This window comes from Thamnophis sirtalis, unplaced genomic scaffold, assembly GCF_051295495.1.
Source record: "Thamnophis sirtalis isolate CommonGarterSnake01/CBP01778 unplaced genomic scaffold, rThaSir2_p1.2 scaffold_2, whole genome shotgun sequence".
Lineage (NCBI taxonomy): Eukaryota > Metazoa > Chordata > Lepidosauria > Squamata > Natricidae > Thamnophis > Thamnophis sirtalis.
In genome coordinates this window covers 125,061,219-125,133,134 of record NW_028261382.1, presented here as the reverse complement: position 1 = coordinate 125,133,134, position 71,916 = coordinate 125,061,219, and the positions used below count along the sequence as shown (strand labels likewise).

Here is a 71,916-nt window from a genome sequence, read left to right as displayed (position 1 = left end):
GCTTTGAAGAATAACGCCAGCAGTGGTTGCTATGGTCTTTCTCATGTTCTTCCAAAATGAAAAGCATCCCATGATCATCTTTCACCATAACAATCCAATTGGTTCAAATTTACTCTTAGATAGCCCTCATAGATCTTATGTGGTCTAAGCAATGTTGGTGATAACGTAATTGTTATAACAGTTAACATTCCCTTAATGTATCTCTAAAGCTTATCCTATCCCAACTTTTGCCTAGGTTATCTTCAATAGGCCTGAATCAATAATGATATTCTATTTCAAAGATAAGTTAAACATGGCAAACATCTGCATGACATATAAACTACTCCAGTAGAACCCCAGATTTGTAACTCTTAATACTCAGACAAACCTTATAAAGAAAATTATCATTGGAGACAATGTGTTATATACTTTAACCTTTACAACTTCCCAAATCAGCAACATGTTACTGATTATATTAAGTATCTAAAATAATACCCATGTCTTAACAGTTCTAGATTTTACTAAGATTTTGTTAGTGATCTGATTTACTTAAAGGCTAAGCAATAAAATAAAAAGAAAACTACAAGTGATTAGAGAAAAAAGGTCCTGAAAGGAAACAGTATCTCATAATTCATTTTGTATGAGATTTCTTTACATCATTATACAACTTAGTTGTAAATTCACCTGTGGGTCATAAACTCTGGAGGTGCTGTCATCTTGCAGAACATGTGTTTAAACTCATAGTAGCTGATGAACTGCTTTGTTGATTCAAAGTATACTTCTGGCTAATACCAAAATTAAGAATGTGTATATACAGAAAAAGATGCTTGTTATGCATTTAATTATGTCATCTCTTATTAAGTCTCATGATAATCAGTCATGACACAGGAAACCATGTCATTTATCTTTATTATAAATGTGTTAATTGTTGTTGAAAAATATAGTAGAATTTCCACAATCTTCTTCTTTTAATTGATGTCTCTCTAGCTCAGACTTTCACAACCTTGGCTACGTTAAGACATGCGGACTTAAACTTCCAGAATTCCCCAGCCAGCATGAAATCCACACAATTTAAAATGGCTAATAATTAAACACAGCTAATAGCTAAACAAATGTTAAGTCTGTGCAACGTTTTGGATCCAAGGATGTTTCTGGGCAGGTGTGGAAATATATATAAAACCTATCTGCATTTTCTTTAAAAAGCTGCATTCTTTCTTGGGATTGTAGGATGGGAGTGTTATGCCAGTTTTTAATATCCTTTTGGTTCTGAATCCAAACTGCTGCATGGTCTTATTCACTAATAAACTCCAAGGCATTGTAAAACAGAACTTTGAACACATATTAATTAAAATATTGTTGGAATCATACCATATCAAATTACATCATCACTTGGATATCCAAGGGTGTGGGTTAATAATCTCAATAGATCCACTCCTTTTAAACAGAGTTTGTCTGCATGCAAAAAGGAGTGAAATTTTGACCACCTGATCCACATGCCATTTTGACTTCACTGGCATGGACATCTCTGCATCTCACCAATTAGTTGAATACTGGTTATATACAGCAGTTTCTTATGGTTTTAAAATCCCTACTCCTCAGAACTATCTGGAAATGTTTGAAAATCAAGCCAGAACTTTCTACAAAGTATACATTCAGGGTAGTTTACAAAGGTACTTAAAACACCACTTATACAAACTAGAGGTGATTGGTGCAGATATATGTTTAAACATTTCATTCTGTTGCTGTCAACGTTCTTGCTTCCATAGCCAAGACTCCAACCAAATCATTTCTTGGAAATAGTGTATGAACACCAAAAATATTTTTTTTCTTTTAGTGTGAAAAAAGCATTTTAAAGTGGGGATATCTAGAGGATACAATCTTAAAATTGTGATTGTTCACAAACTATAAGCAGGAAATTGACATGGCTGTAGAAAAGGCAAGTAGAGTTTTGATTGCATTAACATATTTTAATTAGAGGCCATCAAATCAATGTCAATTACCTGGCCATTCAAATCTTCCAGCAATGCACCCTTCATGGAAGTATCTTCTACCGTACAGATAATTTTGTGAATTATGCTATTTTGGGGAATTTGAAAAGAAAAATCTTAAGTGACTTCTTTTTACCAGGGCATCAGGGCAATTGTGCTTTGAAGGCCATGAACTTGAAATGCAAAAGCTGTTGTGAGGATGATCCTATTTTTGAAGATTTGAGCTGATGTTTTGTTATCTGATTCAGCAGAATAAATATACCTTCATGTGTACTCTTTTAATACTATTGCAGGATCTAATCCTGCAATTCATCTCTTCATAGGATAAAGAATTAGGTGTCAAAAAATAAAGAAATACAAAGTTGATATACATATTAGCAATATTAAAAACCAGCAGTGTATTTCAGGATGAGGTTATGTTCATGTTTGATGAATGACCCCCTACTAAGGAAATCAGTAACACCTATATTCTCTGGATTTACATTCCACTGACATCACTTAACAAAATTTTTCCTCTCTTTTCTTGCCAAGAAACTCTCTGAGTAAGTGGTTATAGTGCAGCAAAACCTATACTAAACTAGATGTAACAGAACTGAACACATGTTTGAAGCTATGTAGAGTTATACTAATACAACACATTAACAAATCCTTTACTTAGACAAATAAAATCCAATTTAAATAACTTAAAATAAGAATACTTACTTTTTTTATCTAAGCAGTATCATATATTTCTCCAAAAAATAAATATGATTTCATTACCCAGGTAACTCTTGGAAGGATATTGCAATACCTAATTCCCACTTTAAAGCTGTTTTGTAGTTCAGAGATTGATTCTGATGGATTTATTTATACCCACTGGATGAAAATTTATACCCTGTTTATTATAGAACTATGCCCTAATATGACAGAATATTCTATTTTTAAAAAATAAAAATAAAAGGAGCTGTCTGAAATGGCTTTTTGCATATTAAATTCATACTTAACCAGGGAGCACATATTTAATTTGCACTTCTACTTTGACAATTTTTATTGAGTCAGTTGAAGGAATGTTCAACAGATATGTAAATGCCAAATTCCATTGGCGTTTGTTAATCATAATGTAGGCATTATAAAAAGTGAGGAAAACCATTTTTCTCCCATTTACAAGAATCTGAACAGAAAACAAATATTTTTATTCATGTTTAGAGTTTACCCCATTGCAATAACTTACTGCCAGTGAGAGACCAATCTTTATACAGTACACGTTTCAACTTAATAAAGAAATTTTGAATGCCAACATTGACCAAGTTTAATGGAATCTTTCTGCAAAATGAACCCAAGATGTTATGTTTAAGTAATCTGTCAAGACTGAAGTTGCATTCAACTATTTAATAAATTAATTAAATGACTAATTCAGATTATGTGATATGATTGGATTTGAAATTTGGCAGGAATTACAGTTTTCATAAACATATCAATAGAACATTCCATCTTTCTGGGAAGATATGATGGAAAGTATGTGATCCTGATTTTGCAGCTCTGACATAATTTTTATATCTCTATTTCCATCTCCAGGAGCTAAATATATATAGTCATTATGTACACAAACACCTCTTTTTTTAAGAGAGTTGGAATAGCAGAAACAGAAAGGGATAGTTGCTTATCTAACCTCCCAACTGCAGGAAACGTCTGTATTATGACAAAAAGAATTACTCAAACAACTGGAATGAATTGCAGATCATCATGTTAACATGTAATGTGGCTGAAAAGGCTGTAACCAGTTCTTTGCACCTTAGGAAACAAGATTCCAAAAAGAGTTGGTAACATTTATTTGAACCGGATGACCAAGTATTACTAAGCAAAGAATTCTTGCTCAGTATTTGAAATATTCAAAATCTCTGGCCAAACAAATTACATTCTAAAGAAAATATTTGCTTAAATAAATGACAGAAAATTATTTATCTCTGAATTCTTTTTTTTCACGTCTTTCACGCATGACTTCCACCACATGTGGCCATAGATAAGGCTTATCCTAAAAAATTAAGACAGAAGATATTTTTTATTAAAGTTTTACAAAACACATAAAAATTAATACAATAACGAATGAGTAATGAATAGCAGAAGCAGTAAAGAAAAAGAGTTTCTGATTTCCTTTGTAGCATATATAAATACATTTACAAAGCTGTCTCTTACTCCATTTTTTTCTAATCATAAAATCACAAGTCATGTGCATTTTTTTCCTATTTAATGCAAAAAATCTATAAGGAGTTCCCAATCAACCATAAATGTTAGATACTGGATTATTTCTAATCAAATCATTCAAGTGAAAACCTTTCCACTTTTGTGGTTATAATAGTTTTGCTGTAGTTGTCATATATGAGAAAAATAACTTTTTTCAAATTGCTTGTCAAATTAGTTCTCAAAGAAAAGTCTTAAGTACTTTAGCTTTGTACTTTATCCTTTAAAATCTTCTGAATTAATACATGACTAGGATGGCATAACAGAGGATATGCAATACATCTATTATCTTTTTAGGGCAAAATAAAATATTAAACCTATTAACCGTATGGTAGATATTTCACTAAGCACTTATCAGCTAGCAAAATACTCTTTTATATGGTTCTCCTCTTGTACTTTATTTACTGACCTGCAGATATATGCATAGGGCACACTATCTTTAATCTGAGAGAATATGTATTGAAGGTTGGACTGCATTATATTGGTCTCCTATGTCACTTGTTATACAGCTAAGGTGGGTGAAAGATCTCATCACTGGATTTTTGGTATAGGGTGATGCTGTTTAAGGCCAGCTTTGCTTTTCATCTCCAGCAACTCCAGGATATAAAGTAGATTTTTTGTTCCTTCATCTGAGAGCAAGGTTGTTCAGTTCATAAAATGAAAAGCAAAGTGAACAATTTTTTGCTTTTATTCACACAGCTTTATATCAGCATTTTGCAGTTCACTTGTTTTAAGCATGACATTGTTTTTCTATATATAATATCTAAGTTAATTCTACACCAGATGAGCTTATTGAAATTGTCAGCTTCTGAAGATGCTAATGGTGGAACCCTCCCCCACCAACATATTTCTGGGTTCAAATCATTCTGTGACTGGCTTCACACACTGCATTACACCATAGCTTGTCTTGATCTTGATTTATTGATTACTGGCAGAATTCAAAACAGCTAGATACAGACATGACTATGGAGAGTAAAGAATGCCTTTGCTTCAATGTCTTCCCTAAGAGTGATGAAACCTATTAGAAATGAGGAACCTTAACCAGTAAGTAGAATGGAGAGCCCTCATGTACTACAGCAGTGTTTCTCAACATTGGCAATTTTAAGATGTATGGACTTCATTTTCCAGAATAGCCTAGACAGCATGGGAGATAGTCCATACAACTTAAAGCTGCCAAGATTGAGAAACACTGTACTAAAGTCTAATGCACTGTATTGGATAATTATTAAATTCAGATGTATTTATTTATAATCTCTCACACACATTCATTCTTTTCAGATTAGCAGAAATTTCTTTGGGAGGATTTTTTTTTACTATAAAATGGGAGGTTTTAAATATCTTAAACATTTAATTTCTACAAGGACACTGATACTCCCGTCTGCTTTGAATCAATCTTCCCTATACAATGGATTCCTTTTATTAATATGCATGCAAGAATTCATACCTCTTCATATTTTGTCCACTGATCTTTAGGAAGGATATCATGTGTCAGACTCAATTGGGCTGCTCTCTTGATGCGAAATATTCTCTCATAATATACATCTTCCGGAAGTCTCTTTATAGCTTCTTTGACAACATCAGTTTCATTTAGTATATCATCACGCCTTAATCCTGCAACAGAAAATATTTCTCACATTAGCTAAAATACTAGTCAATCAATTAGATGAAAAAAAGTATTTCGCATTTAAAGCATACTAATGTCTTGAAGCTTGTGTTTGGCAACTCACTGAGCAATTAATTGCTGGATAGGAGATCAAGAAATTAATTTTTGTAGCTTTGTTAAAAATGTCTGGACAATGGATCATAGATGAGTCACTCCAGCATCCTATCTCCAATTCTAGCCAAAAGACCCTTTAAAATGTTTTCATGATGGTTGAATGGCATCACCATTAAAAAGTCTAGAGTTTCTGAACCACTCCTCTTGGAATAACATTAAAACAAAACTACCAAAACTAAAATATATTAATACTTCAGTTGCTGTTTTTAATGTGACACCCTTATCTTCTCAATGAGTTGAATAAAAAGCAAAACAATGATTTTCAATATACTGCACTTCTATGGTAGTCTATCTTACTGACCCTAATGGGGCTTATTCTGAAAAGACATGTATAAATCTATCATGTGCAATAATCTTTGATATAGCAAAAAATTATGAAAAATGTAAATAGCCTGAATCAATATCTGCATAGGGAGTTGCGAAGTACCGTATTTTTTAGAGTATAAGATGCACCAAGGTTCTGAAGAGGCAAATTTAAAAAAAAAGTTTTTGCACTCTACAAACCTCCCAAAAACGGCCCGTTTTTCACAAAAACGGGCCTGGTTTTTATATAAAAAAAGAAGGCACAAATAGCCTTTAGGATACTTGTAGAGTGCTCGGGGGGGGGGCGGCTCCCCAAAAACAAGCAAAAAACCAGCCCGTTTTTTGCCCATTTCTGCCCTCCCCAGTCCCCAGAAGTACTCTGAAAGCCTCCTGCAAGCTCTGAACAGTCATTTTGGTGAAGGGGATGGGGTTTCGGGAGGCAAAAAATGCTGTATAAGGTGAACCCAGATTTTCAGCCTCTTTTTTGAGGGAAAAAGGTGCGCCTTATACTCCAAAAATATGGTAGGTAAATTCATGAAGAAGAGGTTACCATTACTGCAGCAAGGAACAATCATTAATTTTGTTCCTGATGACTTTAGTTATTATGTGAGCACAGGCATCTTAACCTTTAATTGTAACAGAATTCATTTCTGAATAAATATGCACAACTAGACAGTTTATCATACTGTTTATCTTCAGTGATGCCTATAGTTATAGTTGGAAGTAACACATTTATATCCGATTGCTTGGAAGTCAGCAGCCTTACAACCTATCCAAATTGATGACATAATGAAATAAAAAATATAGGTTGACACCCATATACAGTAGCTGGAGCAATTTGCTATTTTACATAAGTCAAATATACACAAACAATTGACAATATGGCCAAACTGTCTAACATGTAAATAATAGCTATGGTAGTTGCTTTTTAAAGTCACAAAATAAAACTAAATAACTCAGAGTAACAGAATTTAATTTTTATCTATTTTGTGACTAATACAATGAACAGCAAATTTCTATATTTTATGGTGTACATGTTGATCTAATTGAAAATATTGTTTCAATTCAATAATTTATATACCAGTAGCACATTAGCAAATAAAATGTATAGTTTAGAAATATTCACAGAAAATGCCCACCGTATTTGTTGAATCCTTGTGCATTGTAATACCATTTGCGAACTCTCTCAAACAGACGACTGCCAGCTGAAACTAGAAGTATGAACCAGTTAACTTAAGATTGTACACCTGTTCCATATCCAGATTCCAACACTATGAGTATTGTGACCATTACCTTTAATGTATACATAGTTTAACTGTACTCAGAAGAATAAAACTTTGGCTTCATCAGACAACTCCTAGTTAACACATTTTATAGATGAAAATATTTTCTTCTATTTTGTGCCATATAACTTCAAATGTAGTAGTGATTACAGTTGAAGACCAACAATTCAAAGAATTGGAGTGATTTAAGAATGTGCAGAATGATAGTTTAGAAACCTTAAAATAATACAACTGCAAGAATAATATGAGAAGTAAATCTCCCACCTACTGCAGTATTTAAAAAAAACCTAGTAACACCTCCTGTAAAGCTTTTGCTGTATTCCAATCTGAATATTGTTCTTCTTCCTTATCCCTTTATGCTGAAATTAAAATGTGTGTGAATCATCCAGATTTACAATGAGCTAAGATCAACACTATTCCAAAAACTCTAAAAAAGGAGGAGTATATTTGTTAAAATTAAATATGTATATGGAAAAGGAGCTATAAATACCATCAAAATAAAATGGAGCTTGCTCAGAAACTGAAATGAATGAAGTAAATGAGCTGAAGAGTGGGAAGAAATGGAGAGAGGTAAGGGAAGAAGAGAGAGTTAAGAGAGAGGGCAAGGAGGGGGGAAGAGGAGGAGAGAAATGAGGAGTGGAAAGGGGAGAGAGAAGTAGAGACGAAGGAGAAGTAGAGAAGGGAAGGATGACAGAAGGAAGAAAGGAGGTAGGGAGGAGGAGGAGAGAGGGAGAAGAAAGTGATGGATAATATGGTGTATGGAGAGCAGAAGAGATAATTGTTTATTGGGAGTTGATGGTAAGATGAATTGATGTAAACATTTAATAGTACAATAAGATGCTGGCTATGTAATAGTATACATGTGATTATATGTTATGAAAATGAAAAAATAAAAAACTTTACAAAAAAACTACTATTCTAAAAACTGTGAGGTACACATGCTCAAGTATACATACTTGATTCTTAACTAAATAAATAAACTAAATAAAAGTACTGAATACTTATAGTACATATATACCCTAATTAATGTATATTAGTACATAGAATAATGCATATTCCCATATCAGACTTCCTTTATATAATCCCCCATATAACTTAGGTATTATATTTTTGTGCCTATACAAAACACTAACCACATTGGCAATATTTCAGAATATTTATTTTAAAACTGTACAGGATAAAGTTGGAATTAGAAAAGGGGAAAACTTTGGGAACCAAATACAACATTTTTGTATACTCAAATTTAGGAAACAGATACAAAGCAGTGATGGAAAAAAAGCCCCTTTGATTACATACTGATAACATTGTTGAGTTAGCAACTTCTTCCCCTACTAGGAAAACTCCTATGGCCACTAACATCAGTATCAAGAGACTTGAAACAAATCTCATATTTCTTACCCTGTTCCTCTTCCTCTAGGATGAATGTACAGTATACCTTTTTTTCAAACTACCCCCTAACTAAGCAGCCATATAGCCTTCAGAAACCACTAAACACTTCGTGAAAGACTAGCAATAAAGGCATATATTCTGACCAGAGGAGAAGACAGAGACTTGAAAGTCAAAAAGGACAAGGCAGAAATATGTGCTATTAGCAGCTGTCCTAAAGATCTTTTTAGTGTTCGTTTTCACCTCCAAGTGTTTCAGAAGAGGAGGATAATCCCAAAGAAGCCCCAAAGTTATTTTTTCATCAAAACCTGTTTTTTTTTAATTGCTTGACAGAAGAATCCTTTGGAGTCTCAATCTATGTAGGCCCTTGCAGTAAAACCAACAACTTATTTAGAAGCTCGCAGGACAGGGAGAACATAAAAGAACCAACCTCTCCATCAACGACTAGACACGACTGCTTTTTGGCTGGTGAAATTATTCTATTTAGCAAATTTATATAGCACCCCACCCCACCCCAATTTCATAAAGTTGACTGGTGGGCATAGAAAAAAATTAGCTGTTAAAAAAATAAATATAAATGACTGTTAAAAACACTTAGGCATAAATAAAAAGAACCCCAAGAAAAATAACCAATATACAGTGGCTTCCCCTAATCCAGTGACAGATATTATTATCTGGTCACATCATAAAAACTACATTGCTAATATAAAAGAGCTGCCTTACATCTCTCTACATCAGTGGTCACCAACTGGTGGTCCCCAAGAAAATTTTGGTGGTCCCCAGAAAAATTATTTGCATTTCTTTATAATGCACTAAATACTGTTTTCTCTTTTTTTAAAAAAATCATATTAGTGATCCGCGGGATTTAAAATTATGGATGTAGTGGTCCCTGAGGTCCGAAAGGTTGGTGACATCTGATCTGGAGGAGGGGGCTGGCGGAAGGCAGTGTGCCTGCCCTTTCCTATATGCTCTCCTTCCAGAGTGCAAAGCACAGCTAAATTCAAAGGGGGATTTTCTTCAAAGGAGCCACGCACAAAAGCGATGCCGTACACAACACACATACATGAATGTTGAGAACCTTCCTAAGCCCCTTATTATCCTAAACCCTTTATCGTGTCTACGTCCTCTTACCATCACTACCGATTAAACCAGGCTTGTCTGGGTCACAAAAACGTTACCACCTCAACTACGCCGCCTTCTTCGACGGTTAAACAGCCCGGACTAAAACCAATCTTTTTTACTTACGTACCGGGTGCCCTGGCCGCCATTTTCACCTCTACCAAAACCGCACTGCCTCTTGGGAAAAGGAGCGACGTCTTTAAACCACGTGCTCGCAGCCGCGCGTTGTCACGTGACGCCGACGTCCAACCACACGTTATTCTGCCTGATTCAAATGTTAACGCTTGGACGGCGTTGACAGCGACGTGTCTTTTCCGTGCCGCGTACAATCGAAGCGTGAAGGGCAAATTTCCTTTTCTACAAGATATATGCGTGCCTTTTTTTTTAAAGCAAAAGGAATTGCACCTCATTGTTTTCTGACAATGGAGAGTGAACAAGGCTGCTGCCGACAGTGGGAAATGGATAGTCAAGACGACTTTTAAAAATTGAGTCTACTAAATTTGGCAGATAGAGTAATAGAGGTTTCTCCAAGGAATGGTTTAAAAGAGAGTAGCTTCCAACAGCTCTAAAATGAAAGCCGAGATTATTATCCCTGTGTGTGATATTTTTCTGGCACAGGGCAGAAAAAGCCTTCAATTAAATATTTTGTCGAAAGTGGTATGCATTACAGATCTTGAGAATGTTTAAACTTTGAGAAAATTTCCAGTATTATCTTTTGATGAATCTCCGTTCAATCCCAGGTTGTGAAAGCAGGAAAAGATCGTCATGCTGTGAAGACCATAAAAACTGATGGAAGGCTGAATATTTCAGCAAGTCAACTGTCTGAAATTTAACTCCAAAGCAACCATGAAGAATGTTTTGCAAGGCAGGACTTAATTCTCCAGGAGCCAAACTTTTGTCATTCTAGTTTTATCTTTTTATCAAAAGCAGATATTTCAAATTAATTCAGCGATATATACATCTAAATCTTGAATATCATTTGAGATTAAAATTCAAGTTGCTTTCTGCTTTTAGATCCTCGCTGTTGTATTATATACCCATGCATATACTGTATGTAAAGTTATTTATAAAGTGATTAAAGGTGGGCTAAAAATTTAATACAAGAATAAAATATCCCACAATCTTAGAATAAGTACCAGGTAAGAGTGCTTACAAATGATCCAGATTATAATCAAGTTGAATGCTGGCAAAGTACTGAATTCTCAGAGTAAATGAGCAGACTGAAGAAAACACACATTCCTGTGTGCCTCTTTGTACTATGAACCAATGCCAATTATGAAAAACCATAAAAATCCACAATGTTAATAAAATATTTATTTATTTATTTATCAAATATAGAAACTGCCCACCTCTCTCACAGAGGGATTCTTGGTGGTATACAAGTAAATTGTACATTATATCTTCACGCTCTATTTCAGAAAGTATCATATCCAAATATTAAGTTTCCATTTTCCTCCTGAGTTAATCCACAATCACCTGGATTACATTAGAATATTTTAATGTTTAATAGTTTAATGTGTAGCTCACACAATAACAACGCAAGCTCTCTAGTTGAACTTAATTTCTTAAATTAAATATGGAAATCATTTCTCCATTTTGCATCAACACTTCTTTAGCAAACAATCCAATCACAGCAAAATGAAGCAGCAAGAATATTGCCACAAGACATCTAACTTTTACTGTCATTTATCCACTAACAAAAAGGGGTGTACATCAGGGAAGTACATTTACTTGGCTCCTCTCAGACTAATAATAGTGCTGGGAAAATTCAAAAAACTTCAGGACATGACTACGGTACTTAATTGAAAAGAAGTAGGGGGGTATAAGAATTAAGGGGAAAAAAAGTCTCTTGAAAGTTCTGCTTTTCCATTTAAAATACAAATGGTGACTTTGTACATCATGGACATCCCAGGAAGCAACCCCCTGGGAAGTTAATTTCAGCATTGGACATGCAGATCTATTCTGCACTGATTCTGTTGTGATCCTAAGATCATATTATCAAATATGACCTAGAATAGAGCTGTTGGTACAAAACTCACTTGCATAAAGACCGAGGTCAGTAAATCACTATAATTCCTTGCAATGCAAGAATTCAGAGTGGGATGAAAGTGCATAAAGAAATCCATTGTCTCTAGACTATTGATGACAAACCTATGATACATGCCACAGGTGACACACCATGTCATTTTTGGTGACATACTCATCTCCACATATTTTTAATTTTCATATTGTTAAATGCTTACATGTTAAAGAGAATATCTCACTTATATTCACTGCAAAGAACTCTCATTAATCATCAAGTAATCCTTTTTTCCCCTTAAAAAGTTTCTGGGTAAGGGTTGGAAATTGCCAAAAAATTATGCAATTGTAGAATTGCATAATTCTACAATTTTAGAACAGCCTCTAAAATGAAAAATACTTTTTCTTTGAGGTGATTTATAATTATTATAGTTACACAGTAAATTTAATAGGGAAATTTTAATTTGTCTCGAATGTAACCTGTACTGGCAACTTCTTCTTCTTCCACCTCTTCTTCTTCCTCCATCTCTTCCCAGGTAATAACTTCTCCTTCCTCCACCTATTCCCAGTTTAATCTTCCATAACTCCACTGCATCTGATGAAGTGAGCTGTACCTCACATTTATGTCAGTCTGAAAAGATGCTACCAGACTTCTCTGCTACAGTAAATATTGATGTTTTCACTGTGGAATAAATCTAAAACCAGATATTGTTAGGTAAACATTACATCTAAGTCATTGGTAGGAAACCCTAGTGGCTGCCCCCATGATAAATGCTTAATCATCCTTATTTTTGGTTTATGATGTTTGGTTTTCTTATTTAACATTTATCAGCACACTTGGATATATATAAGTCATATCTTATTTCTAAATTTGTTTGCATATTTAGAAGTCATTTTATTTATTGACAAAGTTTTGTCAAAATTTGCAGATAGAAGGCATACTACCAGATGTGTTTATATTTTTTAAACAGTTCTTCTTTACAGCGTTTTCAAAAACTTTTCAAAGTCTGTTACTTCTGCTTTAGCAACTTCAGTGCAAAACACATCATCTGGCAAGGCTATCAATTTTTCCAAGGAGATGTAGCTTGGTTGCTCCGGATCATATTGGGCCCTTCCCAGGAACGTAAGAAATAGATGTCTTTCTTTGATTCGTAATAACTTTGTATTAAAAATCTAAAATAGAAAAAAAAAATGAAATGTATCTTTTTTGGGAAACAAGTCATACTGAAATCAGTGGCTTACCTTTCTGAGCAAATATGGCATTGAACAGCAGATCATTAAAACTAGTGACATGTGCAAATAATTTTCCTAAATATGGACAATTTCACTTATGCTTTAAAATACCGTATTTTCACGACTATAAGCTGCACTGAAAATCCTAAAATTTGATCAAAAACCGGCAGTGCGGCTTATAACCCGGTGCGCTTTATATATGGAAAAAGATCGAAAATCTCTCCCGATTTTACGCTCAAACTTGAAACTCATAAGCGAATGACCGCGAGCAGGCACGCACACGTCCCTTGGGTCTCTCCCTCCCTCCTTAGCCGGGAGGCACCAAACTGCGCCCAGCCATCCTCACTTCGTCCTGGTTAAGGGTGGGAGTGTCTGAGACGCCGCTGGGAGAATGTCCACTTCGGGTTGCCGGGACAGCAAATTTCAAGGAAAAACGCAGCTGCTGGAATCGGTGCACCACCGAAAGTTCTCTGGTCTGGCTGCACCCGAGCTGGTGAAGCGCCCTTGCGATCGGAGCAATCGCGCGGCTCACCTGCACTGGCTGTCTCCCTGGCGATAGGCGGGTGGTTGCGAGCACTCCATCAGCTTGGGTGCAGCCTGACCGGAGCCCTTTCTCTTCTCAGAAATGTCTTCTCAGTGGAGCTATAGCAGCCTGCATGCCCCTTTCAGGTACTTTGAGCCCCCCCCCCCCCCCCGGGAGGGAGGGGGCCAGCCAGAGGGGCATAAAGGGAGCCGCAGCTTCTCTGTGAATGGAGGGGAAAGAGTTCGGCTTCTCTCTGCCATTTAAAGGCTGCAGCAGGGAGAATCCCAACTTTTTTCCTCTCCCTCCATTCAGAACGAAACTGCTCCAGCCTCCCCCACCCCCACGTTGCCCAGTAACCCTAACCTTCGCGCTCTTCTCCGCGTTCTCCTCGGGATTGCAATAGATGTCCAGAAGCGGCTTTTGGGGCTAATGGGGATTGGATTTCCAGCTCGATAGCCCCTGCCGCTTCTGGACGTCTATTGCAGTTGTGAGGAGCCGAAGAGAGTGTGGAGAAGAGCGCGAAGGTTCTTGGCGCTCCGGGAAGCGGGAGAGGCGCGCGGTTTGGTTTATCCTCCCTGGATGTCGCAGTAGCAGCCCCAAACTCACCGATCTCAGTGTTTTTCGCATCGGGGTGTGCTGCAAGAGGGAATGAGTGAAGAGTGAAGCCCTTTTCCAGCCAGCGCAAAGGACTCCCCCGGACTTTTTTTGCTGAGCACAGGGCGACGGGCCCGCACCTCCACCACCAGCAATCCGGAAAGGTCTTCACTCACTCTCTCTTGCAGCATGCCCCGATGCGAAAATCACAGTGTGCTTGGGGCTGCTGCTGCGACGTCCAGGGAGGATAAACCAAGCCGTGCGCCTCTCCCAGCTGCTTTCACGGCTTCCTGGAGCGCCAAGAACCTTCGCGCTCTTCTCCGCTCCTCGCGACTGCAACAGATGTCCAGAAGCGTCGGAAAACGTGCGGCTTATAACCCGGTGCGCTTTATATATGGAAAAAGTTTGAAAAATTAACGTTAACTGATACTGCGGCTTATAATCCGGTGCGGCTTTTGGTCGTGAAAATATGGTACATTAATCAATATCTTTACATCTTGTGAATTGGATGAGCCTATTCCTTGGTAGTTTTTATGCTGACTGAGTGTTTTTGGCTGCTATGCTATTTTATGTTATTTCTTCTGTTTTTACTGTTTTTATTGTTTTTAATTGTTAACCACCCAGAGATATATGAGATGGTGATCATATAAATCTATTATGTCTACAATCTGCATGAGTTCTGCTTAAACTACTTTACACATTTTGTGCTCCACTAGTAATTACATTTCAAGATTCTTACCTGAGGAAAATGTACCATAAGTTTGTGGGGAATGCCCATTACATTATGCACATAATCAAAAATCTGTGTTAACTTCTTTTTGCCCATACTTAGGTTTTTAGGGACTATGTGTGCAATATGGCGGATTTCATTCTTACTAAATCCAAGTTCTTCCTCATACACCTGAAAAAGAGAGTGATTGCTATGAATCAATTTTAAAATTTGAAAGATGTCAGAGAAACATATGACATTGGGACAATATTTTCAGGAAAAAAAATGAAGCATTTTTTATTTTTTTTTAAAAAAAGATTACATGTTCAACACAGTTCTGTGGATTGGCCAAAATAAAACAAATTGCAATATCTTTCCGAAATCCTTGTGTGCTTTGTATTCTCAGTATCTTTAGAATACTGAAACAGAAAATAAAGTCCAAGCTTTCAACAGACACACAATGTTAACTACTGTTATTGAGCATTCAAATTTTTTTTCTAACATTAATTGATTGCACTTGAATATTGTATAAAGATAACTCTGCTGGAGTTTATAACAGCACACAACTTAGTATACAAAGAACTACGTCACACTAGCTTTTCATCGTATTTCTGTATTTATAAAGAACTTAACGGAACATATTAGTTTCAAAGTCACAGGGCTTGTGCAAAACACTTCACATGTACTAGGGCAGGGGCCCTCAAGCTTTTTAAACAGGGGGCCAATTCACGGTCCCTCAGGGGGCCACACTGGCTGGGTGGGTGTGGCTAGTTGCTCATGTGATGGTGGGCGTGACTAGGTCATGTGATTAGGTGGACATGGCCAATTTAACAGTCCATTGAACAAAGCACACAAATTAAACTTTAATTTGTTTTGCTCCTGTGGGTGTTTTATTTGCTTTTGTTTGCATGTTACTCTTTTGGTTGCCTTTTCTTTTTACTAGATCTTTTTTTCAGTTGTTTAGTGGTCCACTTCAGGAAACTCAGTTTTGCAGCAATTCTTCTCAGCCCCAAGGAATTTGAGAAATCTCTCTCTCTGTCTCTCTCTCTTTCTCTCTCTCTCTTTATCTCCTGGACGCAGGGGAGGTGACAAACAGGCTGTTTTCACTTGTTTTTTGACCTCTTGGGGTGTCTGTGCACCCTGCTCCCCCCACCTCCAGAAGCCTTTTACAGGCCAAAAACAAGTAAAAACAGCTTGGTTTTTGGCTAAAACCAGACTGTTTTCGCTCATTTTTGGCCTGTTGGTTCATCTGTACACCCCGCTTTTCACCCTTCCCACCTCCAGAATGTCTCTGCAGGCCAAAATTGTTGGCCTTACCTTACAGATCCAGCCCGCAGGGCTTGCAAAGTTAAGTCCTGTGTTCGCCAGATTAATGGCTTTGGCGGGTCACATGCAGCCTGCGGACCGTAGTTTGAGGACCCATATACTAGGGTATTATTTCTATTATATGTTATAAGTATAATGTAGAACTGGAACATGCGAAAATTGGTCCAGTTGCTATCCTGCATAACTCTTAACAACTTGTATGTGTTGAAATAATTTTACAATAATTGCTAAAAGAAGGAGACTTACTGCAAGATTTTCTTCGATTGGTTCAAGATTGCCAGTTAGCAATCTTGGAAGACGGGTTACCAAATTTCTAGTCTACATTCAAAAAGAAATAAAAATGTATTAAATAATATACATTTAGGGTAAAATAAACATTTGTATTTTGTTGGCAGAGTATATAGAGACAACATGATTCTAGTTGAAAAAAATATGGACGTATATAGTATATCAAAATCACATTGGAAGACTATTTACTTTAATATATTGGCAGTTTCCATACACATGTAATTTTAAAAGCAAGCAGTGATATATTTTCTATTTTTGCTTATGCTTCTGTTTAGAGTGCCAGCCATATTCATGGGAAGCTATTGTGCCTCAGGTATGGAATTACAGACACAGATTTTCTTATTTGGGTGTTATGGTTATGTAAGGAAAAAAATCTACCAAATATACAACTCAGAGTGAATAATATAGGAATGCATTTTATAACATAGGTAAAATCTTAACAGGATTTCAGGTTCAACAATTTATATACATATGTTGAACATCATGACTCAATTACTTCAATTTCTATGGCAATGGTTTTTTTTTGTCTAACCTATAACAACACTATATATATTCTTTTCAAAAAAACTGGGTATAATGGCTGTTCTCTGCCCTCTAGATAAATGTCTATCTAATAGGAAATTTTAAATTCTTGTAATGAAAAAGAGTCTTACTATCTGTTTATGATTTTTGATGATTTTTTTCCATTATATTTTCACATACCGTGGGCAAATATATACTGTAATCAAAATAGAAATTATCAATATCTCTCCAGTTGTTGCTGAATTCCAAATAAATGGAATGCTACACAGTGTTCATTTCAATATAAAGTGGTCTTTAAAGAAAAGCAAAAGGTACCTTTCTTGGATTTAGTCCAAGTACATTTTGGAAGAAACCCAATCTATCATCCAGATTTTCCACAGAAAGGAGGAGTAAACATGGATCCCTTAAAACCATTTGTGTAACTGCTTCTTTGGGAAATTTTTTTGATATTAGATAGTCGACCCTGGAAAATAGGGAAATACATTCATTTATAATGAAATAAAGCAAAGTGGCAACTATTTATCTAAATGACCACATCCCTGGCATTATCTATCAAAGTAGCAGATATTTCAATAATATTAACAAGTAAAGCAGCTAAAATGAAGGGTGAAAAAGTCTTCACTAAAGCCAAATACCACAATTCCCAATTAATGAGAATAAAACCATAATGTAAAAATGTTAAAGAATTAGTTAACAATTTCCAACTACATTTAAATAAAAGTTCTGTCAATACTAGCTGAGTTTTGCGATATGATCTTAATATCCCATATGGTTTACACTAAAATAAGCATGCAAAAATATATGTTTGCAACTGAATGCAAATACATTATGATTTTAAGGAATAGCTCTTAATGAACTTAAATGGCATGTTTAAATAAATCAAGAAACGTTGTCAAACAGTGACTCTAAAGATTTACATTCTTTCTCTGCCCAAAAGACATAACCATGGAAAAAGTGCTGGGAATTCATCTTGGACATTCATTGTTCTTCTAGCCTATTTCTTAAAACAGAAGCCTTAATACTATTCAGTTCATGAAAACCTGTTTGCGGGGGAGGCAGGCTTTCTGGACAGAAGGTCAATTGTGAATCTCAGAAAGCATTGAGGATAAACTGGCCAAACCGACTTGGATAAACATTTCCACTGTAATGTTGTAGCTACAAAAGGACAGTGAAAAAGAATTTACTTGAAAAGGATCCCAAAATTAACATGTTCTTGGCATTGCCAACTGACCCATAAAGAACCAACTGTAATGTTCTTGTCTTTTTGTTTTAATTAACCTCCCCCAAATGTAGGTAGCATATTCTCCAAATATTACACAGAAACAATCTACAGGTTTTTCCTGCTCAGCAAAATTTGGAAGATGGGGAGAAGGAAGATTATATAAGGGAATCGTTATTTATTTTATTTCCTTCCATTCTCCCACTTTTTAAAACTATGTTAAAAGAGTCTTATAAACTTTTATCCCATTTCTGAATCTACCATTTCACCAGAACCTGCTTTAATAGTATTCACAATTTGATTTCATTCAGATATAACAGAAATCATGTTTTTAGCAACTGCAGTGATGCTTAATCTCTTGTGTGTGCTACAAGGGAGAAAAAAAGTTTTCCTTTGATTTTAACATTGTCTTGTGATGCTGAAAAATCTGGAAAATTATGTTTTTAATTATGTATTCTTTGCACACTAGCAAGTGATTTAGGGCTTACAGTCATAATTCAGCAGCATCTGAGATGACTGTAAATTTCTACGATGGGTGCCTACACTGCTATATAAAGTCCTCTGGAAACTTAAAAGATACTGGTTTTGCACTTGAATCGATTTAAAATCCAAGTTATTTTTATATCCTCCATTAATAAAATGCATAAAGATTGTAGTGTGAAGTTAAGCTTCTAGAAAGTGTTTCAATTTCTCTATCACCAACAGCCAACCAGCATTGTAGCCTTATTAAGAATTCTCCATCTTCAATAGGATGTTATGGCACTCCTACTTCAGACTCTATGTTTTTAAAACATATTTTTCATATGTGCTGTTAGAGGTAATTTCCCTTGAGCAGGTTATCACAAAAAGACTGCATGAGGTTTACAGAATGCCTTAGTTGATCATAAATATAACTTTTAGCAAAACTTAAATGTTTGATTTTCTTACAATTTTGATCTTCAAGAATGTTATTGTATACTAAAACTCTTTTCAAGCCATTTTAATTATATTATACTCAAGATGTAACTGCTAAAATATTTCCTCTGTTGATAAAAGGTTATTTTCCCTCCAACCAGAATATATGATTAATGACAAGCTTTTAAAGAAAATGGCAAGTAAAATGAATTTAATCTCTAATCAACCCACTGTTATTTTTTATTTCTATCTACTGACAAGGAATTTTAATTTTCCCCATAATGATAAACACATGTCTGTGTTTAGTCAAGTCTCAACAATCGAATTCTGTTTACTGAAAATAAACAAAAACCCCTTTTTCCCCAACTTTAGGAAAAGCTCCACGAAAATTCAATGCATGCATTTTATTGGACTCTATTTGGGAAGGAATTGTGTGTAATAATGAACAGAACTTGGCATTTTTTCTAAATAGCAGCTGCTGTACTTGTTTAAGCCATTCAGTTGACATTACAATTAGCCTTTATTGAGCAACCACAATTAGGACTGGCGACTTGGTTATTAAGTGAATTGGTTGCTAAGTGAAACCATGATTGTGGTTCATGATCTTACATCAGCCTCCCCTTGCTTTACAGACCTGTGAAGGTTGTAAATGCGAGGTTGGTCACAAAATTACTTTCTCATCACTACTGCAGCTGTGAATGGTTGCTAAATGAGGCAGTTGCTAAATGAGGATTATTGGTATGTTCAATTTGTGACTGGAAAAACTTTGGTCACAAAATCCATTTGTAAAATAGCAAGTTTAGTAACCTACCAACCTAAAAGACTATACTCTTATATGAATCATGTACTGACTTCATGTACACCTCCTTTTCTCATCAGCTTTTATTCTTCATGCCAGCAGTGCTGTTTAGAAATTCTTAGCTCCTGTTACCATACCGAACCTACTATTCTAAAGTGGTGTCACCGGAGCAAACAAGAAATTCAAGGGATTCCAACTCAATGCAGGTTTAAATATCTGAGATTTGATGGATGAGGGTGTTGGAATGCTCAGATATCCTTACCTTGTGTTTAGATCTTCCACTTCTTCGTTGAGAATATAAGGATTTTTAGTGAGAAATGGCCCAAATTGTGTATCTTCCAAACCAATATCATTAAGAAATAGAAGGATTTTTTTAATGTCAGTTTCAAAATCGAGTTTTACAAGAAGCTGGCCTGCATTTGGAAGTTTTTCCACCATGGACAAGTTGACTCCTGCAGGAAATTCAAAAACTGATTACATAGCCATTCAGTGAAAATAAATATTTTTCCTGCAGCATGTCTAGTTTTGTACATGCAAACAGTAAAAACTATGCGTTCTACTTTAGATATAAATATTATAAATATCATACTTGGAACAGCCCCACTGAAATCAATCAGCTTTAAGGTACAGTCACGTTGACACCAACAGGTTTATTCTAAGTCTGATCATGTCTGAATCCACCCCTGATGTTTAACAATTTTGAGTTCTACTGCACAATCGTTCATTTATAGTCATTTTTAATGTGATTGAGTAAACATAGATAGCAACTCTAAATAATTAAGGATTGTGGTAGAAAGAGCTCAAGGCTCATTGATTTCTATCATTCCGGTAAAATCAGCTCGATTCTGTAAAGGTCTCAGAAGCATATAGATTACTGGCACCAAATAATTTAATATGATATATGATATAAATATCATATTAAATATGATATTTAATATGAATATGAGCAGAGGTGCACAGTGGTGCAGGCTACTTCAGTTGACTGCTAGCTGCAATTCAGCAGTTCAAATCTCATGGGTTCAAGGTTGACTCAGCCTTTCATCTTTCCGAGATGGGTAAAATGAGGACCCATATTGTTGGGGGCAATAGGCTGACTATGTAAACCGTTTAGAGAGGGCTGTAAAAGCACTATGAAGCGGTATATAAGTCTAAGTGGAATTGCAATTGCAATGATACAGATACAGAAATTTTTATATATTGATTGTAAGGGTAATATGCAATACTGTATACATCCTGAAGTACATATAGATAAATAATAGATCTAAAGAAGTTGTTTTCCAAATTCTTCATGAATTTCTTGGATTTAAGAACCCTTCTATCAGAAAGAAATTGTGCAAAAGAAAATGGTTTCTGCCCTCAATTACATTTCTGCAATATATACCATCCATCTACCATTTTATGATAAAAATATGGTATATTCTGCAAACATGAATGTGTTGCATATTAAAAAACACGACGGGCTGTTATATAGTAAAAATGGTTATCACAGAGTTCCAACATATCACAAAGTGATATAGCAAGTGGAGCTATTCTTACCTAGAAGCACCAATTTGCGCAATGTTTCCGAATGGTCAACGTAATCTCTAAGTGAGAAAGATTCTAACGGAGGTGGTGGTGCAGCTTTGATTTGAAGAGACTCGTCTTCTGAAATTTTCTCCAAGGGAGATATAGGCAAGTCATCGTCCAAATCTTAAGTTCATTAAAGTGAAAAAACAACTGAAGTTAAGGAAGTGATAGAATATCAAACACAATAATGGCTTTTATATAGTGAATAGAGCTGAGCTATCTTAGCTACTGATAAATAACCCTAATGAGAATTCTTTTATTATTCTGGATTAAATTGATTATTATTCCTTCAATTTCATTACAGTATTTGTTTTCAAAATATAGGGGAAGAGAGATTCTGCTTTTTAAATAGTCTATTGAAGACTATTATTTTTTTAAAATGAGAAACCCAAAAACAATATGACTGTTTAGGAATCCCCCCTCTGCCCCCCCCCAAGTTTTTATTAGATAATTCTGTTCTTATGGCATCCAATGAAACCTGAAGCAAATCTGGTGCAATTTAGTGTCTCAAAGATTCCCAATAGTTTTTGCCATTTTGCTATAGATGATTTACAGTATATCTGTCCAACTCAACTATATTTCCCCATCTTTTTAGCTAGGTTGATTTTATAACATTGTGTTTATATTATTAAGTTTTATACAGTTTTATCTTTCAATATTGTAAGCCACCGACAGTTACCACGTGGCAAGATGGGTAGGTAATAAATTTTATAAATAAACAAATCAATGAATAAATAATTTACCAATTATTTACATAAAAATGGTAGTGGGTACAATAATCTGCACTCATGCCTAATCTCTAACAAAATAATAAATTTTGGTTTGATTGAGTCTCCACATTTTTTAATAAAAATTTATTGGCCACCCATCTTACCAAAGGGCAATGCTGGGTGGCTTACAATCATACACACACACATATGCACGCATGCACAGACACACACACACACCTCCAAATGTGTGGCTCTGAAGAAGAAAATTATAACTCATTTCTGAAAGTTATAACCCTAGAAAACATTCTACAAATTTGCTTTTACAACCAGCAGTGTCACAAGTTTTACACTTGCATATTTGCTCCTACAAACACAGACAGACATACATGTTAGATTCCCACACACTGTATTAAACTATTAACTGTCTGGGATTACATAACACAATAAAATCAAACAAGCTATATTATACCTTAGGGTAAAGAATGAACCCAATTGGAAATTTAGATTTTGATTGGAAATTTAGCATAATTATATTAAAGCCATATTTATAGCTGCACAAGCAATATTAATCATTGCTAATTTAGATAAAATAGTATACCATGGCTTACTCAAGGCTGAGATCAGACATTTCTAATTACACTGCATAAAGGGAGGGGGGGGAAAGGTGTTTTTGCAATGAACGCAGATAGCTTTGAAGCTGAGGGTAATTCATATATTGAATATTTTATTACTCTACAAATCAAGGAGTTTTGCATGAAGGCCACACATGATTTGGACAAGAATGCTTAGGCTAGATGGGCATGCCTTAGCAGGAGGAGGACAGTGAAGACCAGGTGGGCCGGTGGAGTATAAGACAGCCAAAAGGGCAGATATACGAAAGGAGATAAGGACTGGGGTGCATTGGGTCCCTACCTGGCTGAGGTTTAGGACAGGGAAGAACCAATCCAGGAGTAGCTTGGATCAGAGTAGGTCTTTACCTAACGCTTGGTGGGATTTGGTTAACAATGACAAGGGGGAATTCTGTCACTAAGTAATGTGTCAAGTGATTACTTACTTTTCCAGTCTCGTTTGCTGTTATTACCTGGGTACTACTTGTGTAAGATTCACCCTCAACTCTGCCAAATAATTTTCTCAGGCTCAGTTAAAAGGTGTGATTTAAATACTATAGCAGACAATAAATTCGAAACAATTTTTTCATAAAGGCAGAGGAAATAAAATTGAAAACTTTTAGACGTAGTGCTGCGATGGATCATGTTCAACATCATATAAATGTAATTTGTTACTTACCTTGAAGGAATTCTTCGGTATCTAAAGCAGGTACTATCTCAGGTTTTGGCTTGTCAATGAGAGAAAGTGCAGTCTGATGAGGTTCAGTACTTGAGCTGCAGAAGTGCCTGTGATTCTCCAGATGCAAAGTTCTGAAATTCTTTAACAGCATGTGGCAGTAATATCCATAAGGGCAAAGGCGCTGCAACTTTGATGATTCAAGAAAACGTGTCCACATTTTTACTGATTCCTTTCTCAGCTCTGCACTCTTTGTAATATTGTATGCATTTAATAAAGAGCAGCATCTGGAAACCTGTCGAGTCCACAAAGGCATCTTACTGATTAAGATCTGCAAGAAAAGACCAAATGAACATTTACATTCATTTGTTGGACAGAATAATACTGGTTTGCTGATTGATGTAGGAGACGGCCAGGCTGAGCTCGAGGGAGGGGTCAAACAACTCATCAGTTCTGATCCTTTCACGCCCACAAGAGATCTACATTCAGCCCATTTTGAATTCTTTTGACTCTTATCTACCACAAATTTTCTTTGACTGTTAGTAGTTCAGATTCTTGTATAGAACATACAATAAGCCATTCATTTGAACTGCCTGAATTTCTGTTTTCCTGTGCTTGACAATTGTTATTATGTTAAGGATAGGAAACCCTGAAAGTCCTCAAAACCTGGTTTTGCCATGGAGTATGGAGATCCCATGGAACTGGGGAGCCTGTCAAAAGACTGGTGTAAATTTAGACTGCACTCTTCATTGTTTTCTTTCCATATTATAGGTTTTTAACTATTTTTCATTGGTTTTTAATAGTTGAATTGATTCTTTAGCTTTTGTTTTAATTTTCTTTTTTTATTAAAAGCTTTAAAAAGGTTTTACAAATATTTACCTCCCCTCCTCCCACCTCCCCACCTTTTGTTTTAATTTTCTTTGCCACGCAAATTCACATGCTAGTGAGATGGACAGGTATAAAAGTTCAGTCACCAACCAATCAAAGGGTGGATTTGATTTAAATCAAGTCAATTTAAATGCGATTTAAATCACTAGTAAAAAGGCTTGATTTAAATCAACTCACTTTAAATTATAATTTTTGAAGAGCAACTGACATCTCTGTCCCGCAGCAGTTCCTCCTCTGACCTGCTGTTGACTCACCGACAGCCCCAATATTGCAGAATATACAGCCTCATGCTACACAACTACCCTCCATTTCATGCTGAATAAACTAAATTATTAATGTATCTTAAATAGAAAACTATCTTTAGATAGATTTTTACTCCAAAAGCATTTTATTAAAATAAATTTGATTTAAAAAATCTGATTTAAATAAAAAAAGTCCGATTTAAATTTAAAAAATTTAAAGTAATCCATCCCTAAAGTAGGGGTTTTTTTGCCTCCCCCCCTCCCCAAGAAAAGATTGCTATATCCTCAGCCAACATGACTAAAATAGCATTATATATCAGGGATGAGATCTCTGTAAGGTTCTAGCTGCTGCATGGAAAAAAAAATTCTCCTTACAGTTAATATACTGGCAGAACCAAAATTAGATAAAATCTGCAACACAGTTCAGTAGTTATACAGTCATCCTTTTTCTCTGTTGTCTCAATTTTATAGACAACATGAAGTACAGGAGGGTCTACAATCTGTGGCCCTTCAGAGTTTCTGGACTAAATTTCACATCATCCATCACAAGAACGCAGGATCCCAAATGAGAGAAAATGCAGTGGGTGTCCAGTTAAAATGCATTTACAATACTAATACTAATGTCCTCGACTAAGAACCACAATTGAGCCCAAAATTTCTGTTGCTAAGCAAGCCATTTTGCCCCATTTTACTGCCTTTCTTGCTACAGTTAAGCGAATAATCACAATTGTTAAGTTAGTAATACCGTTGTAAAGTGGATCTGGTTTTTCCATTGACTGTGCTTGTCAGAAGGTTGCAAAATATGATCACATGACTCCCTAACACTGAGACCATCATAAAACATGAGTCAGTTGTCAAGCATCTGAATTTTAATCACATGACCATGGGGATGCTACAGTGGTCATAAGTGTGAAAAGCGGTCATAAGTCACTTTTTAGTGCCGCTGTAAGTTTAAAGAGTCACTTCAAATAACCTAAATGAACAGTTGTAAGTCGAGAACTACCTGTACTATATTTACTCCAACATCAGTCGCCTTTAGGTGATGGCCAGATCAGAGTGTCCTCGACAGGATACTCCAGGAACGGCAAGGGGATCCCTTATGAGCCTCCCCAATAACAACTTGTGGAAGAGTCGTCCGCTCCTCTGCTCACAATAGAATACCTTATGCCACCAGGCTTGAAATTTTGGCCTTAGACAACTTAGAACTACGCCGCCTTCGGTCTGACCTAAGCGTAGTACATAAAATTATCTGCTACAATTTCCTACCTGACAATGGCTACTTCAACTTCAACCACAATAATACAGTAGCACACAATAGATACAAACTTAAGGTAAACCGCTCAAAACTTGAAAATACGACTTCAGCAACAGAGTGATCAATGCCTGGAATGCGTTACCTGACTCTGTGGTTTCTTCCCCAAACTCCCAACACTTTAACCTTAGACTGTCTATTGTCGACCTCACCCCATTCCTAAGAAGTCTGTATGGGGCGTGCATAAGCGCACCGATGTGCCTACCGTCCCTGTCCTACTGTCCTCATTTATTTGTATCCATTTCATGTATTCAAAATCATGTTTATACTTATATGTGTTAACTAATCAAGGGACAAGCTGGCTCAGTGGCTAAGACTCTGAGCTTGTCGATCAGAAAGTGCGGTGGTTCGAATCTCTAGCGCCGTGTAATGGAGTGAGATCCCGTTACTTGTCCCAGCTTCTGTCAACCTAGCAGTTCGAAAGAATGTAAAAAACGCAAGTAGAAAAATAGGGATCACTTTGATGGGAAGGTAACAGCGTTCTGTGCGCCTTTGGTGTTGAGTCATGCCGGCCACATGACCACGGAGACATCTTCGGGCAGCGCTGGCTCTTCGACTTTGAAACAGAGATGAGCACCACCCCCTAGAGTTGGGAACAAACACAGTGGTGGGTTGCAGATGGTCCGCCCTCATACGGGCGTACCGGTGCCTGTCTGGAGCACCAGGTACCGTTTTGGTACAGTGCTCCGGAGGGCCCACCCACCCGCCCATCGTCCTTATCTGTCTTTAAACTCTTCAGCGGTTCAGCGCACACGCACGGCGCATACAGCGCCACTGTGACGTTCCGCCGAGTAGCTGGAGCGTTGCGGAGGCGTTGCTGGAGGGTAGGACGCATGCGCGTGCTGCACGCGTTCATGTGCAGGATGCCAGATCCTGTAACCAGTTGCAACCAGTATGGTTGCAACGGGATCCAGAACCCACCACTGGACTAGCACATCTATGCAAGGGGAACCTTTACCTTTATGTTATCGAATACATGCTTGACTGACTGACTGACTGACTGACTAACTAACTAACTAACTATAAATAAATAATAAATAAATACATGCATACATACATATACCAAACATCGGTGACGCCCAGATCAGAGCCTCCCCAAAACGACTTGTAATAAATTCCACAGAGCACAGAAACCCAGGGCGCTGACTTACTTCTGAGGAAGGACCCACCAGAAGCGACGAACTCACCCAGCTGCACTCCGGACCAGGGAAAGCTGCAGCTCTCGATCCCGGGAGGTTTTTGTTTTTTTCGTCCTTCGAGGATCCGCTGCTCGGAGCTGCGCCTGAAGGAAGAAGAGGGAGTGAAGGGGTGGACTCCAACGCCTGCCCGGCTGCAGAGAAGCCCTCCTCGCCTTCACGAAGGTCGCCTTCCCCGGCACGCAAGGGCGCCCCTCCTGACGCAAAGAGCGGGAGGCCAGGCCCCGAGCAGCTCTTCCTCGTGGTGGCGGCGGCGGCGGCAGCGGCGGGCTACGTCTAAAGCGCCGCGCCGCCCCTTCTCACATCCCGGCTACGTCTCCTCGCTGCCCGCGGCCGCGCCTCCTTCTGCTTTCCCATCCCTTTCGCTGAGCCGCGAGGGTTGGGAGCGGCGGGAGTGGTGGGCCCGCTGTCGCCGCCGAGAAGGAGGAGGAGGAAAGGCGCTGCCACCATGGCGTCGTATATGGGGAGTCGCACTTTGAGCAAGGACGATGTGAACTATCGGATGCACTTCCGCATGATCAACGAGCAGCAAGTGGAGGACATCACCCTGGAGTTCTTCTACCGGCCCCACACCATCACCCTGCTCAGCTTCACCATCCTCAGCCTCATGGCCTTCGCCTTCACCAGGTACCGGCGGGACCGGAGCGATCCGTTGAGGGGCGCGGGGCGCGGTAGCAGCCCGGCTGACGTGCGAGGACTACCCGCCCGCAGAGACCATCGGCTCTGCCACAGGATGGGCGACCCGAAACCGGGGCAACTTTGTGGCAGGGTGTTTTTTTTTGGCGGGGGGTGGGGGTGGCAGTCCGGCTTGGATGCTGGAGATGGATCGTAGGTGTGCAAGTGCTTTGCACCGGTCCGCTGCCGTGGGGAGCATCGTCCTGTAACATTACGGGGTTGCAGCTTTCCGAATATATTTATTTAATGTAGAGTTTCCTAACGCCTGGTCCCAGGAACCCTGGGGAATCCCCCTAATATCCTCTCAGGGGTCTGCAAAATCAAATTTATTTGCCATCTTCTGAAGAAATTTGCAAAATAAAATAAAATAAAATAAGGTCTTTTCAGGTTTTTTTTAAAAATAGTTGAAAAATACAGGTAGCTTTCGTGAAAAAAAATATTAATTCATATTTAATGAGTTTATATTGTTGCTTTTACACGATTCATGAAATAAATGTTTCATGAATGTGTCACTTTTAATTTTGAATATGGTAAATATTGATAAAGATAACCTATACAGCAAAAGCTCTTGGAGGGTCCTCCATAATTTTTAAAAGTGGGAAGGTGAGAGCAAAAAGTTTCAAAGAAACACCTTGTTTCAGCCTTGCAGAAGTGATGCACTTTAGATCTGGCTAATGCAGTTTAGGAGATTGACCACCCTGTATTAGTTGTATTGATTTTCATCAAAGAAGGGTGAACCAGAAGTAAAAACTGAAGTGCTTTCTCTAAAAACACCTTCCTGAATAAGTAGTATCTTTGTTAATGTTTATAGGCCTTAGATTCTTTAGCAAGAACTGTACGTCAAACAATATTTGGATATCCATTTACTTCAGAGTAAAGAGACACAGATTTATGTTTTACCATTTTTTTGTGGGAAGTCAAGATGTGTATATTTAATTTCTGTGACTCATTCTACTGTCAAACAAGAAGAATGAGAAGTTCTGTTCTCTCTAGTGACCTAGATAGGGTGGAACTATCAAGATGTTTTAGAAATGATAACAACTAAAATCAATGGGGAGAGATAATAAAGGGAGTTTGGAAGAGAGAAATAAAAAAGAAAATGAGTGAATGCAATCTGACATCGAGGCCTAGTTGGTTAATATATATCGCTCAGATAATATTGTAAGATTAAAAAAAATCATTAAAGGAAGAGCTGTCTAGAATTTCTCTTCCTACTCTTTTCTTATTAACAATTTCTGTTAACAATTAGCTTTTCCTGGGTTCATAAAGACATTTTTGTTTTAAAAGTCTTGACAACACCAGTTTCCAGATGTGGTGGAACAGTTCTTCTGGGAAAATGTACCTGATAGCAACTCTTGTTCCCATTTTGGTTGCCAGTAATGTTAAAATTTCATCTTCCAAAAGTTTTGTCTGCTGCGGATGTAATCATTTGGTGCAATATCCTTGTTGTGATGACATAAATTTATAGTGGTAACTGTCAACTATTGATCAATAACCTTAATCCATTTGGAGGGGGAAAGTATGAGGAAGCTAAAATAAAGATAACCTCACTATTGGTGGAAAAAAAGGAACAAGTTAGCTAACAGCATCCAACAAACTTATTAGTCAGTTTTCCTGTAATTATGCACACAAATAGATCTCTTGCAATTCAATGCACTTGCTGAATTAATTCTTATTCTTTGGAATTTTAATTTTCCTGCCAACATAGCAGTTTCAAAGCATGCAAATGCAAATAGATAAATAGATACCACTTTGGTGCGAAGGTAACAGTGTTCCATGTGTCTTCAGTTGTATAGTTATGCTGGCCACATGATCAGACAACACTAGCTCCCTCAACTAGGGAGAAAATGGAAATGAGCACCGCCTTCTAGAGTTGAACATGACTGGACAGGGGAAACCTTTTCCTTATAAAAATTTTAATTTATGAATACTGTCATATTGCCCTTACAATTTTACAAATTCTTATGTAAAAATACCTTCCATGCTAGCATGAATTGTATATAATTGATAATTTACACAATTCTGCATATGTGTTTACAGATGTGCATGCATCGTAGATTGTTGCATTTGTACAAATTTCCATTGATGCATTATGATGTACATATCCAAAAATGCACATCATCTATGCATGTCATTTATGCTAAATCATTTAGTGTATTGTACTGAAGTGACTACAAGTGGTAAATCTTTATATGTGAATTGGAAGAAACTAAATCACAGTGTTCTGCTTTATTTCTATAGAAAATAGAAATGCTAACTATACAAAATAGAGCTGTTAAATATGGTAATAATACAAACAAATATCCAAAAATAATTAGCAGAAGATGCAAAGTCAAATTCCATGTTCTGAAGTGCTGATTCTTACAATAGTGTGATCAATCTTTTGGATAAGTAAGTACATATAATCCAATATGTAAGAAAAAGTTACTTTTAAATGTACAGAATTGTACATATGAAGTCTCTTATATCTAGAGCAGTGGTTCCCAAACTTGGCAACTTTAAGACTTGTGGACTTCAACTCCCTCTCTGCTGGCTGGAGAATTCTGGGAGTTGAAGTCTACAAGTCTTAAAGTTGCCAAGTTTGGAAACCACTGATCTAGAGAAAGATTCTTCTAGTATACAGGAGATGGATTTTTGGATTTTTCTGCCGTTGGCCTTAAGGAATATGAGTTCCATTTGCCTCAACCATAATGCATCAACTCAAGAACGCTCTACTCCTAATTCTAGCTTGTGTATCCTAATTATTTCATTGGTTTTTTCCTCATTTAAATATTGTTGCTTGCTCTTACACATACTCTGGCATAGAATTACTTAAATTAATTATTCCAGCTTTCACTGATGTCTACTAGCATAATGATTCAGTTACCAGAATGCAGTCATTGCATCGTTGATAATTACATGGTAGAAATCTTTCATACCTTTGAACTGAGGCAGAAAGAAACAGCATCCTTTTATCTACAATGAAAAAATTTGTCACAGACATCTATATTAAACTAACTTTTTATTTAGTAGAAAGCTTCAATTTTTATTTGTCTGAAATAAGAGAAGAAAGAACTTTTTTAAACAAGGTTGGCGGATCATGTTGTTTTTCAGATTGGATACTACAATCAATATCTTTATTTTGGTCGGCAATTCTTTACTTCTCTACATATTAATTAAGTAGCAAGTATGGGCGTCCCAAAGGTGATTTTTCAAAAGGCAATTAAACTTTGTTGGTTTGCCTTTTCACTTGAACTTTTGTAGGAAAAACACAAGGGATTTCACGGGATAGAATTTAAATGTCTGAACAGAGCTTCCAAAGAATCAAGGTTGGGAAATATCGTGACCCGTCAAAAGCGCGGACGGCAAAAGCGCGATCGACAAAATCGCGCCTTTGATGTCATCACAGCGCGATGAAAAAGATCGAAAAATTCAAATAAAAATTAATAAAAATTAAATTAAAGCAAGCCGATTCACATAAAGGTAAGGGTTAGGGTTAGGGTTAGGTTAAGGGTTAGGGTTAGCTTTAGAGCGTTAGGGTTAGGGTTAGGTTAAGGGTTAGCGTTAGGTTTTTCGTTACTTTAACGGTTAGGTTTAGGGTTAGGTTTGGGGGGCTTAGGGTAAGGTTTTCGCTTTATTTTTACATTTTTCGAACTTTTTCGTCGCGCTGTGATGACGGCACAGCGCGCTTTTGTCGAGCGCGATTTTGTCCTACGCGCTTTTGTGGTGGAACCGGGAAATATATCTCTATTAAACTATTTTCCAAACTCAATCTAAGTAATTCCCAAGTTCCAGTGTAATCCTTAAAAGAAGGCCAATTGCTTTTTGAAAAGCACCTTTATAGCAATAGCAATAGCAGTTAGACTTATATATCGCTTCATAGGGCTTTCAGCCCTCTCTAAACGGTTTACAGAGTCAGCATATCGCCCTCACAATCTGGGTCCTCATTTCACCCACCTCGGAAGAATGGAAGGCTGAGTCAACCTTGAGCCGGTGAGATTAGAACCACTGAACTGCAGATAACAGTCAGCTGAAGTGGCCTGCAGTATTGCACCCTAACCCAGTGTTTTTCAACCTTTTTTGTGCAAAGGCACACTTTTTTCATGAAAAAAATCACGAGGCACACCACCATTAGAAAATGTTAAAAAAATTTAACTCTGTGCCTATATTGACTATATATAAAGTAATTCTCCCACGGCACACCTTACACTATGTCACGGCACACTAGTGTGCCACGGCACAGTGGTTGAAAAATACTGCCCTAACCACTGTGCCACCTCGGCTCTTTAGGACAACTGTGAACTGCATGATTAAGCATTTCTATACATATTTTAACAAGTATGGTCAATTTTGAGGAACCAGAAAAATATGTATATATTGATTGTATGGATTAGCTTTTGTTTCTTATACAAAAAGACAAAACAAGTTACTGGGCTTGAAGATAATTTAAACGAATAACAGTGTTTTAATTGTATGTTTTACTTTGTCTTTTTTTTTTAAAGAGATGATTCAACCCCTGAAGATAACATTTGGAAAGGCATCCTCTGTGTGGTATTTTTCTTTCTAATCATCAGTGTTCTAGCTTTTCCCAATGGTAAGTACCATCACTCTATGTGACTTTCAAGAATATTGATTTTACTGTATTTTTATAATGATATTATGTGTACTGTATTTAACATTGTTCTTTTAAGAATTACACTGAACTGAAGGTTTATAAAAGATTTTCATTTCCAGACTCCAGAATAGAATAGACAGACATGCACACACATTAACAGAGTTGGAAAAAAAGGGTGGAATCCCTTAATCAAAGGATATTAAATATTGAATTCAGCATGTATACTTAAAGGAAATCTTGTTAAAATCTATGGCAACTACTGCAAGAAAAGATTTTAGAATTCCAGTTATTTATTCTTCAGTGTTTCACTTTCCATATATGCTAAATTATTAAAATAGGTAGCAGACTTCTTGCCTATATTGAAAATTCTAAGGATTAAGCAATTGTCACGTTACATACAAGTATATGTAGTGCTTTTGAACTGTGGCAGTTTTTTGGTTATTATTGAGATTTAAGCTAACTTCCTAATACTGTACGGTAATCTTGGAAAGACAGATTGATTTTACAAGTATTTACTTGAGCATGAATCTTACTATTTCAAAGGAATTAAATTTAAAATGTTTTTTATATTTTATTTTACTTTTTAAATTATACAGTAATTTAATTGACCAATTAGTACATCTGTATCTCCCAAAGAAAGGCTGTTTTCTTCTTGGGAGGTTAATATTTGTTGGCTTTTACTTATCAATAAACAGAAATCCTATTCAGGTATACTCTCGAATGAATTGTGCTAAAATACAGGATGGAGGCATGCATACCAATTGCCTTCCACCCTGGGTAGAAGCACTGTTTGTCCACATTGTTGTTGTTGTTGTTGTTGTTTTTGTTTATTAGGACTCCGGGCGGCTCACAATAAACAGGGAAAGGGAAATAAATAAGACAATACAAAGAATTTAAAAACATTCATAATTGAGGCGGGGCTAGATATTTCAACAGCCCCCAGCCTCTCGGAACAGCCAGGACTTGGTAGCTTTACGGAAGGCTGGGAAGGTAGTAAGGGTCCGGATCTCCACGGGTAACTCATTCCAGAGGGCCGGCGCAGCAGCAGAGAAGGCTCTCCCCCGGGTGGTTGCCAGCCGACGTTGGCTGGCCGATGGAATCCGGAGAAGGCCAAGCCTGTGAGATCGAATCGGTCTTTGGGAGGTAATTGGCAGGAGGCGGTCTCTCAGGTACCCAGGTCCGATGCCATGCAGGGCTTTATAAGTAACGACTAGCACCGGAGACCAATGGGTAGCCAGTGCAGCTCGTGGAGGATAGGTGTAATGTAGGTGTACCTGAGTGCACCCACAATCGCTTGCGCGGCTGCATTCTGGACTAGCTGAAGTCTTCGAACACTTTTCAAGGGCAGCCCCATGTAGAGAATGTTACAGTAATCCAGTCTTGAGGTGACGAGGGCGTGAGTGACTATCTGAAGTGCCTCCCGGTCCAGGTAGGGTCGCAATTGGTGCACCAGGCGAACCTGGGCAAAGACCCCCCTGGTCACAGCCAACAAATGGTGATCTAAAGTCAGCTGTGGGTCCAGGAGGACTCCCAAATTGCGAACCCTCTCTGAGGGGCGTATAATTTCACCCCCCAGCCTGAGAGATGGAATAGTTTGCCAATCTTTGGGAGGGAGCATCAATAGCCATTCAGTCTTGTCGGGATTGAGTGCAAGCTTGTTCGTTCCCATCCAGACCCTAACACCCTCCAGGCACTGGCACATCACTTCTACCGCTTCACTGAGTTGGCACGGGGCGGACAGATAGAATTGTGTATCGTCCGCGTATTGATGCTATTTAATCCCGTGCCGCCGTATGATCTCACCCAGCGGCTTCATGTAGATGTTAAATAGGAGGGGAGAGGACCGAGCCCTGCGGCACCCCATAATTTAGGGGCCTAGGGGTCGACCTCTGCCCCCCAACCAACACCGACTGCGACCTGTCTGAAAGGTAGGAGGAGAACCACCGAAAAACGGTGCCTCCCACTCCCACTTCCCGCAACCGTCGCAGAAGGATACCATGGTCGATGGTATCGAAGGCCGCTGAGAGGTCAAGGAGCACCAGGATAGAGGACTGACCCCTATCCCTGGCTTGCCAGAGATCATCAGTCAGCGCGACCAAAGCAGTTTCCGTGCTGTAACCAGGCCTGAAACCGGACTGAAAGGGATCCAGATAATATGCTTGAATGCCCATATGACTTTATGTGATTGGAGACTTGACCCTAATTGTAGCCTTTACATGTTTGGGACAGTGCCTTAAAATAATTTAGCGTATGTAGAGAGTATTTTGTGGTCATGAGCTCAGATTTGGAAGGAACATACAATCAATAAATTTTGTTTAACTTGCTATTCAGCATTTTAAAATTCCAATCCTTCTTTGACTCACAATTATGATCTTGTGTTTAGTATGGGACTGGATAGCTTTTCAGCCATTATTATCTATGGTGGATGGTTATTGCTCCCCCCCCCCCAAACCCCCAGTTTATATTGTTTTTTCTGACTAAAAGCTATAGCTGTTTGTTGTTAGGAAGGGACTGAATTCCAGATGATGTTTCCTGTGAAAGATGTGGTTGCTGTTAAGTGCTCTTGTTCCAATTCCTCTGAAATTGTCTGGATTCCCCCTTGCTGTGATAGTTGGTACTTTACTGATTCTTGGCTTTGGTAATTAAGTTACCAAACTTATACCACTTTATAATGCCTTGGTAAGGCGGGCCATACTTGGAATACTGCATTCAGTTTTGGTCACCACGATGTAAAAAAGATGTGGAGACTCTAGAAAGAGTGCAGAGAAGAGCAACAAACATGATTAGGGGACTGGAGGCTAAAATATATGAAAAACTGTTGCAGGAACTGGGTATGTCTAGTTTAATGAAAAGAAGGACTAGGGGAGACATGATAGCAGTGTTCCAATATCTCAGGGATTGCCACAAAGGAGAGGGAGTCAAACTATTCTCCAAGGCACCTGAGGGTGGAACAAGACGCAATGGGTGGAAACTAGTCAAGGAGAGAAGCAACTTAGAACTGAGGAGAAATTTCCTGACAGCTAGAACAATTAATCAGTGGAGGCAGCTTGCCTCCAGAAGTTGCAAATGCCCCAACACTGGAAGTCTTTAAGAAGATGTTGGATAGCCATTTGTCTGAAATGGTATAGCAATAGCAATAGCAGTAGACTTATATACCGCTTCATAGGCCTTTCAGGCCTCTCTAAGCGGTTTACAGAGAGTCAGCATATTGCCCCCAACAATCTGGGTCCTCATTTTACCCACCTCGGAAGGATGGAAGGCTGAGTCAACCCTGAGCCGGAGAGATTTGAACCGCTGACCTGCTGATCTAGCAGTAGCCTGCAGTGCTGCTTTTAACCACTGCGCCACCTTGGCTCTAGGGCAGTATAGGGCAGTGGTCCCCAACCCCCGGTCCGCGGACCGGTGCCGTGCCGTGGAGTACCTGGCACCGGGCCGCGCAGCGGCTGGGGGCCATGATCGCTGCAGTGGCCGGGGGCCATGATCGCTGCAGCGGCCGGGGGCCATGATCGCTGCAGCGGCCGGGGGCCATGATCGCTGCAGCGGCCGGGGGCCATGATCACTGCAGCGGCCGGGGGACATGATCGCTGCAGCGGCCGGGGGACATGATCGCTGCAGCGGCCGGGGGACATGATCGCTGCAGCGGCCGGGGGACATGATCGCTGCAGCGCAAAGGCTCCTGGGCCGTGCGCAAAAGCTCCTGGGCCGTGCGCAAAGGCTCCAGGGAAGTTTAATCAAAACAATCTGATATATAAACAATCAATGTGTCGTCGCGAACAATGCCCCTCCACCCCTGCGCGCGCTCAGCGGGCCACGGTAAAATTATCAAAGGCTGACTGGTCCGCGGCGATAAAAAGGTTGGGGACCACTGGTATAGGGTTTCCTGCCTAGGCAGGAGGTTGGACTAGAAATCCTCAAAAGTCCCTTCCAACTCTGCTATTGTATTGTATTGTATAGTTGCAGCATAAGCATTTTGCAATACTTCCTCAGGATAGAGCTGTGGTTAATAGAAGCATTAGCTGTTATTCAAATTATAAGTCATTAAATCATGTCTAGTTGGAATTGTACACTATTTTTTTTACAGGAGACCTCTGAAGTATATGTTGCAAAACCAGATGCCTGATTATGGCAGGCATAAATAAAAGTAAAGAAAAGACACTAAAGCTAAGTAGGTGTGTTCTTTCAGCAGTTCAGGGTATTTGTAGGTCAAGAACTCTTTCAAAATTTAAATTAATCTACTTTGAGCCATATAATCGAGATTTATGTCTGATCTTGGTGGTATGTCTAAAAGGTATTGATTTCAGTTCTGCAGCCAAGTGGAATAGTTTTCCATATAAATTCAGCCTATGTGCCTGCTATTTGATAGCCTGCCGGATATCTGATGTCCAGTTTATTGAGAGTTTACCTGGTCCATTTGACTCTCTTGCCCTTCAGTCAATAGCACCAATCTCTTGGTTTTTCTTTTCCCATCACTGGAACAAAGCACATTAAGGAGAAATAAAAATGACATGAAAATAGACATCTCAACCCAAGGGAACAAGTAATAATGAAATTAACTTGGCATGACATTGCTGTTTCCTTTACTGTGCAATCCTATGTTTTCTCACAGTTTATCCCCAATGTGTCTAAAAGGTTTGTTTGTTCATTAAGTAAATTATGTTAAGGATTTCAATCCTCAGCTAATATACAATGCTATGATCACATCAAAAGGCTGAGAGGTATAGCTGAGTAATTTGCAAAGAACTGCCCTCATTGTTTTTGCTTTGTAGTGGTTTGTTCTTTCTCCCTAGTTTTTAGCAGGTTCTAATCTGCTTAGAAAGTGCAGTTTTAGAGCTTGGGTAACACTCTAACTTTGTAACTAGCATCAGGAAAACTTAGAATCACACCTGCCCTATTATAGAAGCTCGCTGGGTGACTTTGGGCCAATTTCACTCAGCCCAACCTATGTCTATATCCGTGATGGCGAATGTATGGCACACATACATTCTAAAAGTATTGATTTCACGTGGCACGCAGAGCCCTCTCTGTAGGCACATGCGCCACTGCCAGCTGCTTTTCTGGTTTCCAGCGCATGCATGCACCGGCCAGCTGCTCTTTGGATTTCCGGTGCTCCAGCGCAAAGACCAGCTAGCCAGTGCACATGTGCATGCCGGAAACCCAAAGACCTACCAGAGTAGGAATAGAAAATATATGCCCTACAGATGTCACATAAATTTTATTTCTGATATTCCTTAGCTTTGATCATGTGGACTAAATGTACAAGTAATAGCTGAGTTTTAAAGAATTAGTAGACTGGTCAAGTTATAGCCTTGATACAGCAACGTCAAAATCTGACCATTGTTTTTAAAAAATATCACTTTGACAAGCACATGAGTGAATGACTGCGGCAAAAGTAAAATATGGCACAGCCTTTTTTATCCTAGCATTTTCCAAATGGATTGGGATTACAATTCGCAACTAAGTAGAATTCCAAACAAATATGGAAAGTAATAGGTTGTAAAAAGTTAATGTGCCATTCATAGAGACAAGTATAAGATTGGTAAACTTGACCACATCTCTTTAACAATGGAAATCTTGTCTACGGATATATATATACCGGAGAAAATATATTTACATATATATAAATGTGCACTGCTTGGAGTGTCCAAGCAAGGGTTAAATTCTATCCCACTGCCCAAGGACTGGATTGAAAATCTTTGGCCACGCCCTCTGGCTCCTTCCATACTCAGTTTTTTCAATTCAGTCCAAAGCCCATCGGACGTATTTAACAGCCTTAGCTGACAAAAGTTCAATCACTATTTTCCTTAGCTTAGATTTTTATTGTTTTACCTTCCTTTTTTTCCCCAGTTAGCTAGCCTTCCTTACTGTAACTTTGTTTGCCTTGCCCCGAGAAGCCGGATTTGCTCCGGCCGGAGCGGCGCGCTTCTTAGCCTCCCAGGCAGCTCGTCACATCATTTATCCCGAAGATCAATTCCTACTTTCACAGGGCCCAGGAGCTTGTTCTCCCAAACTTTTGCCCGAGGCCCTCGCATCCTAGAGAACGCCGTTGGCATACCCTTGACGTGTGGAGAGCATTGAAGCGGTACATCAAGCATACATCATCTTTCCGACGCTCGGAGGCCTTATTTGTATCGTTTCAACCGGCTGCCATGGGCCGGAAGGTTTCATCTTCCATCATCAGTCGCTGGCTCAAGGCTTGTATTTCCCTCGCCTATGAACACCAGGGTAGGTCTACACCTCTCAGACTGACAGCGCACTCGACCTGAAGTGTAGTGACTACCACGGCCTGGGCTACCCAGGCCTCGATTGAAGAGATCGGCAAAGCCACGACCTGGGTGACGCCATCCTTATTTGTTAGGCACTACAAGCTGACAAATACGCCTCTGCCAATGCTGCCTTCGGAAGACGTGTCTTGCAGAGTGTGGTTTCTGCCGAATCTTGATGTGGATTGTGGACCTCATTGGAGGCACCCACCCTAGTGACATTTTGCTTGGGCAGGTTCCTTGCTTGGACACTCCAAGCAGTGCACCAGAGAATGACCATTGGCTTACCTGAAGGGTCGTTCTCAGTGCACTGCAGGAGTGTCCAACTCCACCCTGGGGTATTATTTCCAGGATGTCCTGCTTTTCGGTGTGAGGATGCTTTGCCTGACGGACATCCGTCTCAGATGGATCATGCCTTCATTGAAAAAACTGAGTATGGAAGGAGCCAGAGGGCATGGCCAAAGATTTTCAATCCAGTCCTTGGGCAGTGGGACAGAATTTAACCCTTGCTTGGACACTCCTGCAGTGCATCGAGAACGACCCTTCAGGTAAGCCAATGGTCATTTCGTATGAAACATACAGAGATGTATAGTAGATATATATTTAGGTGCTCACATATATATGTAGAATTTTTTTACTTTATGTCTTACCTCAACCAATGCATATGGACTTCAGTATAGTTATGGATTTTTCATTAGTAAGGTTTTTTTTAATCGTTTAGCCTGATCAACCATTAAGTGTGTTACTATAATTATCTTTTCTGCATTTCAATCTTCTCCAATGAATATTCACTTCTTTGCAGATAATTGCCTCATTTGTGGAAGAGAATGAGATCTAAGTTGTTAATAATAATTCTGAAGCTCCAAAAGTCTTGGATTTAGTGACCATAATAAGTCTGAGAGGTCTTTGACAAGTTCAAAGAACATGCTTAGCAATCTTGGAATGTTTTTAATGACTCTAGTAAGAATCTTATATGCTATTAAGGTTTTCCCTAGTTTCAAACTAAGGGCGTTTCCAGCTGCTTTAATATGCTTTAATAATAATTTCCTCCCATCCTTGAGTCATGAGGAAGGAATATCACCATAAATTGTGTTGCTGCCACTGTCTTTATTAATTCTCAGGAATAGACTGGGCACTATTATTATCCATAAAGTTTTAGTGCATGACACTGAAAGCAATTGGTGGTAAGTGATCTATTCCCAGTGTTAACTGGATACAGAATCCCCCCCCCCCCCCAAAAAAAATTCTATCTATGAAATACAGTGAGCTGATGCTGAGAAACTACCCATTTGTTTACTTTCTTCCTGTTGGAATATCAAATTCCCAGTCTTCTGGAAGACATGAAAGTTTGAGTGATAAAGAGTTCTCAGAGATGAAGACCAAGGTCAAATATTAAGTCATTCAAAATCAGCATGGGTTTCTGCTAAGAGTCAATAGAAACGTCTTTAAGGGAAATGTACCACATTAAGGAATAAGGCAGATATACCAATTTCTCATCCCATAATTGAAACCATCTGTGTATTTGTCTAGATGTTTGGAAATCCAGAAAGATTTGGAGCCCTGAGCTTCCTAACTTCAGATTTGAGGTTTTCTCCCTATAAAACTGTTCCTGGTTATCTTGGCTGCTATTTCCCCTCTCCTATGCTTGATATATTTGCTCCTACCCCTATATCAAAAGAAAAAATAGGGAGGGGGGAGAAATGGCAGCTGATTGGAAACACTAAATATGGTGGGATTTTACTGTCCAACTAATGTGCAACCAAGAGAAAATGGTAATAGGCAGTGACATGCGGTGACGGTTACCGTTGGTGAGGCAAGACCGCAGCAGCGGCGAGAAGCAACTTCCCCGGCACTGTGTCCAACAGGCGTCTCGCATTTATGGCGGACATAAACGCGAGACGCCTGTCGGACACAATGGCGGGGGTGTTGCTTCTCGCCGCCGTCGTGCTCCACCGCCTTGCCCTCCCCGCCTCCTCCGACGAACAATCCTGATGCCCCGGCCTGCAGCCAGCCCAGTACCGAGCCTGGACTCACCGCTCTCCTCCTCCTTGTCCCCGCTCGGTGCTGGGCTGGCTGCAGGCCGGGGCATCAGGATTGTTTGTCGGAGGAGGCGGGGGCGGGGGCAAGGCGGTGGAGCGCGACGGTGGCGAGAAGCATCTCAGATGGAGTCGGGACACCCGGAAGGCAAGCCGGCACTTCGGCATGCCTCTCCATCTGAGATGCTTCTCGCCGCCGTCGCGTTCCACCGCCTTGCCCCCCCCCCCACCTCCTCATACGGACAATCCTGATGCCCCGGCTTGCAGCCAGCCCAGCACCGAGCCTGGACTCACCGCTCTCCTCCTCCTCCTCCTCCTCCTCCCCACTCGGTGCTGGGCTTTAAAGGGGTCTCCCCTCCCCAGCCAGCCAGCCCACTCAGCCAATTCCTCCCACCACCACCACCACTGTGTCCAACAGGCCAGGTGTCTCGTGTTTATGGCGGACATAAATGCGAGATGCCTGGCCTGTTGAAACACAGCGGCGAGAACTTCCCTGCCACTTCCGTGCTCCGCCGCCTCGCCCCCCTGCCTCCTCCGACCCCACCGCTGTGAAGAAAGAAAAAAACACACACACACAAACCTCACAATAAAAATTTATTTTTTTTATTAAATTACAAATTAAATTACAAAAAATTTGAACCTCCCCTCCCTCTGTCTGATCCACCTTTTCCAGCTGTGGAAACTCTCTCAACTCTCCTCTTGTCCGCCCAACGTAAGCGTGCTCAACGTAAGCTCATAAGGCATGATTCGCTGCTCCCCGATCAGGAGGCGGGAGAATCAGTGCCTCTTTTGCATATGAAAGTTTTCGCTTGTTAACTCCTCCTTAACTTTTAAAAGGCGAACAATTCCTTAGGCAAAAGAGGCCCCGAGTTCTCTGGCCTCCTCCCATAGTTAACACTGAGAGCAGACACCAAGCCACTGTGACTTTGAATCTGGTAGCAACTACCCTGGCTTTAATTATTTAAAAAATATTATTTAAAATTCTTCCTTTCCCTCAGGAGACTGGTGAGGCCCCGCCTCCCCTGCCTCTAGTGACTGCACGTCCCTGGTAATAGGAATACAGTGACCAGAAATTGAGTAAGATAGGAAAGCAGTGATCCCATAGCAATTGTTTGGCCAGATGTAGGTGAACAGATATATTGTCCATGGCTCTTATCATCTGTAGATTCCTCTCCTAGGTGTCTTAGATTGTTTCCATGGAATCTTGGAGACAACTAGAGCTTTGTCTGGGTATCTCCATTGTTGAGGTGGGGGGCATTTCTTATTCTCCTCTTATGGTTTGTTCTTAGGATCCTTATTACTATGATTTTTATATTTATAATTGTTATTTTTAATATTTTCTGTGTTATGTATTGTGTATCATCAAGAGTCATCTTTGGTGAGATGGGCAGCTATATAAAAATGATAAAAAACCTTAGAGTAACTCAGCAATGGGCTAAAAATGAGATTGAAGTGATGTCATGAGCATACATCTCCACCAAATGGATAGTAAGGTGTCTTTGCACCAAGGCAATCAAGCTGTGAGGATAAGCCTTCATGTTCAGATATATTATTTCAATGCTTAACCGTCAGATCATTTTCAGTAATCACACTTTTCTTTTTATAGGCCCTTTCACCCGTCCACACCCTGCAATATGGCGCATGGTATTTGGTAAGTCATTTTCAATTGTTACAGATCTCTGGGTATCTTCTTTCAACAATCCATTTTGTAGTAGAATATATTTTATGCTCTCCATGTTACTGCAGAGATACAGTATGTTACAATATTCAGATATTGTGAGAAATTTTTTCTTTTTTAAAATCTTAAGGTTCTTAAGAAAAGAAATCACCAATGTGTGAGTTGGGTGGCTATATAAATTTGTTTAATAAATAAATAAAACCAATTAGAATTTTTGGAATAAGCTTTAGAATAATTCATCACATAATTCAACTTGCAGGGTCAAACTGTGATGGTACTTACCATACAGAATGTCCATTGAATATTTTTTATAGATTACAATAATAATTTATTTGTACTCAGTTGTTCTAAACAGTCACTGAATGGCATGCAATATAATCACTGATTATAACATAATATAATTTCTTAAAGTCTAAATGTAAAAAATGTTTAAAAGCGGTTCACAATAGACCCAATCTTTAAAATACAAACTCAGCTCCAAGAGTAGCAAGGATTGAAAACAATGGAGATTAATGTATACATTGATGTTACTTTATTATAATTGGTCTTTTAAAATTAAGATCCTTCTTAAACATTATTGGCTATTAGGTCTTTCAATTTTGTTAAATTCAAATTCAGAAGGAGTCACAAACCTTTAAGCATCACTATGTGTGAGCATGTTGGATTTCTTAAAAAGTAACATTGGACGTGAAATAATAAGAGAATGGACACGATACCAGATTAGTGTTGGCAGAGGAAGGCTTTTATTTATTGCCACTTCAGTGAGAATTTTGCAATGGACATTGGAAAATAGGGCTTGACCTGCTGAGTGTCAAGTTCCTTTTGAAAGAACATAATCTTCCGGCAAATGAAACCGCTACAGCTGGATTAATAGCTTTTGAGTTCTTTCTTTCCAAATGTTTGCCTTTCTATTTGTATCTGATCCTTCTCACCTTGTCTAGTTTCTCCTTGGTGAATAGTTGGGTAGCAACCTAGCAGGATTGTCATGTGATTGAGGACTATGAGTGAGCTATACAAATAATCAGAGTAGTACTCCTACTTCTTTTCCTTATGTAACTTTTATTGCTTTATCAATGTATAAAATACAGATACAAATAAAAATAGGAGTAATGGTTAAATTGATTGTTCTATTCAAAGAGAAGAATATATTTATGTTTTTTTTTAATTTGGATATCACTTCTGGATTTTATGCTTGTGATAAATATATATATGAAACTTTGACTTTGATTTTGCCGATTAGATAGATCTGTTGTTATAGAAATGGCTGATTATTTACTAATATGTAAAACTAAAAAGTAAAAGTTTTAATGTTATCTTATACTGTGCCAAAAAGAGTCAGAAGTCAATGCCTTTTTCTTTCTTCCCTTGTACCGCCTATTTTCTTTCCCTCTTTCTTTTTTCTTCTCTTAGTACTCATGCTCCTGTTTGTTTTGCTAAGCTCCATTTTCTTTCTTATTTTCTTTTCACATTGCGCATAGATTGAAAAGAAAATCTGTGACCTTGAGAGCTGGTATAAAAACACAGAAGTTTAATTTAGAAGCCTTAAGACAATAAAATATATTTATCTTTTTTTTTTCCTTTGATGGACTTTGCTTGTGTATGCTTGCCTAGTACTTCTGCATGTGGTACATTAAATAGCCATTCACCAAAAGTATTATTGTCTTTTAGGTTTGAGTGTACTTTATTTTCTGTTTCTGGTATTCCTGCTCTTCCTTAACTTTGAACAAGTGAAGTCAGTGATGTACTGGTTGGATCCCAACCTTCGATATGCGACAAGAGAAGCAGACATTATGGTGGGTACACTGATAGTGTGTAATGAACATTTTGGTGTCTTGATCTTCGTAGTAACATGTGAGTTTAGCAGCAGTAGACAAACATGACCCAGCAGTTTGAAGTTGCTACTAAAAAGACAAATACTATTTTGGGATAATTAACAAGAACACGGAGTCCCAATTACAGAAAGTAATTATTCTACACTGCTCTGCCCTGGTGAAACTCCATTGGAAGCATTCAAACAGGACAGTCCCAAATTGGATCGCACTCAGAGGAGGGCTAAGTGCAAAGGCTTATGAGGAGTGGTTAGGTTTTGTGTTCGTTTAGTTTACAGAACAAAAAGACTACAGAAGAGAAATGATAGTAGTCTTGAAATATCTGAATTGTTGTTGCACAGAAGAAGGAATTATTCTTAATTTTCCCAAAGGGCAGCCAGAACCCATGAATTAAAACTACAAGGAAGCAAGATCAGGCTAGAATTATGAGGAACTTCCTGAGCTGTCAAGCCTCATCTAAAGTGGTGAATTCTCTTCAAACAGAAGTTGTGTGATCATTCGCAAGAGTGGATCTTGTACTCAGCAGGTCTTTGGAAAGAATACTTTCCAGTTCTGAACAGGGCAGCATTATCCATCCAGGACCAAAGATGGAAAGTCTCCTAGCCTTGTCAGGGTTGACTAATCTTATCTAAGAATAAGAATAATTATTTTTGGTCGAGACTCTAGTTCAGTGATGCGAACCTTTTTGGCACCAAGTGCCGAAAAGCTTGCATGAAACATTGTGCATGTACGCACGCTTGTCAGGGCAGCACTCCGGAAGCTTCCGGGTTCTAGCGCAAGTGTGTGACTGCGCTCACTTGTTTTCAGCACTGCCACACATGTGCACCCGACAATCAGCTGGCCGGCATGCATGCACATACTGGTTTTCGACACTGCTGCATGCTTGAAGGACAGCTAATCATTGCGCGCACATGGGCACCAGAACCCCAGAAGACAAACAGGCAAGGCTGAGCGTGCCGGGTGACATGGCTTTGCGTGCCACTTTGGGCACACGTGCCATAGGTTCACCATCACGGCTGTAGTTTATCTTGGTGTGAATTTCATTAGTCATAGCCAGAATTATTTACATCAATCCTCACACTTTTTCTTTTAAACTCATGTGTCTATTTTGTGAGCAAATGTTAATATTATATAAAGAGGCAGCTTAGTCAGTTTTGTCTAATAGTTCTTGATGTTATCCTAATACATAGTTTAGCTTCTGAACAAGGCTGAGCTACAGAAAAGGATGTATTTTAATAGTATATTATCTATTTCATCTAAAATTATTCTAAAATAAATTTTAGTGTCTGACGCCTTATTTGTCTCTCTTCTCTATATCTTTTCTCTGTAATCATCAACAGGAATATGCTGAGAATTGCCATGTTATTACCTGGGAACGAATCCTAAGTCATTTTGACATATTTGCTTTTGGACATTTCTGGGGCTGGGCAATGAAGGCTTTGTTGATTCGCAGCTATGGATTGTGTTGGACTATTAGCATCACATGGGAGCTGACAGAGGTAGGTTGGGTAATATAGGCACTGAAAAAAAGATGAATGCATGAGGCACCTGCCATGACTTGATGTTTGGAAGTGCCAAAGAATCCCGAGAGCTGCATTGCAACTGAGACTGTAGACCAGTCTTTCCCAATGGTGTTGTTGCAGAAATAAAAGGTATATGAAAAAGCAACATATTGGCATCCTTCAGTCTCAAAATACTATGGTATCATGCTCTGGAAAGAGGTCCTAAGGCAGCATCTGGTGTGGCTAATCTGGGAGTAGCAATCCCTTCCACACTGAGGGCAGATACATTCTGTCCCCTGCCCAGCCCCCAGATTTCTCTGGTTCCGGGACTGCCTCTTTGCCTCAACCTGCCGAACAAGTGTCTCTTCGAATTGGAGAAGGCCATGCTGCGTCTTTAGCCTCCAAGCTGAACGATCATACATATAAACACACACATATTATCTTTAACTTTATTTTGTACCTGTTGACTCTACCAGAAAATCAATGCATCACTCAGTATATTAATGTCTTCTTTTTTTAAACGTAGTGGGACTTTAAAATTCAAATATAATAAAGTTTCCTTTATTTCTGAAATCATAGGTTGGCCTTTAGCCACATTCATTTATTGTATTAAAACTTTTCCCATATTTTCAAAATCTGTTTCTTTATGTTGAAAAGAATCAGAATGAATTTCTTATCAAAATTTCTGCTCTATTCTCTAGCTGTTCTTCATGCATCTGCTGCCGAATTTTGCTGAATGCTGGTGGGATCAAGTTATTTTGGACATCCTATTATGTAATGGAGGTGGCATCTGGTTGGGCATGGTGGTTTGCCGTTGGTTGGAGATGAGGACTTATCACTGGGCAAGCTTCAAGTAGGTCTCAAGTATTATCTAAAAATAGATATTAGATTGTTTTAATGAGATATTATATTGCAGAGTTTCATAGAAATACAGGTAGTCCTCAACTTATGACCATAATTGAGCCCAAAATTTCTGTTGCTAAATGAGACATTGTTATGTGACTTTGCCTCATTTTACAACTTTTCTTCCCACAGTTGTTAAGTGAATCATTGCAGTTGTTAAGTTAGCAACATAATTATTAAGTGATTTTGGCTTCCCCATTAATTTGCTTGTCAGAAGGTCACAAAAAGTGTTCACATTACCCCAGGACACTGAAACTATCATAAATATGAGCCAGCTGCCAAGTGTATGAATTTTGATCATGTGACCATGGGGATGCTGCAATGGTCATAAGTGTGAAAAAGTGTCATAAGTTACTTTTATCAAAGCTGTAGTAGCTTCAAATGGTCACTGAAAGAGCTGTTGTAAGCCGACGAATACCTGTATAGTGAAAGTTGCCAATTACAGGGATAATTTAATTATAGGCCCCTTAAATAGATGTGTTCAGGCTCATATTTATGTTCTTTGTATTAATGAAAATACTACATGTATTTGTGCTAGGAATTGTAATTTGGAATAGTTTTCCAGTTATATCTATCAGTGAGTGTTGAGAATCATATGGAGTCACCTACAGATTCATTTGCATGAGTAATCTAAGTAATTTTGAAAAAAGAACCTTTGTTATTAGTTTAAATTTATTAGAAGTTAGCTGATTGAGGTTGGTCTTGGTAAAAGATAAGAAGACATGAAACCTGAACAGAACTTGGATCAGAGACAACCAAGAACATCTTAGAAATGTAGGCTACTGTCAGCCTCTATATCGCTTGCTTGCTATCGACTGCCAAAGTAATGGGAAGGAAGGGGGCTTATGGTGTTTGGGAGGGGAAGCATGCTGGTGGAGACATCTCGAAAGAGGGAGTTTTGTTCTCACCATCTTTTGTGCATGCTGAAGGCTCATGTTTGGGTTTGGTCAAGGCCAACCGTCTCTGCATACTAGCTGAATGAGGCCACCTGAAGATGTACCCCACGTGACACCCTTGTGGGTTGGAGATAGGACAGTGGGTTGGGGTAACTGAAGGAAGGGATTTTGGTAAACGTTTGATATGTACAAGTTCGTGCTTTTTTGCCTCAGATCTTGCTTCACTTTCGCTGTTTTTATTTCATATCCAGTAAAAGTAACTTTTCTCTAAATAAATGGAGTCGGGGGTTTCCTTTCTTGGATGTTGAATGAGGCACGCCTGACCACTACATTGAGAAATTAAAAATTATTGCAGGAGATGGTAATGGCAAACAATAACTGGTCTCAAGGAAGTCCTTACTACTGGGATTAATTCTGTGGGATTGGACTTGGAGCATGAAAATGAATTGTTTCATATTGCTTGTTGTTAAGGATACCATTGAAGGGTGAGATTAGGAAATGGTTTCCCATGTTTCCTGCTTCTTTCCATGGTGAATTTGGTGTAAGAACATTTTAAAAAAACGTAATAGTGCTATCTTCTGAGAGCTGTGTTAGCATTTGCTAATGGTTCCCATATATTGTTTTATCTGTTTTCCTTTCTGGTTACAATTCTTGTATTTTATCCTGGCAATAGAATTAGAAGAACATATCTGTCTTTCTTGATATACTTCTCAACTATGTACACAATCATTTCTCCATGTAACAGTAAATCCATAGAGCTTGAAATAAAATTGATTTCATGTTGTAGTTGCTACAGTGCAGAAAGATGATTTTCAAATTAGTGTTTGAAGTTTTATTATTGATTGTGTCCTGCTAGAAGTAAGAGGGAGAAATTTCCCTGGATGCCATTGTGACAAGTACAAAACTAATACTGGATATCTTTAGTTGTATTTGTGCCCCAGGTATAGTGAAAGACATTAAGAAGGAATGTTTTTTAAGTTTCTTATCCTGGTAATTTAGAGGAAAATCCACTTCCTTCAGCCACACTCTTGCTGTTCCAGAGGATGCCAGATCTTCAGGATCAGGAATATGAATGCAGGACGGGAAAGTCCTATAGCAGTGATGGCTAAATCTCTCCGGATAGAGTGGCCAAAGTGTGCCTGAACCCCCAAAATGCAATGCACTCCCCACGCATGCACCGTGCCCCCACGCATGCGCCCTGCCCCCACAATGTATGTGTGACCCCCCCCCATGCACCCTTTATGGTTTAGGTTTAGGTTTAGGTTTATTGGGATTTATATGCCGCCCTTTTCCCTGAGGGGACTCAGGGCGGCTTACAACCACAGGGGAGGGGAAGTGCAAGGTCAAAACAAACACTTTGTGAACAAAAGAAAAATAATAAAACACAACTTTCATTCAGCAATCAAACACTCGGGCGGGTAATTGGAAGCCTATCCCCAGGCCTGCTGGGAGAGCCAGATCTTGAGGGCTGCGCGGAAGGTCTGGATCGTGGTGAGGGTGCGGATCTCCATGGGGAGCTCGTTCCATAGGGTCGGGGCAGCAACAGAAAAGGCTCTCCTCCGTGTGGTCGCCAGTCGACATTGACTGGCAGATGGAATTCGGAGGAGGCCCAGTCTGTGCGATCTGATTGGCCGATTTAGGGAGGTAATTGGCAGAAGGCGGTCTCTCAAGTACCCAGATCCACTACCATGGAGTGCTTTAAAGATGGTCATCATTATCCTGAAGCGTACCCGGAGACCAACAGGCAGCCAGTGCAGCTCGCGGAGGACAGGTGTAACGTGGGCGAACCGAGGTGCGCCCACTATCACTCGCGCGGCTGCATTTTGGACTAGCTGTAGTCGCCGGATGCACTTCAGGGGCAACCCCATGTAGAGCCCATTGCAGTATTCCAGTCTAGAGATCACAAGGGCTCGAGTGACTGTTGTGAGGGCCCCCCGATCTAGGTAGGGCCGCAACTGGCGGACCAGGCGAACCTGGGCAAATGCCCCCCTGGTCACAGCTGACAGCTGGTGGTCAAAGGTCAGCTGTGGATCCAGGAGGACTCCTAAGTTGCGGACCCTATCTGAGGGGTATAAAATTTGACCCCCCAGCCTAAGCGTTGGTGTATTAGCCAAATTATTGGGGGGGAAACACAACAGCCACTCGGTCTTATCCGGGTTGAGCACCAGTTTGTTAGCACTCATCCAGTCCTTAACGGCCTCCAGACCCCGGTTCATCACGTCCACCGCTTCATTGAGTTGGCACGGGGCGGACAGATACAATTGTGTATCGTCCGCATATTGATGGTATTTTATCCCGTGCCTCCGAATGATCTCGCCCAGCGGTTTCATGTATATGTTAAATAGTAGGGGGGATAGGACTGAACCCTGAGGTACTCCACATGTTAGGGGCCTCAGGGACGATCTCTGCCCCCCTACTAACACCGACTGCGACCTGTCCGAGAGGTAGGAGGAGAACCACCGCAAAACAGTGCCTCCCACTCCCACCTCCCGCAGTCGTCGCAGAAGGATACCATGGTCGATGGTATCGAAAGCCGCTGAGAGGTCAAGGAGAACCAGGATGGACGCATAGCCTCCATCTCTGGCCCTCCAGAGATCATCGGTCAATGCGACCAAAGCGGTTTCTGTGCTGTAACCAGGTCTGAAGCCGGACTGGAAGGGGTCAAGATAGCTAGCTTCCTCCAAGGCCCGTCGAAGCTGAAAGGCCACCACCTTCTCAACAACCTTCCCGATAAAGGGAAGGTTGGAGACAGGACGAAAGTTGTTTAAGATGGCTGGATCTAACGATGGTTTCTTTAGGAGGGGTCTCACCACCGCCGTTTTGAGTACGGCGGGGAAGTGCCCCTCCCGAAGGGAGGCGGTGACAACCGCCTGGATCCAGCCATGTGTCACCTCCCTGCTGTTAGCCACCAGCCAGGAGGGACACGGGTCCAGAATACAAGTGGAGGCACTTACAGCTCGGATGGCCTTGTCCACATCCCCAGAGGCAACTTCCTGGAACTCAACCCAGAACTGATGTGGCAAATGATCCTCCTGTGTCTCAGCTGGATCTACTGCGGTGGAGTCCAAGTCCGATCGAAACCGAGCTACTTTGTCCGCCAAGAATTGAGCATAATCCTCAGCCCTACCCTGCAAGGGGTCTCCCGCATCCCTCCTATTAAGGAGGGAGCGGGTTATCCTGAACAGGGCGGCTGGGCGTGACTCGGCGGACGCAACCAAGGAAGAAATATATGATCTTTTTGCAGTTCTTAATGCTCGGACATAGTCCTTGGTGCAGGTAGTTAAGAGTGCTCGGTTTGCCTCGGACCTATCGGACCTCCACTGGTGCTCTAGGCATCTCCTCCGGCGTTTCTTCTCCCGGAGTTCCTCGGTAAACCAGGGAGCTCTCCGGGATCCACTGACCCGGAGGGGCCGTAGTGGCGCAATCCGGTCGAGAGACTCCGACGCCGCCGAGTACCAGGCGGCAGCCAGAGTCTCCGCCGAACTGTGGGCGAGGGTATCAGGAATAACCCCAAGCTCCGTCTGGAACCTCAAAGGGTCCATAAGTCGCCTGGGGCGGAACCACCTGGTCGGTTCCTCCTCCCTACGGTGGGGGTTTGGCCTCCGGAAGTCAAGCCTCAGTAGGCAATGGTCTGACCACGACAGGGGTATGATCTCATTACCCCTCAGACCAAGATCACACATCCACTGCTCCGAGAGAAATACGAGGTCGAGCATGTGACCCGCTGCATGGGTTGGGCCCCGAATTACTTGGGTCAAGCCCATGGCTGTCATGGAAGCCATGAACTCCTGCGCCCCATCAGAGCGTTCACCGAGCGATGGCAAGTTGAAATCCCCCAGAACTATAAGCCTGGGGAACTCAACTGCCAGCTCGGCTACTGACTCGAGGAGCGAGGGGAGGGATGCTGCAACGCAGTTGGGAGGCAGGTACGTTAGCAGCAAACCCACTTGACCCTTGAGGTCCAACTTTATCAGCAGAGACTCACACCCGACAAGCTCCGGAGCAGGGACCCTACGAGGTAACAGAGACTCCCGGATTACAATAGCCACACCGCCACCCCTTCCCTGGGCTCTCGGCTGATGAAGCACCTGAAATCCCTCTGGGCACATCTCTACAAGGGGGACTCCTCCTTCTGTGCCCAGCCAGGTTTCAGTAATACATGCCAGGTCTGCCCTCTCGTCAACAATTAAGTCCCGGACGAGGGGAGCTTTGTGGACAACAGACCTGGCATTTAGCGACAACAGCCTGAGACCAGGGTCCTGACTACTCGCGCCATCTGGTCTTGGAGTGGGACTCCTAGGGCCGGAAGGAGGGATCTCTGTAATGTAGCGAACCCTCCTTCCCCGGTAATGGCCAGCCCTAAGGTCCCCGCCGTATCTGCCTCTCCCTGTCACGACCGCTATGCTCCGACCCACTCCCATGTCCATGGTCCCCCCAACCACCCCGGTTCCTCCCGCCTTCCCCAGCAGGTCCTCCGAGTCAAGCATTCTCATTTATCCACTCTAACAATCCCACGTAAGAATTTAAAACATATAAAATACAAAGGTAACAATTACTAAAAGTGGGCCATTCATTCAATTCCAAGCAACTCCCATACACTCAACATTCTATTTAAAATTGCGCAGTTATAATCTATGATAATATGGAAACAGTGGAGGAAGCGATGGTCTGCTCCTCTCCCTTCTTATGTCCTGGGGAGATGTCCTTAGCCACCAAGTCAAAAGTACATAGTATATAAGGTGGCTGTAGACAAACAAGATTGAGTATAAAGCTCCAGAGTTCGTAGACGGCTCCCATATAGTCTTGCCCCGCTGGTGGAGGTTAGCGGGCTGTATATTCGAAAGTCTCTTTCTCAAAGATATATAAGGGCCCCAATGTAGGAGGCCAGAGTTCGAGGCTAACTTGCACCGCTCTTGCAAATGGAAGGAAAGTTGCTGGTATTTTCGGGGCTCAGTCCTTGTCCCTGCTGTCGCCATCCTCTATTGCTCCTTGCCAGTTGGCCACAGTCCTACTCCTCTTAATAATTAAGTGAGCAGGGAGCAAGGTCCGGAGGGGGCAGCAGCACCAGGGGCTTCCGAAAAAGACCAGAGATGGTAAGGTGGTAGGGGAGGCTCCGAACGCCCACGCGCCGCTCTCACCGCCGCGCGCCGCCGTCGCCGCCGTCCTCGCACAGCTGGGTAGCCCGGGCTGCCGCTATAGTAAAAATGCGAGCCTCCGGATTTCAGCAGGTCCTATAGATTCCGGAGCTCTTGAGCTCTCCCAGGAGCTGTTTTCAGCTGTTTTTGCGGTCCGTTTGGAGGCTTCTCGGTGCTTTTTCGCCAGAATTAATGTGGAGCGAAAAAGCCCGGTCGCCATTCCAAACCCGCGCATGCGCAGATCAGGCGCAGATTATGACACTGCACATGCGTGGGTGCGCACACACATGCGACCCCCCCCATGAATGTACGTGCGATCCCTCCATTGCTCCCTTCTCGTGCATGCACGACAAAGACGCATACGTATTCGTGTCAAAGCTGAACTGGGGTGACGGCTCGTGTGCCATCAGAGAGGGCACTGCGTGCCACCTCTGGCACATATGCCATTGGTTCGCCATCATGGTCCTATAGAATTGGAAGAGGCTAGAATGGAAGTCGCTGTTGTAGAATAGAAATGGAACATCACCTATAGCTCCTTAAAATGTACTTGGAAACTGTTTGTGTAAATAAAAAGCAAATAGAAATTTCTGCAAATGCTAACATTCACATTGATATAATCACTGACTTTTTATTCACTTTGTCCTTAATTCTAATTCTTAATTCTAAGGACATCTGTCAAATGATTAAAAAAATTGTGTGGGAAAGCCTAGAATTTTCAAGTCCTTTTCTTCGAAAGCAGTTTTTAAAAATTGGCTTTGTTGAGTAAAATTGTTCTTTCAGCTTTGATGCATTTAGGGAGGAAAGCCTTTGTGTGAATGAGCATTTTATTGCAAATTTCTACTGAAAAAACTGCTTGCTTAATGGATTAAGTTTGCAACAATATCACAATATATGACACCATTTTTGAATTATGATTGTTAAGCAAAACTGCAACATTGATCTCCTCTTTATCTGCTTTTAGGGACATTCACACCACCACAGGTAAAATCAAGAGGGCTGTTTTACAGTTCACTCCAGCAAGCTGGACCTACGTTCGCTGGTTTGATCCCAAGTCCTCCTTTCAACGAGTAACCGGGATATACCTTTTCATGATCATATGGCAGGTAAAATACAAATGAAGACTTAGAGCATCTTAGTTGATGTTTTGTGGGGGAGCAGATTATATTTGTTTTATTATATCTTGCTCAATAGTAGTAACTGTGAGAGGGATCTTTGAGTCCTAGTGGACAACCATTTAAATATGAGCCAGCAGTGTGCAGCAGCTGCCAAAAAAGCCAACACAGTTCTAGGCTGCTTAAACAGAGGGAATCAAGATCAGGTGAAGTGTTAATACCACTTTATAATGCCTTGGTAAGGCCACACTGGGAATACTGCATTCAGTTTTAATCACCAATGTTTGAAAAAGATGTGGAGATTTTAGAAAGCGCTTAGAGAAGAACAACAAAGATGATTTGGGGACTGGAGGCTAAAACATATGAGGAACGGTTGCAGGAACTGGGTATGTCTTGTTTAATGAAAAGAAGGACTAGGGGAGACATTATAGCAGGGTACCAATACCTCAGGGGTTGCCACAAAGAAGAGGGAGTCAAACTATTCTCCAAGGCACCTGAGGGTAGAACAAGACGCAATGGGTAGAAACTAATCAAGGAGAGAAGCAACTTAGAACTGAGGAGAAATTTCCTGACAATTAGAACAATTAATCAGTGGAACAGCTTGCCTCCAGAAGTTGTGAATGCCCCAACACTGGAAGTCTTTAAGAAGATGTTGGATAGCTATTTGTCTGAAACGGTATAGGGTTTCTTGCCTAGGCAGGGGGTTGGACTAGAAGACCTCCAAGGTCCCTTCCAACTCTGCTATTGTATTATTGTATTATTAATCCATAACCAAATGAAATAATATCATTTATGGAATTCAGGCCTTTGCTGGGTTGAATTCCAGGGAAATGTTAGCTATACATATGTTTGTTTAAAAATAGGAGTGCCATAGTTGTGCATATAAGGAAATATTCAAGCCTGAGAATTCTCTTCAAATAAACACAAAGGGAAAGATATTCACAAAAGAAATAAGATTATGAGCTTCTTGTGAGATAACTTGATAACTTGGTCAGCTAAGTATCGTATTTTTCAGGGTATAAGACGCACCTTTTTTCCTGTAAAAAGAGGCTGAAAATCTGGGTGCGCCTTATACACCGAATACAGCATTTTTTGCCTCCTGAAGCCCTGCCGGTATCACCAAAATGGCCGTGCGCACCCTGTAGAAGGCTTTTAGAGTGCTCCTGGGGGATGGGGAAGGCAGAAATGAGCCAAAAATGGGCCGTTGTTTGCCCCCTCCCCCAACCCTCAGCAGCACTCTGTAAGCCTCCATAAGGGTATGCATGCATTTCTTTGGACAAAAAAAGGCCCATTTTCGCAAAAAACGGGCTGTGTTTTGCTCTCCCCCACTCCAGGAGCACTCTGCAAGCCTCCCCAAGGCTATTCATGCCTTTTATTTGAAAAAAACAAACAAATGGGAGGTTTGCAGAGTGCAAAAGCTTTTTTTTCCCTTTCAGAAAGCTGTTTAGTTAGAGTGGTTGATGAGTTTTAGGTGCTACAGGTTGTCAGTGATTTCCTTCTCCAGAACATGGATAAATACACCTGGAAACATCTACCTACCTACCTACACTCTCCCTACCTACCTACTGTATTTATATGTATCTCTCTGTTTCTCTCTCTCTCTCCCTTTATCTACCTACCTACCTAACTACTATCTCTCCCTACCTACCTACTGTATTTCTCTCTTTCTCTCCCTCTAGCCATCTATCTATCTACCTACCTACCTACTTTTTAAAAAATTACCTCTTCAAAACCTGGGTGTGTCTTATATTCTGATGTGTCTTATACTCTGAAAAATACAGTACACAAATTATTCATACAGGAAGCAGTGCTGCCTGTACTTAAATACTGTACTTAAGTCATATATGCAACTACTTAGCTTTTTCCTAAAATGATTGAATGTTTATTTTTTCCACATGTGTATTTATTCCTATTTTTATTATGCAAAAATTTATATTCTTAATCTTAATTTTTCCATTTACTGGAAGGACCATGGTTTCGTGTGCTGTCTGCATCCCGCCTGGATGGGACTTCAGTCTCTGGCACACCCCACACCCCATATCAGCCAATTTTTGTGTTGTTTCAGAACATCTATAATTTCACAATTCCATAGTAATAAAACAGAAAATGAATGTGCTTTCTTTTATCAATAAAATGAGACTATTTAAAATCTCATTCTTCTAATGGAGAGAAATAAAATGCAAATTCTTCATTCGCTGCTACATAAATGTTGTATATATTAATTTCATATATACCAATATACCATATATTATCTAACCAAGTCACTATATAACTAAATAGCTATGCATTTATTATCTAAATGTATGTTATGTTCCGGAACAAGTCAGACTTGTTCTATGGCTCTATTTTTATCTTGTTTGTCCAAAGGAATGTATTGATTTTGCTCTCTTTTTAGTTGACAGAGTTGAACACCTTTTTCTTGAAACATATATTTGTTTTTCAAGCAAGTCATCCTTTAAGCTGGTGTAGGATTCTCTTCATTGGAATTATTACAGCACCAACTGTGAGGTAATATTTGGCTGTTTTATGTTCATCATTGTAAATCTTTACTACCATATGTAGAGATGGAAGCCTGCTACAGAAAAAAAAAACATTAATGATGGTTTAGCATACATACCCAGAATGCCAAGGAGATCTACTGCAATGTAAATAAAGAGACAGTTATTATACAATTGAAAAATTGCCGTATGTATGGTGTATACCAGATTGTAGTCTACTGCTCTTGAGATAAATCATAAAATCATCGCTGGACTGAGTTTCAGGCTGTTGCCCCTGAGGATGTGGACAAGGCCATGAGAGCTGTAGGTGCCTCCACATGTGTGCTGGACCCGTGCCCTTCCTGGCTGGTTGTAAACAGCAGGGAGGTGACACGAGGCTGGATCCAGGCGGTTGTTACCGCCTCACTTCGGGAGGGGATCTTTCCCCCCGCTTTAAAGACGGCGGTGGTGAGACCCCTCCTGAAGAAACCATCCTTGGATCCAGCTGTTTTAAATAACTACCGGTATCGTCCAGTCTCCAACCTCCCCTTTGTGGGGAAGGTTGTTGAGAAGGTGGTGGCCTTTCAGCTCCAGCGGTCCTTGGAGGAAGCCAACTATCTCGATCCGTTCCAGTCTGGCTTCAGACCTGGCTGCAGCACAGAAACCGCTTTGGTCGCGTTGACCGATGATCTCTGGAGAGCCAGGGATGGAGGCCACGCCTCCATCCTAGTGCTCCTTGACCTCTTGGCGGCTTTCGATACCATCGACCATGGTATCCTTCTGCGACGACTGCGGGAGGTGGGGGTGGGAGGCGCTGTTTTACAGTGGTTCTCCTCTTACCTCTCGGACAGGTCGCAGTCGGTGTTAGTTAGGGAGCAGAGATCGACCCCTAGGCCCCTAACGTGTGGGGTGCCTCAGGGTTCGGTCCTGTCCCCCCTTCTTTTCAACATCTACATGAAACCGCTGGATGAGATCATTCGACGGCACGGGATAAAGTACCATCAATATGCGGACGATACTCAATTGTATCTGTCCGCCCCGTGCCAACTCAACGAAGCGATGGATGTGATGAGTCAGAGGCTGGATGCTGTTAAAGACTGGATGGGGGTCAACAAGCTTGTGCTCAATCCAGAAAAGACCGAGTGGCTGTTGTGTTTCCCTCCCAAGAATTGGCCAAGTACTCCATCTCTCAAACTGGGGGGTCAAACTATACGCCCCTCAGACAGGGTTCGCAACTTGGGAGTCCTCCTGGACCCACAGCTGACCTTCGAACATCATTTGTCAGCTGTGACCAGGGGGGCATTTGCCCAGGTTCGCCTGGTACACCAGTTGCGTCCCTACCTGGACCGGGAGGCCCTCACAACAGTCACTCGTGCCCTTGTGACCTCTAGGCTGGAATATTGCAATGTGCTCTACATGGGGTTGCCCTTGAAGAGCATTCGGCGATTCCAGCTAGTCCAGAACGCGGCCACGTGAGCGATAGTGGGTGCACCTCGGTTCACCCACGTAACACCTATCCTCCGCGAGCTGCGCTGGCTACCTGTTGATCTCCGAGTGCGCTTCAAGGTGCTACTTATCACCTATAAAGCCCTTCATGGTAGTGGGCCTGGGTACTTGAGAGACCGCCTACTGCCAATTACCTCCACCAGACCGATTCGATCGCATCGATTAGGCCTCCTCCGAATCCCATCGTCTAGCCAGTGCAAACTGGCAACTACCCGGAGGAGGGCCTTCTCGGTGGCTGCTCCGTCCCTTTGGAACGAACTCCCCGTGGAGATTCGGACCCTCACCACCCTCCAATCCTTCCGCGCTGCTGTAAAGATCTGGCTGTCCCGGCTGGCCTGGGGCTAAGATTATAGCCCCACTCGAATGGTATGATTGTTGCATTTTTCTCCTTTAATATGTTGTATTGTTTATTGTTTGTTGTTTCCCCTTCCCTTTTGAATTGTGAGCCGCCCTGAGTCCCCTTAGGGAAAAGGGCGGCATACAAATAAAGGCAAACTAAACTAAACTAAACTAAAAACCATCCAAGATTGATTTAATCGTGGTTCTTGCTTCTAAGGTCTCATTAATGTGCTTGTAATTTTTTCCTAATGTAGCAAATGAAAAGATCTTATTAATGTACAACTCAATTGTTATGTTATCTAGACATTTTCAGCGTTGCACAATTATTAATTTGGCGGCTAACAATAGATCCGCAGGGCAGCAGGAATTTAGTGCTGTCGCAGCTGGCTGCAGTATGGGGCAAAAAGGCAGAGATGGGAGGAGATGTGTGGGAGAGTCTCTGCAGTGCACCACCAAGCCCCCAAAATTTGATCACGTGACCACAGGAGCACTGCAAAAGCCGTACCTTCCAGAGTAGGCATAAGTGCCATTTGTTCAGCTCAGCTGTAATTTCAAACCTGAGGGAGCTCAACCAATCTCATTGTACATATGTTGTGCACTGACAATAAAGAATTATTATTAAACCATCACTGAAAAAATAATCGTAATTTTACCTGCAAAACAGATTTATTTACAGGCAACCAGTTAAATAATTTTGAGTTGATATGCCATTGTCTATTTCCCTAAAACATCACTGTTTTTGTTATTACAGGCAGTACTACGCTTATCTCACAGACACACAGTGCAAAAGAGTGGGAACTCAGTGCTGGGTATTTGGGTAGGTTGTTGAATATAGAATCCTTCAAATTCTGGTTATCTGACTTATTGGCTGGGTTCATGCATCGTTTTAAGCCACCAGATGATTTTGGCTTAGTATATCGTGTAAGCTTGGTCATTCTAGTTTGGAAAGTATAGTTTATAAACTACTAATGGTAATTTATAAGGGACGCAGGGGGTCGGTCACTAAAACACTGAGCTTGTCGATCAGAAAGGTCGGCAGTTCGGCGGTTTGAATCCCTAATGCCACGTAATGGAGTGAGCTCCTGTTACTTGTCCCAGCTTCTGCCAACGTAGCAGTTCGAAAGCATGTAAAAAGTGCAAGTAGAAAAATAGGAACCACCTTTGGTGAGAACGTAACAGCGTTCCGTGTGCCTTCGGCGTTTAGTCATGCCAACCACATGATCACGGAGACGTTTTCAGACAGCTCTGGCTCTTCGGCTTTGAAACGGAGTTGAAAACGGCCCCCCAGAGTTGGGAACGACTAGCACATATGTGCGAGGGAAACCTTTACCGTTACCTTTTAACGGTAGTTTGTTGAATATACCATAATTAAAAATAATTCATGATCCGTGAATCTATTTAATTAAGAAGAGGAAACAAATCCCCTCAAATCATGTTAGAAGGTTTCTCGTGAATAAGATATTTTACCACACTATACTTCACTTTACTTCTTGTATGTATTTTGTAGTGTCCATATGACCTACAAGGGCATAAAGAAGAATCCTAAGACCTGTGGAGAGAGGGGATAACACGCACCTTGTGTTTTTGCATACGTTTATAGCTTGAGCAATTTTCTTTTCCCCTGCTTCTTTTCCCCATTGGACACCATGCTGAGGAGTCATTTGACTCTCCAGGTGTGGTTTTCCATGTCTGTAGGAGGCTGCAGGAAGGAGAGGATGATCCAACTCCCTTGTCAAGCTTCTGCTTGTGGTTCTCAAGCTTGTAGGCTTTCTGTTGTTAACTTTTATGTACTGTACGAGGACTGTAACAGAGTTCTGATTTCAGCAAAAATATAAAAACCCATCTTTTGAGCATTGAGGAAGAATTAGTTTCCCAAATATTCTTCAAGAGTATGTGATTTGGCTTTCTTTTTCAATCAACCACATTGATTGCTAAAGAAGAGGGCAGGTCAGCAACCCCAATAGGTTTCTGCTGCTTGTTGGATTCTCCAGCTGTATTCTCATTTGTTGGCAAAAGATGTGAAGGCTTGGGCTGAATTGTGTGATATCTAGCCCTATTTCAGGCTATTGTTTGAAACCATTATTCTCTTTCTTGCATGCAAATACAAGAGAGGAAAGTAAACAATACCCATCTAAAATATGTTAGCCTTTCAAAAGATTTTCAAATTATGAAGTTACAGAAATAGCAGGATTCAGCATGCTCCGGCCTTTTGGAAAAGCTTGTTTTACACTAGAAACATGCTGATTTCTTTAGCTGGCTTGGAGGTAATTGGGAACATTTTCCTGTCATCACTTGCTTTGTTCTGATCTACCCTCAGTGCCTCTTGTCATTATATTCAGAATAGCTACTACTCATTCTTCTGACAAAAAAAGATAGAAAGAAAAAAGATTCATCGTCAAAGAATATTCTTGCTTTTTGGAGTGAATCTTTGTTAGAATCACAATGACTTTAAAATAATGAAGAATGGAGAGGTGCTAAACCCATGATGGTGAACCTATGGCACATGTGCTGGAAGTGGCACGCAGAGCCATCATCCCTTGCTCTTCTGGGTTCCATCTGGTCTTCACGCATGTGGGAGGTCCAGAAACTGGAAGAGCAGCCGCCCAGTGCGCATGCTGATGATCTTTCAGTTTGCAGTGTGCATGGTCTTGATGTGTGCATGTGTGCACCAGAAACTGGAAGACCAGAAAACTGGAAGATCATCTTTCCTGTGCATACATGCACACCAGGCAGTTGCTCTTCCGGTTTCCGGCACTCTGTGCCAAAAAGTGTTGCCAACACTGCGCTAGACCAAATTAATATGTTTTGACAGTTGAGGCAGTCTAATTAGCAGGCTCTTGGCTACTCATAGTATGTGATAAAACAATCAATAATAACAGTAATCTCCCAGTGAGGCACTATCTTGATGTGGTTATTTGCTGTAAAGTAGATACGAGTTGTGCCAGAATTTCAACCATACTGGATAGGTCACATCGGAAGAGTTAGGTAAAGAGCATCTCTCCCATAAACAATACAGTGACATAATTTAATGGATGGGGTCTTCGCCTTCAACAAGAAGACTGCACTAGGCATTGGTATTCTTGGACAAATGATGGCAAATGGCCTACAGAACTCAAGACTGTTTTTTTAATTGCCTTTGATTTTATTGTCATGCCAGACTTCATCCTCAGAAGGAAAGCAGATCCTTTATATTGGCATCTGTTGAAAATCAAGAAGAGAGGTTTTAAAAATGAGTATGTATATTCTGGTCAGTATAGATAGTTTAGCTTTCTTACATAGCGAGAAAATATATTAATAAAACACTGAAAGAGGCCAATATAAACTTATGAGAAAGTCTGTTGTGGAAGGAAAGGGCAAGAAAAAAAAGCAGTGCCAGCTCAGTATAAAACACTGTGATCCAATTAGTTGTGCAATTATTTTGGGGATGGGGTGGGTGGGTGATCCCTACATCTTGCTTTCTGATTCATAACATGACAGTGATGAGAAAATGTTTCTCACAATACGCCAAAAACAAGTTGACATTGTTGGGGTAAATCGAGTCTCAAACAGAAATTCAATATATTTTGATTTTTTCCCCCTCACCTCTCTAGAGTTATTGGTTTCCTTGAAGCTATTGTCTGCATCAAATTTGGTCAAGATCTCTTCTCCAAAACACAAATATTGTATGTTATATTTTGGCTTCTTTGCGTGGTAAGTGCATCTTTTTTCCTTTAGGTTGCACACATTTATATTTTTACCCAATTTCTTAACTTGGCATCTTGCAGAGTTGCTGGGATAACACCTCCCAGAAATCACATGTCTATTTAAGATAAGTTGTTTCTAACTCGTTGGTTATTATAATGCTATTTTCATTCCCTTGCTATAGGTAAATATTATATCAAATTTTGCTAGGATAGCAATAACCTATTTTAGATAGCTGTGTTGTTCCAGTGGAACACTTTTTTCCCTCAATAGCACCTTTCTCAGTTCCCTTCACTAATTAAGATTGCTAAATAGGAAAATAACTATATTTTTTAAACTAAATACATGCTGACAAATTCATAATAAGATTATAATGTTCAATATAGACCAACAATTACAATGCCACATGCTGTCACCAAATATTCATTCTCTCACATAATAGGAAAAGACCCATGTGACAGGATGAAAGACAATAAATCCTGCAGATATTTTATACTTCAACTTAGTGGTGAAATTCATTTTTTTTACTACCGGTTCTGTGGGGGTGACTTGGTGGGCGTGGCAGGGGAAGGATACTGCAAAATTCCCATTCCCTCCCACTCTGGGGCCAGCCAGAGGTGGTATTTGCCAGTTCTCCAAACTACTCAAAATTTCTGCTACCGGTTTTCCAGGACCTGCTGAATTTCACTCCTGATTCAACTTTGTTCAGCTCCAGGCAGGATAGAAATTGTGGGAGTTCAAAACAAGCAGAATGCAAAAACCCACTTAAATCTTATTTCTTACATAGAAATTTATGTATAAAAAGATTTACTTTCTTCAATATTTATTAATAGGTTTACATCCTACGACAAAGCAGATTCTGAGTGGCTTACTACTTAAAAAACAATAAATAGGAATAAAAATTAAAAATGCAACAGTCTACAGACCAAAATGCAAACTTTTACAATGAAAGGGGTGATCAATTATTTGATCGAAGTCATGATCAGCACAATTTATAAAATGTAATCATAGCCCTATTCATAATTTTATTTTTTTAAGATACTAACTTAAGCAGGAGTAATACAGATTGGTACTACTGAAGTCTGATAAATCAGTGCTTTGTAAATATTGTTTCCTCATGGTAAACTAATTCCATCCTGGTAGCCATTTTATGATATCATTCACAGCATCATTCCAAAATTTGGCACCAAAAGACAGCAGGAGATCAGAATGAGATTTCTTTCACTGGAAATACGATCTTTCCTTCTAGTTCGCAGTATGGCTCTCACAATCTGCAGTTTTTCTTTTGAATATCTGCATAGTGGTGCAGTTGCATAGAAAGCTTCTGTCATATTGTTGCCCTTGTGAAGGCTCTCTGTGGCATTCTTCATTTTAGCAGTTGAGCATTCCAAACACAGAATTGCCAACATTGTGAAACCAGATAGTCCTCTGTGAATGACTGCCTCATGCAGAAAAAGGAGATTTACAACCAGTCTTCAAAGCTCTAGTGTGTGAAAGTCTCTTGAATCTGTTCTAAACAGTGGTGGGTTCTGGATCCTGTTGCAAATGGTACTCTGGCCGGGCGTTCATCACATGTGCAGTACCCGTATGCATACCAACCACCCGTGATGCTCCAGCTGCTTGGCTGAGCGTTGCGCAAGCGCCGTACACTCCGTGCATGTGCGCAAATTTGGCCCGGTTGAGTCAAATACAGGTAAGGCGAGCGGGTGGGCAGGTGGGCCCTCCGGAGCACCATACCGGAACGGTACTTGATGCTCCCAGCAGGCACCGGTATGCCTGTACCAGGGCATACCGGTTGTAACCCACCACTGGTTTTAACCATTGATTCTGATTAACCTATTTAAAAAAGTAGCTGTCCAAATATATTTGCATATGGCACAGGGAACAAAAATCAGAGCTCATAAATCATATGACAATATTGAAGTCAGTGTAAAGGGTTGCAATACAGTGTTCTGTATTTGTTTCAGTGTTTTAAGTGACCTTAGATTCAAACATAGGTCAGAAAAGTAAAAGTGCATCTCACTTAAAAAAAAAAAAAAACTATTGCAATATTAGCAGTTTTTCCGATTGCTGTATAGAAAAAAGACCTCCATTTTTAATACCGTCATTGTCTCTTTTAGCAAGGCATGTCATACCATCAGAGATTGGGCATAAATTCCTTTTAAAAATAAATATTAAAAGAGCAACTCAAGGCCATCTTCTTTTTCTTCTGTTACAGGCAGTAACGACTTTTTTGTGTTTATATGGGATGGTGTGGTATGCGGACCATTACGGACGAGAAAAGGTAATGTCTATAGAAATGCTAAACCTGGCTCATGAGACTGCTTGCATTATAGACTGTTGCCCTCTGGGTAAACATATTAAAATATGTTAGCCATAACTTGTCGACATTTAGGTGAACTTTTACATAGAGACATAATTTGTGACTAAATTTATTTTTCTTACTATTTTGGAGAAGGGAGATTGGATTATACATTAAATAAAAATGTCCAGCGACAATATGCAACAGAGGAGCAATAGTCAGAGGGCTATTGCTCCTACTCTCTGCTTTTAACTTTCTGAAGGCTTCTGGTTTCAAGCAGTACAAAAATGGAGGAAACTGGTTATTTGGTTGATGTGCAAACATGCACATTCATCATTTCTGAGCTCTCTTCTATGATTGAGGCAGAATTCTTAGGTCTAAATCTGTCCTTGATTGTCTTTTTCTGCATTCCACATACTTTTTCTCACGGAGTAGAGTTGGAGAGGAAACGATCAGTGCAAAAGGTAATGTCAAACAGGATTGTGGTCAAGAGGAGATTCAGACAATTCAAATGAGTATAAAGATTTATTGCAAGCTTAAGCTCTCTACATAAATCTAAGTTACTAACGGTCAAGGGAAATGAGCAGGAATTAAGACATGCAAGTTGGGGTGGACTTAGATTTCTTGTGAGTGTGCAGGGACTCATGACTTATAACATGTTTGACCCTTCCCTCGGGCTCAACCGGTCATCTGCATACAGTTACAGATGAGAGCAAGAGTTCCTTTCTTACTTGTTGATTAAATTCATATAATTGAAGAAGAAATTAAAAAAGTGAATTCCAAATATTAACTTAGTTATCTCATTTATTAAACTGATAGTGTTTCTTTGCTACAAGTATTATCAAACATTACATTTATTACATTTATCTCAACAGACATTGTCGGAAAGTGAAGATAGTTTGTACATCCCGGATGTTTCCTGGCATAATCCTAAAATCACTGGAAGTCCCGTCACTTGCTCTGGTATATTTATTTGTCATATCAATAATACCAAAATTCCATTTAGTTCAGGCTTTCATGAATCACTTGTGAATTCACACAATCTGGTTTCATACCCTTTGCTGCCTGATGATCTTGATAGTATTCTTAGGGTCTATTGTAATTATCTCAAGAATTAAAGGGATTTAACAAGAGCTGTATATAACTATGCATTATTTTATCTATTGAGTAATTCTAGAGGACTAACCTGATCAGTCTGTTCCAGAAGATTTTGAGGAATTGTAAAGGCTAATGTATTACTATGTAAACATTTGTGGCTCCTGGTCACTCAGTTCCATCATCTGCATGGAAGCCTTATTCGATGGCCTTTGGAGTTATTGTGGCTCCCAAACTGTTTATGCAATAATAAATGAAGGTGCTAGAAATATACTTAATAATTTAAATACCATATTTTTCAGAGTATAAGACGCATCTCCCCCCCCCCTCTAAAAGAGGGTGAAAATTTGGTTGCGTCTCATACACTGAATGTAGCCCCACTCACTCACGGCCCCCCAACTTTGGCCTCTGCCTCTCAGCAATTTACCTCCTTTCAACAAACGGGGAAAATGGGGCTTGTGGAGGCTGCAATAGGCTATATCAGTGGTCCCCAACCTTTTTATCGCCGCGGACCAGTCAGCCTTTGATAATTTTACCATGGGCCGCTGAGCGCGCGCAGGGGTGGGGGGGCGTTGTTCGCGATGACAGCTTTGGGCCACACGTGCGTACCTGCGCGGGGCTCTCTTCCCTGGAGCCTTTGCGCACGGCCCAGAAGCTTTTGTGCACGGCCCAGGAGCCTTTGCGCTGCAGCGATCATGTCCCCCGGCCGCTGCAGCAATCATGTCCCCCGGCCGCTGCAGCGATCATGTCCCCCGGCCGCTGCGCGGCCCGGTGCCAGGTACTCCACGGCCCGGCATTGGTCCGCGGACCAGGGGTTGGGGACCACTGGGCTATATCAATCCCTGCAACCTGAAACAGCCTGCTGATGATTGAGGCCTGCTGAAATTGAAAGTGAAACTTGCTGTTTGCTCCAGGACACAAATTTCTGGGAGGCAGAGGCAGATTTTTTTTTTTCTTGTGCTAATCAGGCCGTTTGCTGCAAGGAGGTAAGTCAGTAACTATAAATGCCTATAGAATGTTCAAATTATTAGACTTAATTTTTAAAGACTGCTTTATTATTATTCTAGCCAGCTTAACAAAATGAAGAAGCTTTTTAAAATAAATGCTTGATCTGAAAAGGCCCAGTACTATTGTATCTTCTTTTAAATAGCCGAGAATAACCATACTTCCAGAAAGCACATCAATTTTAACAGCATCTGTATAAGTATAGTCTGAAATGTAACACTACAAACAGTGTATATTGTCTGTACCGTTTGCTGTTTGTTGCCAGGAGGCAAATTGCTGGGAGGCAGAGGCAGATATTTTTCCCTTGTTTTCCTCCCCAAAAGCTAGGTTAAAGCTTATACTTCGGAGCGTCTTATACTCTGAAAAATACGGTAGTTGCTGTAGCCCCATGTTCAACAGGTGGAAGGATCTGTGTTCAGCAGTAGGTTTTTGCACCAAAACGTTGTGAAAAACTCTGAGGAAAAAAAACTTTTCTTTGAATGATTAAAGTAGTTTCTCAATATCACAGCATTCCAGCATTTTCCATACCTATATTAACAGGAGCAGGAAGGGAGCACCAGAATTCAGCTTTTGTTTCAGTCTTTCTGGATAGTTGATGGATTCCAGTGGCGTCTTTCCAAAGATGCTCTGCTGGAACTGATGTATTCTTAACATGATATTTAAAATACATCTATAAAAAAAACTTGTTTAGAACTGTGAGTTAAGTCCAAAAGGAGAAAAATGTATCTAGGTTATATACTATTTCATACACATTACAAAAATGTGATAATAATTAAAATTTATTTATATTGCCATGATATTTAAAATTCCATAAAATTTGGTAATATATAAAATTACACCAAGTACATCTATCCAGCAGGAACTTGGCCTTTCAAGGTTTAGCAGATCTTTTGTGGTGTCGCTTAAAAGGTAGCCCGCATGAGTGTTCCACAATAATCAGTTCACTTAATGACTTGTAAAATTAGTTAGAAGGCAGCTTAACCACTAGATGGCATGTGGGTTTCAACTAAACTTTCAATATGTATTCTTAATCCAGAATTTCCCTTGATTGAAAAACCAAACCAAACAGTAAATTAAGTGATTATCTCTTCTGTGCTTTTGTGTTTCTGTCCAATGGTTTATTAGAAATGGAAGACAGTCCACCCAAACACGCAAGCAACAGTGACAGCCATTCATCCAGGAGGAGGAATCGTCATTCAAAAACAAAAGTAACGAATGGGGTTGGCAAGAGATAAGGAAAGAGACAAAGAAAGAAAGAGAGAGAGAGAGAGAGAGAGACTGTCAGTTTCTAGATTTCTCCCAGAATTGTGCCTGAGAGCAAAGAAGGAAGACTGGGCCTGGATCTGAATTCCCTACTTGAAGGTCAACAAGATATGAGGAGGAGATTTGAAGGGAACAAACTCTTCAGTCATCGGAGGTCTTGGACTTTGTTAAGAGGGAATTCATCTGTGTATTGCAAATCATTAGCTGCCTGTCCCTTGCCATGAATTGGCTTGACTCTGCATTTGACACTCAAGACAGTTGAAAAGGTTTCAAAGGCAAAGCAGTTGCTTGCTCTGGAGAGGCCCCGCGGTAGAGTGAAGGCCTTATGAAGATCTTGGTTTAGTTGAGAAGTATGATCCAAAGTTAACTGTCAGCCAGTTGGTTTATATGCCCGTGGCTGTGTGTTTTTACTTTCGTTTTGCATTTTTGCATTCTTCAGCATAACTTTTTGATTGCTATACTGCCTTTGCTTTTTTTGGTAACTAAGCCCTTCTGTGCTTATATTCAGTTTTAGGAAGCAGCACTTCCATTTTTGAGTCTGAGATGGCTGACTGTTACAAAGCGTATTCCAAATTTTGGTAGTGTTTTTAAAATAATATTTAATTCTGTTGAATGCTTTGAATTCACAATCCTATTATGTATGGATTGTGTCCATACAGTACTTATTAACATAGCAACAGATATTTACCTAAGCGTATCGCCCTTTGTTTTCTGGCGGCTACAGTATTTTACATAAGACAGTTCCTCCTTTGAAGTATATCATGTAGGCCTTGTGACCAACAATAGTAAAATTTGACCTTAAATTTAAAGCCAAATACATGCTGACACTTTTACAACAATCTCCTTGGCCTGATAAAGTGCTTGTTCCAGGAAAGCACCATTCAGCATTGCTATTTAAAGAAAAAAGAAAAAAAAGAAAACAAGGAACACTATATACAAACTCACACAGTCTTCCTGGATTTTCCCCCTTTTTTGTTTCTTATGAAATAATCATAGAATAAACCTTTAATGTCGATTCTTAGACTTTCCCTGAAAAGGACATGAAGTATTAAATGTTAAGATGTCAGAAGTGAAAATTGCATTTTCTTTGCCTTGGCTTCCTTTTTGTGTCCCAAGTGGGCTGTGAGTCAGATTATGCCAAGAGTCTTGTCCAAGGTGATCAATTAAACGAGAACCCACATCCTTGCCATTGTTTGGGAGGTATTACTAGTTTTGAGAGTGCCACAGGCTATGCCCCCAAGGTCTGATCTGTTGTAAAGGCTTCAGCATACAAATCAAAGGACTGTACATAGAAAAAAAGGCCACCACAATCTGCACCACTCACGTGCTACGCAAGATCTGCTTTTTTGAATAGTTACGCTGCAGCTGCTAAGCTGTGGAAAGCCCTTTCCCCCCCCCCCCACTCATAAATGTGTGACCCTTGCATTAAAAACTGCTATAACCTATTCGTTGCAACTCTGCTAAATCTGTGCATGTTGGGGTGGAACGGGGGGATCCAAGTAAAGCTAGTTTCTCATCCATATTTTGAAAATTGTGAGCTGGTCCTTCCACACACATATATTTGCATAATTCTCAAATATCGGTTCCCTCATTGAGTTCCATTTCTTTATTATTTGTCAGTTGCAGAAAGGCAGACCAGTTGTTTTCTATATTCAAGTCCAAAGCTGGCCAATTTTACTGTCCTTAGGAACATTTATATATATATATAAATGATTCTCACTTTTTCAAAGAGCCTTTCCTGTTTTGCAGATAGTGGAAAATGCAGGATCATGGCTCTTCTAAAGTCAATAATAAGATTCCTATTCACCTTGCTAGAGTTAGGCATTAGGTTTACAAAACAGTTTAATATACAGACACACTTCTGATAGATGATGACATACTTGGGTATCTTTATTGTTCACCGGATGGGCATCCATATCTATCTTGCAAAACTAGAGTTTGTGTTGACATTCCCTAACATTGAGATGAACTGGTCCATGTATGGAGTAATCCCTGCAATGTTGGATCTGGGGATATGCCTTTGGAAGATCAGCAGTTGCGGTTGCATCTACTCGTTCTTGTAATGCTTCAGTACACAGCTTGGATTCTGGCCTAAATATTTTTAAAATATATAAATATGGCATGTTAAAAGATGCATGACTAAGCTGAGTAGATGAACACCTTAATTAACTCTTTTCTGGGACAGGAAAGACATCTGTGATCTGATACTTTCATGTTAGTTTAGTTCAGAAATCCAAGAAAGTCTTCATTCATGGCCTGTTCTGTATTGGTTAGCTTTAATGAAATATATTGCCTCAAAGCATCATTAGCCTGCAGGGATGATGCACTTGTGCTTTACTTTCCACGGCAACTAGCCTTAGGCTGCTAGAAATAAAGGAAGCTGTGTATTCTGGATCAGATCTGTCCCATCCAAGTGTTTTCTTCACTGCTGCTGAATTGAAGAGATACACTGCTACTATCTTGATACTGAAAAGACACAGAATTGCTCCCATTTGTAGATTTCTAGACTTGCCTTCTAACTTCCTTGTTGCCTCATTCCATTTTAAAAGATTTGAGATTAGTATACGATTCCATTTGTTGTGATTGTTTTTGAATTACTTTTTAAATGTGGAATTCTTTGTTTTTTAAAAATGTTATTCCTGTGGACATTGCTATACTGCTCTACCTGTCGTTTTGGAGCAGGGGGGGGATGTTGGATTGCCTTTGGGGGGGTAGAAAGGTCTGGTGCAAAGTGATTTCTACAAAGAATGAAGGCTAAGAAGGATGGAGACTAGGAATGAGCAAACCTTGCTGCTGCCAATATTCAACCCGAGTTGAAGGCAATGCTACATACAAAGATTATATACAATCAATACCATACATGCAGTTTGGTTTCCATTGTACTTTTTTTTCTCACCTATGAGAAATAAACTTTGGACTGCCTGGGATTACTTTTCTGGTTTCTTTTATTAACATTTCATTTTAGATCAAAGACATTAGCATGGAATAAGATACGATGCTGTGAAAATTGCTGTTGTCCCTGGTTCTTAGTCTATGTTTCTTATCGGCGTGAATGATACTTGAATAACTCTTCGTGTCTTATAAACTAGAATATCAATTTCCATGCCCAAATAATTTTACCTAAAACTGATTTTCTGCTCATTAAGGTAAATAGATCATTGCAAAAACAATCTCCTATAAATTCCAGTTTAACAAATGATTTGTACCTCTGAAAAATGTTTATTTTTAAAGTACATTGAATTCAATTAGTCTACTACTTCCACTGATTTTTATGTATTTGTTTTATGCTTACACAACAATCTAAAGCTAATTTTAAAAATTAGAAAAGAGAATCCCCAAATAAGCTACAAACTAAAAGAGAAAAAAACTGTCTTAAACGTACTCTTATTTCTGTAATGATTAACTGGATGAAGGCAATAATGTTTGAACAAAAGTACCTCAAATGAGCTAACTTACACAATGGATCCAAAATTGGGAACCCATGACACTGGAATTTAAATTTTATAAAATATAGTATTTTATGACAGAAAAATGATCATAAAACAGTTTATGACATAATACTAATAATTCAACATGGGCTATTTTCAAAACGAGTATATCTCTGACTATCTGTTTTTCCAGTGAAGTCAGTACATTAGAATTTTTTGTCATTTTGGAAGGTATTGAGGAATCTGATAAGGAAATATCTCTAAAAGAATGACCTTTCAGACTATTGGTCATTATTGGTTTATTAATGACTATAGTGCAATAAAATATGATTGTATAATATCAACATGTCTACCACAGTTTCACATTGCTGCATTGTTTTGATTTATAGAACATATTACCTTTTCCAAAAGAGATAGATCACCCATTTTTGACAAACATTCTTTAACGGTTTGGAATAGTACTACATTCCAATTCCTCAACGTTTCCTTCAGCTGCCTCCACCCTGGGTAGAACCATAATTCCCGATAAGCAAATTCCAAAGCTTTGATACATAGTTCACCATTGACTTTTTAACATTTGAGAAGTTCAACCAGTTTCACTATTGTAACTCTATATTATAGCTCAGTTCTTTTTTTCTAGCATTGCATTCTGAAGTGCTGGATTTCTGTTGTTCTCTAGCATGGCTTAGTTCACTTTTCCTTCTCTAGATGGCACTCAACCACTGCTAGAGCCAAACTTGCCAAAGCACAATAAGAGTTTATTTTGTGGTGCTATCCCAAACAGATTGAGTAGCAGGAGCTAGCTGTGGACTATTAGATATGAC

The 71,916-nt window shown here is 40.0% G+C and overlaps 3 protein-coding genes across 6 annotated transcripts; 1 reads left to right on the top strand and 2 right to left on the bottom strand.

Moving 5' to 3' along the window:
- Positions 1 to 3,118: 3,118 nt before the first annotated feature.
- On the bottom strand, positions 3,119 to 10,274 carry UQCRB (ubiquinol-cytochrome c reductase binding protein). Its single transcript, XM_014056419.2, has 4 exons — positions 10,183 to 10,274; positions 7,404 to 7,475; positions 5,629 to 5,795; positions 3,119 to 3,978 (listed from the first exon to the last, which is right to left on the bottom strand). Exons 1-4 carry the CDS (start codon positions 10,199 to 10,201, stop codon positions 3,901 to 3,903), a joined length of 336 nt encoding a protein of 111 aa, XP_013911894.2. The 5' UTR covers positions 10,202 to 10,274; the 3' UTR covers positions 3,119 to 3,900.
- Positions 10,275 to 11,351: 1,077 nt separating this feature from the next.
- MTERF3 (mitochondrial transcription termination factor 3) lies at positions 11,352 to 27,607 on the bottom strand. Of its 4 annotated transcripts, XM_087706836.1 has the most exons (9): positions 27,368 to 27,607; positions 26,640 to 26,763; positions 23,742 to 24,069; positions 21,715 to 21,867; positions 20,441 to 20,630; positions 17,582 to 17,729; positions 16,703 to 16,774; positions 15,161 to 15,322; positions 11,352 to 13,244 (listed from the first exon to the last, which is right to left on the bottom strand). In XM_087706836.1, exons 2-9 carry the CDS (start codon positions 26,685 to 26,687, stop codon positions 13,050 to 13,052), a joined length of 1,296 nt encoding a protein of 431 aa, XP_087562962.1. In that variant the 5' UTR covers positions 26,688 to 26,763; positions 27,368 to 27,607; the 3' UTR covers positions 11,352 to 13,049. The 4 variants fall into 4 exon arrangements, with proteins under 4 accessions (XP_087562962.1, XP_087562965.1, XP_087562963.1 ...); XM_087706839.1 differs by lacking the exon at positions 26,640 to 26,763 and having other exon boundaries at positions 27,332 to 27,607; XM_087706837.1 differs by lacking the exon at positions 26,640 to 26,763 and having other exon boundaries at positions 27,368 to 27,605.
- Positions 27,608 to 27,687: 80 nt separating this feature from the next.
- Positions 27,688 to 70,591, top strand: PTDSS1 (phosphatidylserine synthase 1). The gene is made up of 13 exons (XM_087706835.1): positions 27,688 to 28,003; positions 32,533 to 32,624; positions 42,548 to 42,592; positions 44,288 to 44,412; positions 45,789 to 45,947; positions 46,652 to 46,803; positions 53,846 to 53,987; positions 56,392 to 56,504; positions 59,070 to 59,135; positions 61,909 to 62,008; positions 64,218 to 64,283; positions 65,177 to 65,264; positions 67,527 to 70,591. The coding sequence occupies exons 1-13, from the start codon at positions 27,825 to 27,827 to the stop codon at positions 67,634 to 67,636; spliced, it is 1,437 nt and encodes a 478-aa protein (XP_087562961.1). The 5' UTR covers positions 27,688 to 27,824; the 3' UTR covers positions 67,637 to 70,591.
- The last annotated feature ends 1,325 nt before the right edge of the window (positions 70,592 to 71,916 follow it).

Excerpts from the sequence above, each read along its gene's own strand:
- UQCRB (XM_014056419.2), bottom strand. Across the intron at positions 5,796-7,403 it reads ACAAGGATTCAACAAATACG|GATTAAGGCGTGATGATATA; the intron begins GTGGGCATTTTC and ends TTTCTGTTGCAG. Across the intron at positions 3,979-5,628 it reads AGTGGACAAAATATGAAGAG|GATAAGCCTTATCTATGGCC; the intron begins GTATGAATTCTT and ends TTAATTTTTTAG.
- MTERF3 (XM_087706836.1), bottom strand. The coding sequence starts at position 26,687 with ATGACTCAACACCAAAGGCGCACAGAACGCTGTTACCTTCCCATCAAA. Across the intron at positions 24,070-26,639 it reads GCTGTTACCTTCCCATCAAA|ATCTTAATCAGTAAGATGCC; the intron begins GTGATCCCTATT and ends CTTTTCTTGCAG. Across the intron at positions 13,245-15,160 it reads TTATGGTACATTTTCCTCAG|ATTTTTAATACAAAGTTATT; the intron begins GTAAGAATCTTG and ends TTTCTATTTTAG.
- PTDSS1 (XM_087706835.1), top strand. The coding sequence starts at position 27,825 with ATGGCGTCGTATATGGGGAGTCGCACTTTGAGCAAGGACGATGTGAAC. Across the intron at positions 42,593-44,287 it reads AATATGGCGCATGGTATTTG|GTTTGAGTGTACTTTATTTT; the intron begins GTAAGTCATTTT and ends ATTGTCTTTTAG. Across the intron at positions 44,413-45,788 it reads CAAGAGAAGCAGACATTATG|GAATATGCTGAGAATTGCCA; the intron begins GTGGGTACACTG and ends AATCATCAACAG.